The 72,089-nt window shown below is 35.6% G+C and overlaps 1 pseudogene; it reads left to right on the plus strand.

The window, feature by feature from the left end:
- Window positions 1-28,501: 28,501 nt before the first annotated feature.
- LOC115290549 lies at window positions 28,502-30,592 on the plus strand (annotated as a pseudogene).
- Window positions 30,593-72,089: the final 41,497 nt, after the last annotated feature.

Genomic DNA, 72,089 nt, shown 5'->3' on the forward strand with positions numbered 1-72,089 from the left:
TTTTATTATTTTGTATATATTTATTTGATCAAAAAAGCTTCTGTTTGTTTTATCCCTTAGCTGCTCAGCCTTACACCTCACATATATTTCTCAACCTTTCTGAATCACTTTTTAAATTTACTACTATTTTTAACATATTCTTCATTTTATACCTTAAATTTAGGTTTTGTTTGTGAAAAACAAACTGAATTGTTTTTGAAGTAAAGTTGTATCATTTAAAGAGAGATCATTTTCATCTCGTGTATCCGCGGTCTATTTTACGTTAGTGCTGCTGTGTAGCAAACTACTCAAACCCAGCGACTCCTGGGTGTTTGGGCTGGCTGGGCTCTGTTTCTCGGGTGCCTGCAGTCAGCTGTGGGAGAGTCAGCGCTGCTCAGCTCGCTTGTTTCCTCCACATTTGTGGGTCACGTGGCTGTGGGTTGGTCGACATAGTCTTCCCGCCGCCGCGAGAGCCCGGGCTTATGCATAGGATAGAAGCAGGGCTCCCAAGGCAAGTCCTCCCGTGTTCTAAGCCCACACTTCCTATTACTCTGTTTTCACCACATTCTATTGGCCGGATTAAATCACAAGGATTCTCTAGATTCAAGAGGTTAGGGAAATAAGACTCAATCTCTGACAGAGGTGGAGCATCCCATTGCCAAGGTCATTTATGCAGAGAGGTTGCAAAGGATATGGAAAGAGAGGAGAAGCATTAGGCCATTTTTTTTCATGCACTTCTGTCATAAAATTGTCATAAAAGTTTATGGTATGTTTTCTGATTTACAAAATCCATCTAATTAAAAATGACAAGATCCCTCTGTGGCTCAGTTGTTGAATGCCTGACTCTTAATTTCAACTCAGGCCATGATCCCAGGGTTGTGGGATTGAGTCTTACATCAGGCCCACACTGAGTGTAGAGCCTGCTTGGGATTCTCTCTCTCAGTCTCTCCCTCTGCCTCTCTTCCGTGCTTGTGCTCTCTATCTTCCTCTCTCTTTCTCTCACTCTCAATTAAAAATAAATTAGATTTGAAAAATTACAGGGTATTTCAAATCAGCTAACTCATTCCAGGTCTCTCATACTCCAAAAATTTGCAATTTTTATTTATTTATTTATTTTTGGAGAGACAGTGAGAGACTGCACAGGTGGAAGAGGCCAGGAGGGGCAGAGAGGGAGGGGGACAGAGGATCCAAAGTGGGCTCCATGTTGACAGCAGAGACCCCCATTTGGGGCTTGAACTGGGGAACCATGAGAACATGACCTGAGCCTGACATTTAACTGACTAAGCTGCCCAGCGACCCCAAAATTTACAATTTTTATATGTTGTTCCTTTTTGACATTATCAGGACATATGTACTTATGTTCTAATCCCTTACTTTTCATATTTGTTTTGTTATTAATTCACCTTTCAAATATAGTCAATTTTATCATCATATTTTTACAATGTGTGGAATCTTACTTATCCTGATTCCAAATAATACTGTTTTCATAAAGATATTCATAAAGAAATTAAAAAAAAAAAAACATGGGGCTGCCTGAGTGCCTCAGTCAATTAAGTGTTCCACTTGGACTCAGGGCATGAACTCAAGGTTCATGAGTTTGAGCCCTCATCCGGCTCCACCTCAGAGCCTGAAGCCTGCTTCAGATTTTGTGTCTCCCTTTCTGCCCCTCCCCCACTCACAGTTTGTCTCTCTCAAAAATAAATAAACTTAAAAAAATTCTTTAAAACAAGAAAAATTAAAAACTTGAATGGCATACTTGATATAATGCCATTTTGCAATTAGTTAGCCTTGTTTCTCTCTTGTGTTTATTCTAATTTCAATTATCTGAGCTTGGGTACCCCTCCCAGCCTGTTAGGGAAAAGTGTTCTTATCTTTATTTTGAGTCTTCAATTACAAACTTCGTTTTTGTCTGTTCTTTTGTCAATTCTTGTTTCCCATCAATTTGATCTTATTTGCATTTCATTCTCAGGAATTCTTGCACCTTTCTTGTCATTTAACAATACCTTTCAGGTTTCATCATTTATATGTAGGTATGTGTATAAATGAATAGACTTTTATACAGGAAATGAGATATACCTGGGTCCAGGTTTTAGAATCTTTTCATAATCATCCCTCCTTTTTGTTGAGCATAATCAAAGAAGGTAATCTTTAAAACCAGATGCAGGGGCGCCTGGGTAGCTCAGTCGGTTAAGCCTCCGACTTCGTCTCAGGTCATGATCTCACGTTCGTGGGTTCGAGCCCCACGTTGGGCTCTGTGCTGACAACTAGCTCAGAGCCTGGAGCCTGCTTCTGGTTCTGTGTCTCCTCTCTCTGCCCCTCCTCCTCTCATGCTCTGTTTCTGTCTGTATCAAAAATAAATAAAACATTAAAAAAATTAAAAAATAAAATAAAACCAGATGCAAATAAAATATTTGTATCACTTACTACTTACTTTGGTTCTCTTAAAATTCTTCCCCCATATATCGCCTAGGTGGCTCAGTTGACTAAGTGTCTGACAACAGCTCAGGCCATGATCTCATAGTCTATGAGTTGGAGTCCCAGGTCAGGCTCTGTGTGACAGCTCAGAGCCTGGAGCCTGCTTTCGCTTCTGTCTCTCTCTCTCTCTCTCTCTCCTCTCTCTCTCTCTCTCTCTCTCTCTCTCAATCTCTCTCTCTCTGCCCCTCCCTCGCCAAAGAAAAAATAACATTAAAATTTTTTTCAAAGACTTTGTTTTAAAAAAAATTCTTCCCCCGTATTTTAAGTTAATAGAGGAAGGGCAGATAAAATTTTTCATTTCTGGTATAGAAATCCAGTAATCTGTTGCTAATGGGGAGTGAGTCAGAATCATGGGAAACTCACACATGGAAACTTCGTTTCTCTATGTTTCTTCTTTCTGAGTGCCAAGGAACAATGGCACTAACAATTTGCAACTTTAAAAATCAGCCTTTGTCCTAGATTCCTTTCCAATTATCTATAGGTTCTGTTCCCTGTTTATGATTCATCTGAGAAATGCCTGACACAATGTAGGAGCTCATTAAATACATGTAAATGAATAAGTTAATAAATCAAAAAAATAAAGGTGTGATTCTGCATTTCTCCTTGCCAGCAAAGCTCTTCTCTATCAGTAAAAAGCGTGCGCTCTCTCTCACTCTCTCTCTCTCTTTTTTCTTTTTGAGTGAGAGGTTGACCCACTAGGGAGCTTTTTGTTTGATTAATTCTTACTCATTTTTGAGCCTCACTGCTTGGCACCTTTCAACCACCTCTGAACTACAGTGTGGAAAGAGATTTCGTCTGAGTCTCCCTTTCCGCTCCATACTCTCACCTCCACCCTCTCTACCTACACCTTCTCAAAGATCTCGTTTAATTACTTCCCCTGGCAACGGACTGCTTTTCTAGGTAGATTGATTGCTAGTGATTTTTTAGTGCTTTTTCCTCAATTTTCTCTATATCTTAAATGTATAAAATATGTTTGCATGTAGAAAATAATCTTCAGCTCTGTGGTAGGTTTGTAGGATTTCATTTATTTTGTCACAGACACCAGTTTGCTTAATTAGGCAGTCTACTATTTAGAATAGTATTTAAAAACCACAAATGAGTAGAATGTGCATCTGTTCACAGTATAGTAACTTTGTTATCTTACGTAATAAGCAGTGCTCCCTGTCTTCAAGTTGCATGCCATGACAAAATATGTTTTGCTTCTGTTATTGAAGGAAAATAATTCTGAATTCATTCTTTTACATTTCTTCTCATCTTTCAGCATTTTTATTCCAAAGGTGGTATTTTTTTCCTCTTTTGGTATTAAAGTCCTTTAATTATAAGCTACAGACATGTAACCTGCAGCAAACAAATAATTTAGCCACTGTCAAAAGGGTAAGTTTTTATAATAATTTTAGATAGTATTCTGCCAACACAATCTCTCCATTTTATGGCCTTTTGTTCAAAGATTAATTACAAATGTTAAAATTTATTCATAATTTATGAGAGTATCTATTTTTATAATATGCTCTTTTGGAACCTTTATTTGTAAATGTTCTCACAAAGCATTTATTTTACAAATCATATAATCTGCATGTTAATGTTAATATATCATTAGATTATTTTTAGTTTTATAGTCCATGTTACACTTGGAATTTTATTAGAAGATACCAACAAAAATAGCTAAGGATAAGCTTGGTGAATAATTTTGTAAATATCATTATATATTGAAGTGCATTGTCCTTAGGTTGAGTGTAAGTAGTTGAAACCCTACTTTAGTTTTTTGTTTGAAACAAGGTTAAGACAATTCTGTTGAATATAATATTTATGACTATGAAAAACAAGTCAAATTTAAGATCTATATTAATGCAAATGAGTCCTAGTCATCAACATTAAATACTTTGCTTTTTCTTATTCCATAATTCTGTCTCCATATATGAATATATGAATAATATAACTCCCTTAAAATTAAAGGAATATCTGATTCTTCTCAGAATACACATAAGCAGTCAGTGTCTACTCATTCCCTATGATACTGTTGCCATACATTTAATGTAATTCCATGACTAATAGAAAATTTTAAATAAACACTTTGCATAACTGAAAGTTTAAGAAAGGGAAAAGATTGCAAGTATTCAACATATATCACACCTAGACACACATTTATTTCCCACTTAAGAGATATTTGTACACAATAATATTAGAAACATCTATTGATTGAAACTGTATTCAAAATAATTCAGTAAATACAATTAGTTCACTGTGGTTTAATGTCATGTTGAGAGTAATCACAATATCACTATATTATACTCTTGAAATTAATATAACTGCATATTACTCACTGGAATTAAAAATAAAAACCTTAAAAAATAAAAACACTGATATCTTTAAAAACAAAAAGGAAAACACAAAAATAATCAAAAAAGAAAGTAACCACAATATGAAGGACTGAAAATGTTTCCTATAGCTGGAATGGTTTGATCATTCAAATTGTTGAATACAAATTGAACCAAGGCTGTATCAAAAGTCTTTTAGAGCAAAAAAAGTTATATATCATACTTACATATAAATATATTATAAATATATATGAACCTACACATTTATTTTTAACATATAAAATATAATAAATATATATTGCATGTATTTATGTATTAAATATATATTATTACCCTGAGGATATTTACAGGAAACTCTTATATAAAAGAATATAGAAGCTGACTTCTGATTGAGAAGGGATGGGTGGAGGTCTTGTTTATTGGGTCCCCTTTTTCAGTGTCTCCATGTACTGTAGTTTGAAGACCGCTGCTCTAAATGTGCTTTTACTATGACAATTTCAGATTGATAATGCTGCAAGGGAAATGCATGTTTACGGGCTCTCAGTCTTCTTGGGATATCAAGGGAATTGTCACTTAGCTGGTTCATGGCCGAGTCAGGGCTGGTCACCAGAGACAGTGATTCATTTATACTGCCTTTGACTTACTTTGATATAAGAACTACTATAATAATAAAATGAATGCATGCCCCGAATAGCAGAATCAAAATACATTTCACATGACCTCAATAAATAAGTAGTCAATTTGGATATCATAAAATAAAGACATTATGTTCCTAATTGTTTTCTTTTTTCAGGCTTTTCAATCATAATATTTTAGTCATCTTCCTTCTCAGTAAATTAACTCATTTTACAAGACAGAAAATACCAACTAGTTATTTATAGGTTTCCCTCACTGGGAATTTTTGATAAGGCTTTTTTAATCCAATAGGGAGACTCTGACACCACTATTCCTTTTACTACATGTTTACTCAGAAACAAAATATATTGTTTGTAACACAATATAAACAGAGATTCTGATATTGGTATTATCCCTTTTCTCACATAGCACTATCTAAGTAATTACATCAAAAGTTTTACTTTTTAAAAGTTTTGCTTCTTGTTAGTATGTTGACTGAGTTTTTTTTCCCTCTTGGTAGCAATTTTTGGTGCAAAGCAGTTCTCTGAAGAAATGGAAAAACTAACAGATAAGTGAATAATGAGATTGTATTGAGTTATGTATTTTTCATTCTCCTCTAGTTTAATATGATTGCATTTTACTATGACAACTAGGTTTTAACTAATTTCCCCCTTATATTTTCAATCCACTTGGATAATAGAGGCTATAAGAGTCGCGTTCACCTTTAATGCAAACAAAACTGATCCTAATGAAACAAGATATGCTCACAAAAATATGGAGAAGCTTAATTTAACATTGAGGACAATTTAATAAGAACCTTTGTTTCATGTCTTTGAATAATAACGTGTTTTGTTAAATCTTCATTGCTCTTTTGTAATCATTCCATTAGATTACTGCAATGGCTAACATAATTATTTTAGGTAATATTAGTCAAATTTTACAAGAATGAATTCATGGTGCTCTATAAAACAGTAAGGCTTCCTTAGAGATATTGCTATCTCAGGATGCGGCAATGAATCTGACATTAGTTAAAACAAATTGACAAAATATTCCTTTGCAAAAAAAATAACAAGTTATGACTATATTTATACAAGTCAAAAAATAAAATTTGAATTAATACTAGTGTACAATTCTAGTTAATATGCTTCTCCTAAAACACTATTTTAAAGGTTATTATGACATCTAGGAAATAATGTGTTTGAAATATATTCGTGAGGTAAATTTTATTACAGGAAAAATATAAGTCACCACTTTTCATGTTTGATATTTTGTTAAATCAATTTTTGAGTTTTCTGAATGGATTGATTTTAATACAACAGAAATTAGTTATTTTTCATTAATTATGCTCACTATGAGAAACAGTTTTAAAAGCAATATTATCGATATCTTCAAAACATTCTGAAATCAACCAATATGAACAATACAAGCTATGCATACTCACTAGATTGGCAACTTCTTTGTCACAATTAGCTTCTATTTAAAATTTTTGCTTGTTGACATTTTATTCATTTAAATATGGTGATGACAGTGAGGAAGCTATACTACACTGCAGCAATTCCTATCCTATGAGTAGGTAAGTTTATTTTACAAATATTCAGAGGAGAAAGGAAACTAGTTAAATATTTTCTTCGACTTCATTGCTGATTAATGAGTAACCAGTATTTATTTGTTTGTTGGTTTATTTACTTATTCTAATATAATTGCCACTCAATGTTACATTTATTTCAAGTGTACAACATAGTGATTTGACAAGTTTATATATTATGCTCTGTTCATCACAAGTATGGCTATCATCTAATCCATACATTGCTTTTACAATATCATAGACAATATTCCTTATGGTGTGCCTTTTTTTTTTAAGTTTATTTATCTTGAGAAAGAGAAAGAGAGCATTATGGGCAGAGGGGCAGAGAGAGAGGGAGAGAGAGAATCCTAAGCAGTCCCCTCGATAATAGTGTGATCCCACAAACCTTGAGATCTCATAGGACTAGATCCCATGAACCTTGAGATCACGATCTGACCCAAAATCAAGAGTCAGACACTTACCTGACTGAGCCACCCATGCGCCCTGCTGTGCTTTTATTTCCATGACTTATTCATTCCATGAGTGGAAGCCTGTATCTTTCACTCCATAAGTAGACAATAGTTAACTAATGTTATACAAGATATAAGTATTTTCATTAATGGAAAGCTATTCATTATGTCTGCTCCAAATACCAAGGTAAAATGTAATGGCAAGTAATTTAAACCTTTCATGTCCTTTCTTCTTTCACTATTACTTTTAATCTTCTGCTAATATGTTGATATGTATAAATATTTATAATTCTCAATGATAAATTATTTCTTAAGGAAGTCTTATACCTCTCCATATAAATAATCAGAAGTTGCAATGAAATAATTGGTTTAAAAATAAATGCACTTATAAATAGCAATGCATTTCCTATGATTCTGAGAATGAAGACCTCTAGCATGATAAATGACAGTTCACAATATAATTTTTCTAAGTTTTTTCCATGTTAATATTTATTCAATGTGTTGTGTGTGTGTGTGTGTGTGTGTGTGTGTGTGTGCGCGCGCGCGCATGTGTAAACACATACAAAGACACACACCAAAGCAGTTTGTTTCAGAAATTGAAGACTTGTTGGGGCACCTGGGTGCTAGAAACCAGTTTCTGAACTCATAAGTCGAGAAAAACAAATCTCCCTGTGAGGTAAGGTGGTTTGCAAGCCCTCCCACCATCAGGTGGCTACACTGGCATCTACACCCACTCAACCCCACTCAATTTCTGGTTGAGCACAGACCCCAAAAGCGCTTGACTGACTGATTTCAAGAATGACTTGCCTTCTTATTTTAAAAATATGTGAATTGTACCTTATGAAAAAACTTATTATAGGAGTTTCTTCTTTTGTGATTATAGGAGCAAATATTACATTTCTTGAGAAACCTGTTTTTCTTCCCCTCCAGAAAATAGGCTTTTGACCCCTGCTCACAAAAGAACTAGCTCTTGCCTTTGCTATGCTAAGAACATTGCCTTGTGTTTGAAGGCTAAAGATCCCTTCCTTCCCCATGTGATAAGCATCTAGTCACCTACTTCAATCACTATTGATAAAGATTATGCACGAGTATTCTACCAATCTATGTTCTGAAAAATGTTTACATACCAAAGAAATTTGTCATCAGAAATCATTGTCTAAGGCAATTGCCACTTCTCTTTTGTACCCCATACATTTTTTCAATAAATAATGCTAACTCTCTGGTCAGTGCAGAGATGCCTGCCCTGTGACCAGAAAGAAGCTTAGGCTCTCTCATTCTCTTTTGCCAACACCATCCATCCTTCAGGAAGCCCTTGACTTGCTAGAGTTGGACTCTGGCACCTGGGTAGCTCAGTTGGTTAAGCTTCTGACTTTGGCTCAGGAAATGATCTCACGGTTCACAGGTTCAAGCCCCATGTTGGACTCTGTCCTGACAGCTCAGAGCCTGGAGTCTGCTTTGGATTCTGTGCCTCCCTTTCTCTCTTCCTGTCTCTCAAAAATAAATAAATTAAAGACTTATACATTTTCAGTAGTGCTGTTATGCCCAAGTTTCCAATATTGCCCCAAAGGAAACCAAAGACTACCAGGGAGAAGGAGTCATGCATGCAAAAGCAAAGGGCTTTATTACAGGGTAAGCTCGGGCTCACAGACTCCATCAACCTGCTGGCCACGTGGAGAGAGCCCCGAACATGGTGGTGTAGGGGCTTTTTTAGGAAGGGGTCGTTACAAGAAATGATGACACAGGTACAGCAATCCATTCCCTACCCCTCTATCAATACTGGCAGTAGTAGGAGCCAATCACAACATTTAGAGTATCAACCAATCACAGAGTGGGCCCAGGACCCTCGCGTAGGGCGTGACTAAGACCCTCACGTAGGGCAGGGCGTGACTAGCCTCCATCTTTAGGCCCGCCCCTAGAAAGGTCAAAGGTGTTAGCTGGTCTCTCCTGATTGAGTGCCACAAGAGTTGTCCCTCCTTCCCTGGGAAATGTGTGCCCTTCCATTGGCCAATGATATGGAGAAGCCAGCATGTTGGCCTTTAAGTACAGGGGAAGCCTGAATCAGACCTGTGTCCTTACAGTGCCAACTTTATATACTGATGGATGTTTTTTTAGATGGGCTTCATGCCTAGTGTGGAGCCCAATGTGAGGCTGTTAGACCTTTTTTTCCCAGTGCAAGTCACTGATGATGGGAATCCATGAGGCAAAAACGGAGTTGGTTATTGGGTTTATTTTAGTTGGGCTGAACGGTGTTTCCCAAGTGCATGGAAAATTCTCAAGAGGAGAGCACATGGCTAAGTAGAAGCTCAGGGTTTATGTAGGCTACATTAGAGTAGGAAAGGTCATCATTGAGGTAACCAATCATAGTTTACAGAATCTCATTGGGATCAATCACATTCTGACACACAACCATTAGATTTGGTGGAAACCTATTGTTTGTAAAGTTCCTTGTCTCAGGAGAGATTTGAAATGTCCAATCATAGGTCAAAAGGGAAGGCGAAGCAAGTGTACAGAAGAGAGAACTTTGCTGTTAAGAAGTGAGGTTGTGTAACATTGTCTTGAAAAACAAGTTAACCTTTAGGTTATAATTATTGGTTACATACTAGGACTTCCACAGCCCAATTGCTCAACCCTTAACTGTCCACCAGGAACAGAGTCAGAAAGGGAAACCATGGCTTGTATGTTTCCATAAGGGTCAGCTTGATCCAGGAGGAGTCTTACAGGGCTTGAACTTAGGACCTGAGATCAAGAGCTGAGGTCAACAGTCAGACTCTTAACCAACTGAGCTATTCAGGTGTCCTTATAATGATGGTGTTTTTAATTCACTCTTTTTGTTGTTCTTTGAGGATAATTTTGTCAGCATAGTTAATTATTTCACTAATTGATTAAGCTGTGTAGGAGTGACATCATTAAGATGGCAGACTAGGGGTTCCTCTCCTTGCATTCCCCTCAGCAGCAATAACTTGGCAGCCATCCATAGACAAAAGGCCTTTGTGGGATACTGTAAAACATTGTAAAACCTCAGTAAAGTCAAAGACCTAGGAGCCCTATTTTGAGAAAACAGACTTGCATGCTGGTGGCTAACTCATGCAACATGGTCCTGGCTACAGGACCAGAAATGGCTCCATCCCACTGTGGACAGGACTAGAGCTCTGTTTGGCCTTGGTCTTGCTCCTAGTTTCATACACCAATGGGCCCAGAAGGAGTATTATCTTCCCATATGTCAGGTTACAGACCCACAGACCTCAGTCCTGACAATGGACCCTGAAGTGACACATGACTCTGCTCTAGACTTTCTGGACCACAGTCTGGGTGTTTTTGGAGGCAAACTTTCCAAACTCAGTACAGGTATAGATTCTGAAATGTCCGTGTCATTGGCTCCAGTCCAGCTTAACTGGGTTTTTGGAAATAATCCCATCCGCTCAAGGAACTGAGAAGAGAAAATATTTACTTGCTAAAAACAAGCTATAAAACCTGAAAGAGGTTTTTGCTCCTTCAGATGCAGAGACTCTAACACAAGGGTATAAGGATCACAGTAAGTCGGGTAAGTAGGACATAAAAGACAAGGAGAGAATTTTGAGAGCAGAAAGTGAGAAAAAAACACCTACTCATGCAAGGAACCCCCATTAGATTATCAGTGGATTTTTCAGCAGAGAACTTGCGGCACAGGAGGCAATGAATACCATATTCAAAGTGCAGAAAAGAAAATCCCTGCCAACCCAAAATACTAGTTGGCAAAACAGTCCTTCATAAAGGAGAGTGATATAAAGACATCCAGACAAACAAAAGCTAAGAGAGTTTATCACCACTAGCCCCGCCTTCCAAGAAATGTTGTCCTTCCAAGAAAAGGACACTGTGACATGAAAATATATGAAAAGACCTCAACAAAGACACAAATAAATGGAAAAATATTCTTTTAAAAAAATTTCTTTTTATGTTTTGAGAGAGAGAGACAGAGAGAGAGGCAGTGTGAGCAGGGGAGGGTCAGAGAGAGAGGGAGACACAAAATCTGAAAGAGACTCTAGGCTCTGAGCTGTCAGCACAGAGCCCACCGGGCTTGAACCCACAAACTGTGAGATCATGACCTGAGCTGTGGCTGGACGGTAACTGACTGAGCTGCCCAGGTGCCCCAAATGGAAAAATATTCTGAGATCATTGACCGAAAGACTCAATACTGTGAGAACGCCCATACTATCCAAAGCCATATACAGATTTAACACTATCCCTATAAAAATTACAATGTCATTTCTCAAAGAAATAGAAAAATCAATCTTAAAATTAGTATGGAATCACAGAAGGTTCTGGCAATCTTGGAAAAGAAGAACAAAACTGAAGGCATCACACTCCCTGATTCTAAGCTATATTACAAAGCTACACTAATCAAAACAATATGCTATGGCAAAAACCAGATAAATAGACCAAAGTAACAGAATAGAGAGTCCAGACTAAAATGAAACATAGGTGACCAACTAATGTATACAGCAGTGCCAAGAATAAACAATGGAGAATGTGTAGCCTCTTTAATGAACAGTGATGGGAAAATTGGATATTCACATGTAAAGTAATTAGGTTGGGTCCTTATCTTGCACTATATAAAGTCAAGCCAAATGAGTTAAATACTTAAAAAAGTAAGACCTAAAGTCACAAAACTCCTAGAAGAAAACACTGGAAAAATTGAACAATGTGCTTAGCAGTGATTTTTGGATATGATAACAAAAGCGCAGGCAAAAAAGTAAAAGCAAGTGGGACTACACTAAACTAAAAAGCTTCTGTACAGCAAAGGAAACCATAAACAAAATGAAAAGGCAATTTATGGAATAGGTGAAATATTTACAAAATGTATATCCAATAAGTTAATAATCAAAATATGTAAGGAACTCACAAATCGATAGCACAAACAACAGCAACAACAAATAATTTCATTAAAAATGGCCAGAACACTGAATAAACATTTTTCCAGAGAAGACACACAAATGGCAAATGCATGTGAAAAGATGCTTGTCATCACTCATCATCAGGGAAATACAAATCAAAGCCACTAGATATCACCTCACACCTATTGCAATGTCTTTTCTCAAAAAAACAAGAGATAAGAAGTATTGATGATAATCTGTAGAAAATGGAACCCTTGTATACTTTTTATATATATGTGTAAATTAGTATAGATAATATGGAAAATAGTATTGAGGTGTCTCACAAAATTTAAAATAACACTACCGTATGATTCAATAATCTCACTACTGAGTGTATTTATACACATACTATTGAATATTTCTTTCAACTTAGCTATTGTCCATGATCAACAGTGCTGAGTGTAACACTCACTCATCTTTCTCTATATCTTTCACAATAATGATCTTAAGAAAACAACCATTTATAGGTAATTTCATGACATAATACATGTATATCTTTACTAATTTTTTGATTACTAAATTAAAGCATGTATTCATGAATTTGATGGTTATTGTCTTTCTCTTTTTTTAATTGTGTGTTCAAATCTTAAATATGACAGAAATTCATTTTTGGGTATTAGTATTGAAAAATAATCAGTGGGTCACTTTGCTCACAACTAATTGCTCCAAGGCCATGCATTGGATCATTTTCTTCACTTGTTTGTTCTGCTACTTGTATCAGATATCAAGGTCCCTTATGTACATGTATATGTTTTGTCAAAGAAAAAGTACCCTTGACGTGTGAAACAGACAAGAACATCATTATTCCAGATTATTGTAAGAGGGGAGAAAACCTGAACTCAACTCAGCTGAAGTAAGGGACAAGATAGCGTTTAAGTGCTGGGTGAGCTAGTGGAAAACTACTGGGTGAAGTTGGGTACTGGGAATTGGTCAATATGGTTAGACAATCTGTTAGTTAACTGGAGCTAAGGAAGCTAGATTCATACACTTTCACAGAGACTAGGAGACAAGGATGTTATGGTTCTCGGCGATTGCCTATCAGAGAAAGGACTTTCAGATCCGTGAAATACTCCTGACTTACAAAACTGGCAAGACGCTGGGAGGAGATTTATTCCCAAAGGGAGCAGAGAAAGCATTTACATTTTCAGGTTTTCTGATATAAATTCTCTAAGAAAAAAATCAGGCCTAAGTTAGGAAGAAATTTGTCTAAAGATGAGTCAAACTGAGGGGAATGTCTTGGTCAGTTTCTCCGTTCTCCATCCTGCACACTGATTGATTTCGTTTATTTGGATCACAGTACTCTCATAAAAACCTCGAAATCTGAAAAGATGAGTTTCTATATTAAGTTAAATAATATTTCTGTTGCACATATAGGTTAACAAAATGTATATTTTATGATATTAGTCTTTTCATCACTGAAGATTATATAGCTATTCATCTAAGTTCCTTCTATACTCTTTTATAAGATATTTTACTTTTCTTCACAAAAGTCTTGGATATATATTAACATATATGACAATGGATTTTTTGTTACTCTTTTTGGCTAAAATTGACGTGAGTGGTGTTTTTACAGCTATTTCTTTAAAACCAGTAAACTTATTGAACCCTTACTAGTTATAGCAGAATCAAAAACTTGTCTTTTTGTCTATAGACAAAATGCTGCTTCTCAAAAACCAATTTTATTTTGTTTCACTATTATTTCTATTCATTGGAAACTGTTTTGCATTTATTTCCATCTGTTTTAAGGGCCTTTTAGCTTCTGTACTTTAGAACAATTTTAATGTTTCTTCTAAGAAGAGAGGGGTGTGTGTGTGTGTGTGTGTGTGTGTGTGTGTATAAAGTTGTCTCTGCCAAAAGTGAAAAGATACTATAAGTCATCATTATTTGAAAGAAAACAGTCCTGGTTCAGCTATTCTTTATATATGCCTGTATATGTGTTAACATGTACACATTTCTAATGTCAAAAAGAACGGAAAAACTGCATGAAAATGATACAGTTTACAAATAGTTATTGCCATGTAATTCTCGAATCCTTTTTGAAATGTTAAAATGAAACAAGGCATGCTGGTTCTCGGGAAGCTCTTGTAATCCTAGTTCCATCAAATAGCACTTTAAGCGTAAGGCTATTCAAATGAATCTGGATCATAACATAAAAGCAAACCAACAAAACAAGCAAAAAAACTACCCAGAAATGTTAAGCACATAGGTACGTCGTACCTGATAATATTATTATTGTTGTTTTAACTAATGTTATTATTGGTTTTTGTTAGGCATTAATTTTCCACTTTTAAAATTTATACTCTGTTAATCCCACTGAAAAACATAGGGAAGGAAAAGGTCTCCTTTGACTCAAGAGGATAAGTTGCATCTTTAAGAAAATCAATACTTTTTTTTTAATTTTAGTTATTTAACATCGAGTGCCATATTGGTTTCCCGGAGTAGACTTCAGTGATTCATCACTTACATTCAACATCCAGTGCTCATCACAAAGGCCTTCCTTACCATCCATCACCCTTCTAGTAGACTTTTTGAACTAAATTTATGAAAAGTCAGCTGTGCTCCTGAAATGAACTCTGATCACAAACTTAAACAGTTAGGCCAAGAAGAAAAAGTTAAATGAATTATGTGATTCTCTCATTTATGAAATACCACATAATAATGGGGACACATAAACCCTGGATGGCATATCCAACGTAAAGAGAGTAGCTTTTCTACCACCATTAATTATTTTCAAGTGGGAAGGTGCGCCCATATTGCAAGATGAAGAATCTAAAAAATTTTATATAAGACCCCTAAAGTGGTTAGTGGCCAAAAACAAACATTAAAATCCTCTCACTCTGTTCTGATAACATTATTTCCTCAAGAGTAGTAATTTAATATTAAACATTGTTAAGAGTCATGACAGAATATTATTCATAATGCTCTTTAAATTTAGACCAATCTTATTTAGATCACATATAAGCAGTTGGAAATCTAGACTTGGACTAGGAAATCTGAGTAATGTTGAAAAATGTTTTAAAATTGTTTTTTTAAGCCTATTTTGCTTTATTATGCATAGTTGTTTTAAAAATAATTTTTTGAATTATCTAATGCATGATTCTAGCATATCATTAAAACATATTTATCATATCTTTTCCAAAATATATTTCATATATGTGGAAGTATATGCATTTATTTTATTGTTTTACATTTTATTCTCCAGCCTAAGTTTATACTAAATGGGATGCTTGTGAGCTTCCAAACTTAAGAAACTACTTATGTAGACTTCATGCAAACTTATCTCATGATTTTAAATGGATGCATTTGACAGCAGAGAATAAAAATCCTCATAGTCTAGATTTTTAAAATTATTAGACTTAAATACCTGTCTTAATTTTAAATGGTAAAGAGAGCTGAAAACTTTTAGATACCATTGCTTAAAGCACAAACAACATCAATCATGTATAAAACTGAGTAAACAAAATCTGACCTGTTTGAGGGTAGTTATTTTATATATTTAATATTCATATTTCACAGAAAGTTTAAAAAAGAATATAGTAGTATAATATACCCTATGACTTATATGGTGGGACAAAGCAGTTTTTTGTAGTAATTTCCTTATTTCTTTATCTACAGAAAATATCTCAGTGAGAAATTTAACAGAGAAGACAGTTTAAAAGTGAGTGAATTCTCACCTAAAACTCCTAAGCAGTTCTTTTTTTATTCTCCACATTACAGAGGCATGACTTATGTGAAGGCCATTGTAATTTCTATTGTTAGAGTAGTAATTTGTTTTGGTGCAAAATGACTAGCAACTCTTCTGCAGTCTGTGAGCTATGGCAGCAATAACAGGGAAACATTCACATGGTCCATTTACAAGATGAGGTTGCATAAAGTCCATCTGATTACATATAAGTGGTTATTAGAATAGGTCCTCAAACAAGAGTCATAGGAGAGCTATAAATTCTCAGCCATCTATTTTCAAGTCATTTTATGAGAATTGTAGTTTCATGCATATTGGACACTTCATTGTCATTGGCTTCAGAGCAAGAATAAATGGCACATTCACAGGCCAGATTCTTGGTTCAAGCTGGCACTATGAACAGAGAAATATTAAAAAGGGAAAAATATTTATTGAAAAGAATCACTTTATTTTGACTCTGCAAAATAGGACTGCTAATTCACTACATGTATCAGAAGCTATTATGAAGTTTTAAAGACAGACATGTTTTGTTGTAAGAAAAGCATAGTGTCATTTATCAGCATGAATTCTCAGTTTACTATCTGTCCTTAGCTTATTGCATAAGAAAATTGCAAACATACACATAGAAAACCAGAGTATTCATGTAGAGAGAAAACTTTGAAAGAAAGTTGCTTTTGTCATGGCAAGACACAAAAGGTCTAGGTTTCTTAGATTTGTATGTGTTTGCTCATTCATTCATTCTGTTTCAAGACCTCTCACCCCTATGGTGATCCAAAGGCAAAGTGAACTCACAGAGAGTGACTCGTGGAACATTGAGAATTCTTGTGGTGTGAGAGAGGCTTCCGGGTGTCCTGTGTGAGGCTCTAATGACAATTATCTGTGAACTGAAGCTGAAGAATCAACTGGAAGCTTTCAAAATTCAGTTGAAAAACTACTCTAAGGGCTCTATATATTTCAGTTTCATCTGGGTATTAACTTCAATCAAAAGTTGCAACTAAATGTATAAAATTAGGTCATTGTTCTTTAAAAATGCATAGACACATATTAAGACAAAACTACTTTAACAGCAATGAAAAAGTGGTATAAGAGGATAGTTGGCCAATTCTTTTCCTCACTCATAAATATATTGAAAATATTAATATCAAATGTCTATTAGAGGAAATGGCTTTATAATTGATATATTTATGGCCTGAATAATTTATAGCAAAATCACATTTTACTTTTTTTAATGTTTATTTATTTTTGAGAGAGAGAGGGAGAGAGAGAGAGAGAAGGGAAGGAACAGAGAGAGAGAGAGACACACAGAATCTGAAAGAAGGCTCCAGGCTCAGCTGTCAGCACAGAGCCCCATGAGAGGCTTGAACTCACAAAAACCATGAGTTCATGACCAGAGCTGAAGTCAGGCTTAACACTGAGCCACCCAGGTGCCCCGAAAAACTGCATAATTAGTTGCTTTGTTGAACAACTAAGACTTATCACATATTTAAGATGGAAAGTAATAAGGGCACCTGGAGCTCACTCAGTTGAGTGTCTGACTTCAGCCTGGGTCATGATCTCATGGGTTCTTGAGTTCTAGCTCCACATGGGGCTCTGTGCTGACAGCTCAGAGACTGGAGCCTGCTTTGGATTCTGTCTCCCTCTCTCTCTTCCCCTCCCCCAATCGCACTTTGTCTCTTCCTCTCTCATAAATAAAATAACATTAAAGAATATTTTTAAAAAAGAAAGAACTAGCTAGTTAGTTTTTAAAATAGCTTGTAAACAGACTTCCAGAGAAGTCAAAATAGAGTGAACAAACTCAATACAGAGAGTAAAATTATTTTTATGAGGTTCAGTGATCTTGCAAAGACCAATAGAAGTTCGATGAGAAGATATCAAGAAGTTAAACTAAATTAAAATCCTGGAAGCCGAAGTCTTAGAGAAAAATAAAAAGCAAATATTCTGCTGTTTTTGCTGCTGCTGGGGAAAGAAATAAGAAATTTCAGTTAAAAGTTAACTACACTCAAAAGCATTTTTTAACTATGATAATTTATATAAACCTATATTTGTATTTTGTTTGTTGTTTATATAAACCTATATTTGTATAAAATACATTCAATAAAGGATGTATTTATACACTAACTTTTATATGTCTGCCTCAATATGCCAGTTGTTACCATTGATAACAAATTAAAATGATGTTTAATATATTAATACAACAATTCCAAAAGTATAGTTTCTATGAGAAACAGAAAGTAAGTCAGCCTATCTAGTTGACTCCTTTGAAATTAATACATTTTAAATATGTTTGTTTATTTAAATATAAGTTAGTTAACATACAGCGTAGTATTGTTTTCAGAAGTAGGCCCAGTGATTCGCCCCTTACATATAACACCCAGTGCTCATCCCAAGTCCCCTCTTTACTGCCCGTCACCCATGTAGCCCCTCCCCACCCACCTTTCTCCAGCTACCCTCAGTTTGTTCTCCATATTTGAGTCTTTTATGGTTTGCCTCTCTGTTTTTATCTTATTTTTCTTTCCCTTCCCCTATGTTCATATGTTGTGTTCCTTAAATTCCACATGTGAGTAAAACCATATGATATTTGTCTTTCTCTGACTGACTTATTTCGCTTAACATGATACACTGTGGTTCCATACATGTTGTTGCAAATGGCAAGATTTCATTCTTTTTGATTGCTGAATAATAAATGTGTATGCTAAATAAGGCACAAATCAAATAAGGTTCTAAATTGTTCACCTTAAATGGGATGTATTTGTTAACTTCCTCTCTCCTTTTTAACATATTTAAAATTAAGGAACATTTTGTTTTTATCAGTGCATTAATCAATAGTATATTCTTTAAAATATCAATACAAGATTGCAAATAGGTTATTTGCGTACTTACAGAAAACAATATAGGTTAAAATGCAAGATAATATATTATCTCATCTCAATTAATTTCAAATTTCTTCTAGTGCGAAAAAATGTTTCTTCTAGCTTTCACTGTTGACTCAGTAAGGACTTGGCAAACAATATTTTTCCCACTGTTATCATCTTATCTTTATTAAATTTACCATTAGGGTAATTCAGTGAAAAGTACTGAACTGTATAAATTTGGTGTTAAGCACATATGTTTGTGTGTGGTGTATGTGTGTCTGTATAATTAAACTTAAGTTAAGCTTTAATATACAAAAGTCTGAAAGTTGTTACAGTTTTATGGAAAAAATAGAAAAGTCAAAGTCAAATAATTTTCTTGAACCTATCAGATAAGTTAGGTCACACAGAAGCTCTTCCCCTCCAAATTTGGAGAGATGTAGTAAGACCAAGAATTACATCTGGTGAATAACACCTATTATGAAGCTCCTCCCCTCCAAATTTGGAGAGATGTAGTAAGACCAAGAATCACATCTGGTGAATAACACCTATTATGAAGCTAGAGTAAGTGAGAAAGTTTTGGTTTTGGTGAAAGAATAGCCATCTAGGTCAATGCAAGAGAATAGGTAACAGAAATAGATATGCTGATATGGTGAGCTGATCTTTGACAAAAGTATTCAGTGAAAACAATAGACTTTTCAGCAATAATGCTAGAAAAACTGGAATGTTTTACATATGAAAACAAAGAAATTTAGATGCAGACCTCTCATAAAAATGGAGAAAAAATAAATCATAGACCTAAATGTAAAATGTAGAACTATAAAATTTCTAGAAGAAAATACAAGGGAAAACATGTTGATTATAGGTTTGATGATAAGTTATAGATGTAACAAAAACAAAATACATAGAAGAAGAAATGGTTGTTAGTCTTTATTAAAATTAAGGAAAAAACCTTCTGCTCTGTGAAAGAAACTGCTCAGGGCATTAAAAGACAAGCTACCAAATGGGAGAAGAATTTGCAAAGTTGTCTCTAACTTATACAAAGAACTCTAAAATACAACAGTGATAAAAACAAGTAACGCAATTTAAAAATGGGCAAGTGATATAGACTCTTTCCCAAAGAAGATACACTGATGGAAAATAATCATGGGAAAAGACATCATTTGTCATTCGAGAATTGCAAATTAAAGCAACAACGAGAGAGCACTATATTCTGATTAGAAAAGCCAAAATCCAAAAACTGACAACACTAGATGCTGGTGAAGATGTGGAATACCAGAAACCGACTCATTGCTGTTGGGGATGCAAGACGGCACAGCCACGTTGGAAGACAGTTAGAGGCCTCTTAAAAAGCCTTATTAAGTGTTACCAGAAGATCCAGCGATCACGTTCCACACACCAAGCTTGCAGGTGGATGTCTATCACCGCTTCATCCCAACTGGAAGAATCCAAATTGTTGTTTCAATAAGTGAATGGATAAACAAACTGTATTACATCTAGAGAAGATAACATCATTCATGGATAAAAAGGGGTCAATTGGATAACAAAATGGATATGGATAAGCCAAAAGTGAGTCAATCTAAGAAAAACAACCTGTCATTCCAATTATATGTCATTTGGCAAAAAAGCTAAATTGAAAAGCAAAAATGTCAGCGATATAAAACAAATATGAGACCTTGCTGTTATAAAGAAGTGATTAAACAGTTAATGAAGGAGAAGATAGATATTTCCTGTGTAAAATAATTCCAAATAGTGTAGGTATTCTAGTGCAGGATTTGACCAGCAGCCCCTGGGGGCGGTGATGACAGATTACCCCAGATTCCTGAATCAGAGAAAGCAGAGGGCGAGGGGGGCAAGCGCTCTAGTGGAGATGATACGGCACAAAGCTCTTCTCCAGTTTTTATTGAGAATCTTACCAGTACACTTCAAGGAGGGCAGGAATTCAGGAGTGTGTGGTTTCAAAAGCAGGAGCAAAGCACTCATCGGGGTAACAGTACAACCAGGGTAGTGATGTGCAGGAGTATGTCACAGGGACAGTGTATATGTTACAGAAGGGGGTTGTTTAACTACTTTAGATTAAGCGTCTACAGACTGGGAAAACAGGTTGATCGACAGGCAAGGTCAGGCTGTCTTCAACCTTGACATTTCAAAGGAGACTCAGTTTTCTTGGTCTACTTTGTTGCTTCTTAGCACTTGCTAGCTGCAAACATTTTTTTTTCCTTAAATCTTAGCCAGACAGACTCTACGAGCCTCCACATTCTTGCCCTGAGTAAAGGGGGGCATAGCCTGTAACCCTTCAGAGTATGCTGTGTCTAGTGATTCCAAAGAGCACAATATGGAAAGAGGAATAAAAAGTACCTTTATAGTGGAGAACACTGACAAGCACTCAGTCAGCCTTGCAATCAAGGTCAACATCAATAGGATGTCTGGATTTGGTGCTTTACTTCCATGTTCTTTCTCCCCCAAACCCGCAACCCCATCACCCCAGCCTATTCTGAGAAAAGCAATAGATAAATTCCAATAGAGGGACATATTCACAATATGCCATCCTTATAACTCTCAAAGTTATCAAAAACACAGAAAGTCAAAGAAACAGTCACAGCCAAGATGATGCTAAGAAACATGATACTAGAAACATGATAACTAAGTGTAATGTTTTATCCTAAGTGTGATTTTGAAAGAGAAAAATAACATTAGTTAAAATTAAAACAGCTTGAATAAACTTTGGATTTTAATTAATTAATTAATAAGGTATCAATATTGGTGCACCATTTGTGATGAAATCATTCTAACAAATGATACTAATAACAGAAAAAACTAGGCATGAGATACATAGGAACTCTGCCCTTTCAGTTTTGTTTTGTTTTATAAATTGAAAATGTAAAAATATAAAAAAACAAAGTCTTTTAGAAAACACGTTTAATAGCTTCATGAAATTCTTTCAGAAAGGATTGTTCAAGTGTCTGCATATCTAATAAATACATTAGGCTTATAAAGTTGTGAATAAATTATTGTTAAAACGAAAGATATATTTAAAGGAATGCAGCCATTTTTTTTTGGTTTGTTTTCAACACTGTATCTATAACAAAATGTTGGCTTATTGTTTATTGTCCTCATCCTCTGGTACATGTGTGCTCATATACATTCTTTCATTTGGGATCACAAAATTATAGACATTTCTGAACTTATAAAGGTCTAAAATAAAAAGAAATGTATATGGCCCTTGGAGATGTTAGCAGAAACCTCACACACTAGTTAGTAAATGCAGATGTTGTTGAAATTCTTTTGCTGAGATATATAAATGAATAAACTTCAATAAAGACTGGGTAAAGAGTTGCCTTCAGGTTGAACTTTGTGTATTTATACATTGGGTTGTTTTCTTTGCTTACATGTTATCTGCCCCAAAGCCCCAAACGACAGTCCTTTCACAGATTCACAGAGACTTGCTGTTGTTTCTTCAATAGAAAATCCCTCTCTGATACTTCTAAGTCCGTCTTATTCCTCTTCATTTATTTTCAGAGGATGAGGTGAAAAATGTAAAGGAAACACTGTTATTTCTGTTATTAAATTTCTGTTATTATTCAGAAATTAAAAGTACTTTTTTCATTTTGAGAATAATTAATATATTTTAGCTTGTCAGCAGGTCATGAATATAAATTTTTGCTGTAATTGAATGATGCTAGTGATCTTTTATTTCTGTTTTTTTTCCTTAAATAAAATCTATGTTATGCAATATTTATTCTTAAATATCCCTTATTTCTTAAATCTTTGTGGGATAAATTTAGACACTCAATGTTCTGATTTCCACTAGCTGTTTTACAGAACCCAGGTTGATTAGTGTCACCATTAAAGCTAGCAGTAGCAGTGAAAGGTTTTTGTTATTGGTACAGGAAAAACAAACAGTGAATCAGTGCATTTTCAAAAAAAAAATGGAAAAACTTATTTTATATAAAACTTCTTTTACTTTGTAGCTTTATTTTGCATCTGTAAGTATCAAACTAGTGAGAATGTCAATTATAACAAAGATGGCCAGTGGAGTTTTGACCTACCTTGCTTTCCGGTCAACTTCTAAAGTACTTATATTGAATTTGCTTTTTCCAGTTCAACTTTATTCTATAATCCAGAATTTTACTCGATATTTTATTTTAAGTACATATCCAATATTGTCTTCTTTATTTTATAATTTTCCTTGTATAATCACTTCTGTGATGTTCAGAAATCTCAGAAATCAAGAATAAAAAATATTTTCTAATTCTGAAGATATAGGAGAAAAGAGGCAACTTGCCTCTGAATACAACAACTTAATATGTATATATCTCTATATGTGAAATATGTAGTATATCACATATATAGTTATGTATGATGAGTTAATGTTTCTGTAAACTAGATTTATGCAAGAATGAAATGGGATGTATGTAATAACTCAGAAGGTTACCTTGAGTTACGCTGTCTGCTGGATCAAGTCGGAAGAAACAAGTCAACTAAAAGTTAAGTTCTTGCCCACAAAGTGCAAAGGGACATTTTCCCTTTATCTCACGTTTATGTATTCATTTATTTTTTTTTTAGAATGAACCTCTTAGTCTGCCTGAGAAAGTTCTAGTTTGATGCCTGATGTTCTGACAAAATAATTGATAGTACCCCCTTTCACTCAGAAATGTCTCCTTTTGGAAGGCGTAATGTATGGTATTACAATAGAAGGGACTCCATCAATCATCCGTGCCCTCTCATTTTCCAGCCGCTTGAAGGTTAAGACTCTCCCCTTTAAAATAAGATTGGACTTAGCAAAGGTCTATGGGGGAGGGAAAGGGAGAGAAATAGAAGGAGAAAGGTAAATCATGAGAGATTCTTGAATACTGAGAACAAACTGAGGGTTGATGGGGGAGGGGAAGGTGGAAGGGAGTGATGGGCATGGAGGAGGACTCTTGTCAGGATGAGCACTGGGTGTTACTTGGAAACCAACTTACAATAAACTATAAAATAATAATAAAATAAAATAAGATTGGATATGAAAAATAAGAAATAGGTTTTTTCCTGTATAGTAATCTGCATTACTCTTCACCCATTAAACTTTGGTGCTTGGCATTTGGCTGGTCAGTAGGTAGAGTATATATTACTTTTGATCCTAGGGTCATGAGTTTGAGCCCCATGTTGGGGTTAGAGTTTCCTTAAAAAATAAAAAATAGGGGCGCCTGGGTGGCTCAGTTGGTTAAGCCTCCAACTTCGGCTCAGGTCAGATCTCACGTTCGTGGGTTCGAGCCCTGCGTCGGGCTCTGTGCTGACAGCTAGCTCAGAGCCTGGAGCCTGCTTCTGGTTCTGTGTCTCCTTCTCTCTCTGCCCCTCCCCCTCTCATGTTCTGTCTCTCTCTGTATCAAAAATAAATAAAACATTAAAAAAAATTTAAAACACCATTCCAAAAAAATAAATAAATAAATAATAAAAAATAAATAAGACGTTGGTGTAAATTCTGATACTCCAGTGTGGTAGGATTAGAAATCATCCTTTAGAGGCACGTGGGTGGCTCAGTCGGTTAAGCGTCTGACTTCGGCTCAGGTCATGATCTCACGGTTCCTGAGTTCCAGCTCCACATTGGACTCTGTACTGACAGCTCGAATCCTGGAGCCTGCTTCAGATTCTGTGTCTCCCTCTCTCTCTGCCCCTCTGTCCCTTATTCTCTGTCTCCCTCTCTTTCTCTCTCTGTCTCAAAAATAAAGAAACATTAATTTTTTTAATTTTAATTTTGGAAATTGGCTAAACTTTAAATAATTCACTGATGAAATAAGTATTTAACCTGTACCATTAAAATGACTTTTAAAAAATAAATTTAAGGAAACATTTCCATTATATATAAGAATGCAAAATTACATTTGTGTTGTGAGGGAGATTTAGATCTCCTAATTGAAATCTCTGGTTTACAAAAGTATAATTGTGATTTGTTACTAGGACTTAATCTGAAAAGAAAAATATGTTTGCGAAGGTGATGATATGTGAATAAAAAGTTTGGTATATGAAAACTGAATTATATTATAAACAATAATTTTAGCTGTCCAGACAATCTGTTTTCCGTGTATGTGAGTGCATGTGTTGTGTGTGTGTGTGTCTGTGTGTGTCTGTGTGTGTGTGTGAAGAGAATGATACAATGGGAAGACGGTATATGATATTTGTGGTTTCCTTGTATTGGTTTCCAGATTAATATCCTAGTAGATTATTTAGAATTTAGGTTCATTATTTAACATTTTATACTTTACATATATAACCAGAACAGATAAAGTTAACTAAAATAAGTTTTGATTTTCTTTAAATTAGATGTTTTGTTTAAAAAATTAAAATTTATTTCACAGAATGAATTTGTCCATTTAGCTCATATTAACACAAATTTGCCATGATTTTGATTATATTTTTTAACTTTTATATGTTCTCACTAACTATGGTAACCTGCATTAATTGGAAAGTGCTTTCTAAGAGGACATGCACTTAGTTGGCACCCTTTCTGTGGGACTAAATTAAACCTGATGGCCTGGTCTCTCGCTTCATTGGTGTGGTAATTCCCCTTAAAAGGGACACTTGCTGATAATTGGGTGAGGCTCAAAGAGGACTTACAGGTCCACAAGAAGCTCAAAGTTTGTTGAGTCTTTTTTTACTTCCAGGACTTCAGTCCCCAATTATCTACTCACCACAGAGGTCTCATCACTCAGTAGGAGCCATTTGAAAGTGCTTCTTAAACTGAACCTCTTTCAGAATTTTTGGTTACACCTGTTAGGATCTGTCAGAAAGTGCTACTTCCGTCTTTCTTCGCATTTATCACTTCCACAGCTCTCCTACCTGTGTGGCCCAGACTAGTGACGCAGGAGCTCGCTCCCGCCTCCAGAAGTGAGTCTGGAAAAGATTGCATTTTCCATTCGGCCAAATACTATATATTCATCAGTTTTTGAATCTTTTTGATCATCTTATTGCCTATTGAGACCATCAGTCATTACTATGGAGCTTTACAATAGCTGGGGATGTTTTGTTTTGCCTTTTTTTTCTCCTTTATTTCAGTCCTTATTGACGTAATTCAACAGAGGGAAGAAAAATTCCTTTTTTCTTGGGAAAATTATTTTTGCTATAACATAATATCTATTCACATAGATGGCAAAGAGATATCAGAAGAAACTAATGCTCCAGCTTATCCTTATAGGCACTTAGGTTTAAAGGTGAAAACTGTTAGTTTGTATTCATTTGTCAATAGCAAAATTAATACCTAATAAAATGTGTATCAGGAAATAATCTAACAGAAATTTCTGGAAGGTTTTGTATTAAATATGGTATATTTTATTTTATAGGCATCAACTGATGTATATTTTAGTGTAATTCTACAAATTATTGATTGAAAAATAAAATGTTTGATAAATCTTGATATAAATTATAAAAGAAACAAATACATAAGGTATAGAAAAAAACAGAAAATCATGATATAGAGAGACTGAAAGGGTAATTAATTTTCGCTGTGACTCTTAAGTGACTATAACCCCTAAATAACTTCCTTAGCTTTCCTGCTGAACTCAAACTGTCCAAACAATAGTAGCTAAACCACAACTACAAATTTGCTCCCTCTACGACTTGCTGCATGATTTATGCTACCTAAATTCCTCCGTATTTCCTTAAGGGTTTCATTTTCAGGGAAAAAACAAAAACTTGACCTCTGATTAACCTCTCCAAATATGTTTTATGATATTCTAAGTGCCTTGGTCCTCTCAGAACACTCATCTGAACTCCTTTTCTATCTATTCTCAGGATTCACTGTTTTTAGAAATGCTAGAAACACCAAAACTACCAGTTTTTGGTTATTTTCTTCCTTATCTTCAGCACAGTGGCTAAGAGCTCAAGATTCATAAGCAGATGTCAGCTTGAGTATTAAGCAGTTGTTTCATTTTGGCAGAGTTATTTTATCTCACTGAGCTTTCCTTTTCTCTCCTGCACAAATTGAATCACTTTTCATTAACTGATTAACAAAAATACATGTTGTATTCCTATTCTGTACTGGTGAGTCTGCTAGATGTTGGGTACGTAATATTCATCCAAGCGGAGGTTAACTTTGACCACATGGATGATAAACAACAGTGAGAAGAACAAATACTTAAGGTTTTCATGTAAATCCTACATTAAAAAATTCAGATATGAGAACAAAAAGCCATGTCTTTTTCAAATTTGAAATCATAGTCAAACTGACTTTGAGGTCCTATCTCATTATGAGGGCAGGGAATCGAATCTGATGTATTATTCGGATCATGCTCCTTTCTCTAGGGTTTCACAGCAATACGACTGTGGTGATAAAAAAAGGCTGGATAATTGCCATATCTTTATCCCATCATGGATTCCTTGGATGTGCTTCCCATCCATGCTCAGTAATACCTGGAGGTTTTATGACACGCTGCTGCTAATGTGCATCCTAACATTCACCAATCCTTTCTGGGACATTTCAAAACAAAACATGAAACTATTTGTCTGGAGTTGAAACCACTGCCCCAGGTCTCTGCAAGGTCGTGGCATTTGGGTATTACTGTCATGGGAGCCCCATTCCCCGTCAGGCCTAGAATAAATCACCGCCGATTCTCCTGCGCAATCTTCTGTCTCCTCGGAGGCACTGGTTTGTCTCTGCTCTCTATTGGCAAAATTCTTAAGGAACTCAGGTTTCCAGAGAACAAAATCTAAGATCCCATTTTCAGTAAGAGTCTTCTTATTTTCTTCTCTACAATTCACACATAACATCATTCAAGAAGAATATCTGAAGGAGAGAGGTGGTGGACATGTCTTGTTGGTCTGGTTCCAAACAGATAACAAAATCATAGAGACAGAAACAATTACTATCTAACATAAGCTAGTTATCAAGTATTAAGAGTACCTAATATGAGTTAATACTTAGTATTTTAAGCAATAACTATGTCATGATAGACAGTAACAAGATGCTTTGGGAAGAGCTGTGTATTATTTGGGATTATCATAGAAATAATCTCTGAAGAGATGACATTTATGGTAAAAGATGAAGTGTTTTGTTTGTTTTATTTTGTTTTTATTCTTTTAATGCTTTGTGAAAGGCTGGGGAGAGAACAACTCCAAGTCTTGGAACCTCCATGGTTGAATTCTCTAAGCGGAGAAAGAATTGTAAATTACCAGTGTGATGAGTGTATATTAAACAAAAGGAAAGAATGGGCGAAGAGACCACGGTGAGGATAAATAAGGCTCAGGTCATATAAGATCCTGTCAAACATGTAAAAAGAATTTTGATTCTAAGTGCTGAGACAAGGTAAGGAAGGATAGGTTTAACTGAACAAGTCATTATTTTATTATTATTTTTTAAAGATCACTGTGGCAGCCACAGAGAAATATGTTTGGGGTAGAATGAGAGAGAAAGCTGGATGATGTGTTAGGAAGCTCCTACAAGTATCCGGGCCAGAGAGGAGTGGAGTAGGGAGAAAAGACGACAGATCGTATTGGCAGCGGACCTATCAGTTTTCACTTAAGAAATAATCAATATAAGGGCGCCCCCTCCTGGTCGGGTCAGGCCAGGCAGGGCGGGCCGGCTTTTGTGGGAGGCGGCAATGGTGCTCAGGCCCAATGGATCCCTACAAACCATGCTGATAAGGGAGCAACGTCCTAGGAGCCAAGATGAGCATGAGGATCAAACTGCAAAGCAGCAACCACCCCAACAGCCTGCTGACGGAACTCAGTAAGTATCCGATCTGGAGATCATGTGCAACGTCACCACTGTGATGGGGATCTGTTCCTTCCTGGCCCACTGAGCTGTGCTAGCAGGATACTTCCAGAACCTTTTCCTGGCTTTATGCCAGGACCTAAGTAGTGGACTTCATCACCCCTGTCAACTTTGAGAAGATTCTGGCAGCTTGTTTGTCCACATATCAGAGCTCTTGACAGATGTGATTAACAGTGGAGTCACCCGTGAGGTAACTGAGTGCCTGGGTGTGGAGGACCTCTTCGGGGCCTGTCACGCCACCTTTCCTGACCTAGAAAGCACTGCTGCGGCCAAACCCTGTGCAGCACCAGTGGTTCCCAGGACTGTAGCTCAGCAGAACCCAATGGTCCCCTTGAAGCACTCTGGGGTGGTGGGGAGCACTTTGGTCCTAATAGAACTATGTGTTACCTAGTGATGGTGGAGGAAGGTATAATGACTCTAACCATAGCCTGTGTTTGCTGCAGCAGCCACTGCCCACAAAGACAGAGGACGGTGATGCTCTTTCTCCTTTCATGTCTGCTCCGAGTATGATGACTCAGCCAGTCAGAGTCACTGTTAGCATGGCCACCCCAGCTCCTGCCAGCCACACAAAGTTCAGAGCAACGGAGACCTCAGTAAAAACAGTTTAGTCACTCCTGGCAATGCAAACAGACATGCACCACTGAATCCAACTCCTATGTGAACGAGAGCAACCCCTCCAAAGATCCAGGCTTTGGGAAGATGGATGAGCTCCAGCTGGAGGACCCAGGGGGTGATGATTTGCAGTTTGAAGATCCCACTGGAGAGACAGGCAGAGTTTAGGCGGGGTGATTGAGTTGAGTGATGATAGTGACAATGACAGAGTGGTAACAGAATAAGGCCATGCCCTGCCAGCTGTGCAAGACAGTTCAACATTCAGCTGATCTGACCATATGCTCGAGACCACGGGGACCTGCTCACAGGCAAGTGCAAGTTCTGTGAGACCAACTGCTTGCACCAAAACTCCCACGTGACCTGTGTTCTGTCCCACACTGGTATTGTCCTCTTCTCTTACAACATGTGTCAAACCAAGTTCATGACCAAGTGGCAGCTGACCCTCCACTGACGGAATGAAACATTTGAGAACAACATCGCTGTCCATCCCAAGGAACCCCTGACTAGGAGTCTGGTTTTGTCTTCAGGGGCAGCCTCTAAGAGTTAAATGTGCTGCCTGTGTGAAGGGAAAGCACCGGCCAAAGATTTCCATATTGCCCATCTCGAGTTGGAAGGGTGGGGCCTGCAGTACGTGTGACCAGCACTCCTCTGACCTCTGCAGCTGCACAGGCACATGCTCTTCCGTCTCTGCATTTCTGTCCTCTCCTGCTCTGTCAGTGTGAAAAGCTCCGTGGACTGGCATCTCCTAGAGAAGCACATAGCCGTGCGCCAAAGCCTGGAAGACACCTTCTTCCACTGCCACTTGTGCAGCCAGAGATTCCAGTGGGAGGCTGCGTGTGGCTACCATGTCAGCAGCACAAATACAACAGTGGCCTTGATGCAGGGCCTGGTTGGGGCTAGAGCACCCAGCAGTCCAGGAGTGGACGCTGCCAGCAGAGGGGCTTCTGAGTGACCAGCTGGCTCTGCAGGGCCAACCTGACAACAGCAAGTGCAGCGGCACGGTCTCTGGCAAAAGGTTTGCACACACAAGTGAGTTTGACGACCTCGGGGGGATCCACACAGACGAGAAGCTGTTCCCGTGTACGGAGCGCCACAAGTTCTTCCAAGGTCATGCAACTGTCAAGCGCCGCCTGAAGACACACGTGGGGGCCCCCGTGTACTGCTGCATGTGTGTCCCTGAAAGCTCCACCCTTAACCTCAAGCAAGAGGCTGACATGCGCAAAGGCAGCCTCTTGCTTGACCTCCCTGTTAGCAGAACGTCGTGTACTTTCACCATTGCCAAGAGGCAGAAACGAACCTGGCCAGCTGACTGGATCCCAGAAGAGCCACGGGAGCTCTGGTGTTCTAATGGCTGCTGTTCCCTGTTCAACTGAAGGTTTACTTTTGTTTTTCGGGAATTCTGTTCTGTCTTGTGTTGAAGGAAGAAAAAAGAAGATATAGGTCCATAATCTGTTATTGTTTTTGAGAAGCAGTGGCTCTATCATGTTTACCTCCTTACCTGCTCTTGCCCATGAAGGGCTGTGTTTTTTTCATCTTTTGAGGCTAGTTTGGGGATCTTGTCAGGCAATTGGCTTCAACTAGACCACCTTCCCCCGACCTCTCAAGTTTCAGAGAAACCTATCAAAAACAGATAGGTTTTATGCTGCTAAGAACCCAACCAACAGCCTCCCTGAATAGAGGAGGTGGAGAGAGGTTTTCACTCTGGGTATTATAGCCAGATTTCTGCTGGGACAGCAGCTACGAGAGAGATTTTGGGGAATGGGGTCATTCAGAAAAGACTAGTCAGCAGGGCAGCTCCCCTCAGGGTCCAGCCCTGGCGCTGGGAAAAGGCAGATGGGCTGGAGGTGCCTGCTTGTGCCAAGGCTCCAACCTGCTGATTGGACAGTAAAATCCTTGGGCAGCTAGATCCAAACTCGGAGCAAACTTACTGCTTAGGTCAGAAAGCTTTGGGATGAGCCCTTGCGAGCCGGCAGAGGCCCCCTGCAGCACCATCTGCAGTGGAAGCCTAGATGGACAGGAAGGGAGTCTCCTCTTTTCTCCTTAGCTCCAAAGAAACATGATTTTATGGAGTGATGGGTCAGGCCTTCCCTGTGGGGTAAAAAGGACAGGGAGGTACTTTGATATACTCACCTGGCATCTAGCTATCTCCATTGACCTTGAATGTCCTGTGGAGAGGTGGGGGCTCTGATAGCAGCGGCCTTGCCCTCATTTACATGGTCTCCCACCTGGAAGTGTGTTTGGCCTATAGTGTGGATGAGAAGACGCCATGAGGTGGGAGAGCAGTGGACTCTGAGCTCTTCAGGATTGAAGACACCCAAGCAACTGGTAGTATGTACAGGGATGTGTGTTCTGTCTGTCCCAGTCAGTGACCTGTTACTTATTTTGTGCTAATTGGGCATGAGTTTTGGCAGTTCACCTTTGACCTGCTGGAATTTATCCTGATCTGTCATTCAATCCCCACCAGGGGGCACTATTGGACAGCAGCTGGTTCAGGGCCTCCCTGGGGGGTAGGGGAATGCATGTACCCAGTCCTGGGGGCTGGTTGGCTCTGTTCTTAGATGATTTTTCAGGGGGTCTCACCCAAAGAAGATTTGAGGCAAAGGGCCCTCAGATCCCACATATTCACAGGGTGGTACCTCAGTAACACACTACTTCACCCTGTTTAGCTGAGCTCTGGGAGTCCCCCCGCCTTGGGCTTAAAACACTGCTCTTAGTGGGACTCAGCAGGATCTCAGGGCTGTTCCACAGGCAAGTGGTTTTAATGAACTCCCAGTGCCTTTTTGTACATTAATATTTATCTTCGCTTTTGTATATATATCACCCAGCATCTCTTTTGGATACGTGACTTCAGGAAAATGTATTTCTCCCCATTAAGGAGCCATATTCTAGGGGACAGTTCTGACTAGAGATTTGGAAAGCAGGGGTTAGAACTAGGGGGGAAAGTGTCAATTGTTTAAACAAGAAAATTCTTTACTTTCTCTCCAGATAGTTTCTTTCAGGATAAATGCAGAGAACTCCTTGGGTAATGGATATAAGTTCTAGGAAGTTGGGGCTTATTGAATTCCTGGCCTTTCTTCTCCATTCCCTCCTGTGATTGATCCTTCCCAAACTTGGAAAGCTATACTAAGACATATGAACAAAGCAAAGCTCTGCCCCCATTGGACCTGGTGCCTGCCCCGTAGCCCTAATTTAATGTAGCCTCCAAGTTCAGGTGCATGGCTTTCTGGTGGGGTGCTGCTACTTGGAAAGATTTGTGCAAGTGGCCACTTTCCACCTACACCTTACTTTTTTAATGTTTCCTTGGGACCTTCTCAGGAAAGCTTTGCTGAGACTTTTCATCCCTGACTGGCCTCCTCTTTTCTTCCCCATACTCACCAGTAGAGATTCAAGAAGGAAAATGTGTAGAAGACTACAATCACAAATCTGCTAAGTTTTCAAGCCCAAAGGATCCCTCCCAGACTGTTGGTGAGGACCGATTTTTGAATAGTCAGATTTGAGAGAGGTGGTACCTACCAGAACACAGCCAGGTAGCTGAGGATGAATCAGTGTGCACGGTGGCTGCTGGGTTGTCTCTACACTTAACCTGAAACTGTTAATTTCCCTGTTTTGACAATAAGCCAAAAAGCAAATCTTTGAAATTTTGACCCTGAAACACTAAACAAAAACTGCACCCCCTGATCCACCACCTGAGGTCCGGTGGTTGAACAGGTGGTCTGGTTGGGTGCAGTCAGATATGTCCCATGGCCAGCAGATCATGAGGCTCATTGGCCACACCCTGCTCCTCTGCAGGGCCCCTTCTTCACACCTGACTCCTTGCCCGGTTTAGAGTCCTATTTGCTGTCTCCGTATCCAACGCACCTTTCTCTCAATCGGTTACTTGAAACATTATATTGTGGCAAAGGGCACATTGGGATAACTGGCAGAAGGTGTTCATTTTACTTTTTTTTTTTTCAACCTTCTGTTTATTTAATTTTGTTGCCGCCTCTGCCCTGCAGCCCAGTTGAGCTCCTGCTGTATTGTTTCAAGGTTCTGTTTGACCTTTGAATGTCTTTTTTTTCCCTCCCTTGCCACCCATTTTCTTGTTCTGTACTCAAGACCAGCTACCTAATTTGCAAAACCCTTTGTTTAAAAATTAAGAGTTTCAAAAGGGCAACTGTAGAGCACAAGGCTGTTCCCAATCTGTTCCTTACCGGAAAAAGGGTAATGCTTACTGGCCCGCTGGAATACACAGCAGAGGCTGCTTACGGCCAGAGGAGGGGTCTGTGCCCTGCCTCTCCTGTGGCTGATTGAGGGCTCACTGATGCCACCACACCGCTGGGGAAGCTCTGCTGTACCCTGGTATTTGGTCCTAAATTTCAAGACTCCATGGAGTCTCTATAGTTTATAACAAGTTGGATAAAGAGAATGTGGGGGCCCAGGTAACACAAGTTCTTTTTGACTTTCCAAAACAAGCTTTTGGGCTTAAATACCTTCTCCCCACAGTCAGGTTTTGCTACAGATCTTTTTTCTTCCTCTTCTGGCCTCCTGCTGTGCCCTATTCCTCAGACTACTCAACTTTGGAAGTACATAGATAAACACTGATGGAAGTAGATAGATAAACACTGATGTTGGCACAGAAGTGGGCTGTGTTGAGAGGGCTGGGCCCCTCCAGGAGTCCCCATACGTCCTTTCCCTAATTACCCCACTGATGAAGGCAGGAGGCACAGGGCACACAGCATTTGCAGCATTGTGATAACTCATAAACTGAATCTCAGAATGCGAATGGAACTGTTTTGATTACTGTGTTTAATACCCTCCCCTGCCCCATTCCCCCCTCCCCTCCTTCTATCTTTAGTCTTGAAAGTTTCTAGAGAAAACAAAGAAAAGTTGTTGATGTCTAAGTCTTTCTATTACATAAAAAAAATACTGACTTCCTAATATTTAAGTGTTTACAATCCATTGCTGTAATATTTTGTAAACTTTTCCCACAAATAATAAATGTCTAAAACCACTGAAAAATCTAATCAATACAATTTTTACCAATATCAAGATAAGTATTGCTAGAGAGTTTTTTTGATCAGAAATAGAAGCTAATGAATCTTACGTAGAAAAGAAAGAATTATTTATATGGTCAAGAGGTTATCAAAACATTCCTTGAACATGTCTTTGGATTTTATACTGTTTGCCAACTTTTTACAATTTAAACTATTTTTTTTCTTTCTATATATTCACCAATGTATTTAATTAAAATATTAAAGAAATGTTTCCTAACTGTAAAATATTCATGTCCTTTAAAACACATGTCAGCAATCCTTTATGTCATTTATGATTTTGAAGTCTACACTATATGAAAGCAACAAAAGTAAAGAATATTTATTTCAATGGAAATTCTGTTATTCTTAAGAAGATGACTTAAAGTAACCACATTATCAACTAATATCTTAAAATATCCCAGTAATGTTTTGAAAACATGAGAGAATATATTCAAGGATTATATTTGTTTTACAAGGATTTACTATAAAGCAAATATAAGCATATTTCTCTGCTCATATTTTGTGTAAGTATATAACAAAATTCGGCATGTACGTAGCATGTAAGGGATTCCTTATACTAAATATCAAAGAATAAAAAGCTTTGGATTAAATAATTAATGTTTTATGAGGAACATATGGACATTTGCACTGTAACAGACAGAATTACCCAGATTAGAGCATTAGTATCCAGGCAAGAATGGAGGTTGTCAAGGCTTGTGAAACAGCACTTGTCTCATTGAGAGACAACTTTGTTTTTCAAATTTGGATAAAATGTTGGCACCAGTAGATTGATGTAAGTTATGTATGAATATTGTAAAAACCAGACCAACCACTACAAAAGCATAAAAACTGATTATGTTCAAAACACTATAAATAAAACAAGTCTGAATCCTAAAAGAATATTCAAGTAACCTTCAGTAAGGCAAGAAAAGATAAACAGAAACAAGAAACCCAAGAAAAAAATTTATATAATAAAATAGCAGACCTAAGTGTCACCAATCAATAATTACCTTAAATATACTTGGTCTATATATGTCAATCAAAAGACAGAGACTGGCAGAAATGGGTAAGAAAAAATGCCACCACAGTTGCATACTGCTTTCACCACCTCGGTTTTAAGTTAATTCCTAAATATTTTATTCTTTTTAATGCTATTATAAATGAACATGTTTTCTTCATTTTCTTCTTACATTGTTCATGATTAGAGTATAAAAAATTAAACTGATTTTTGTGTGTTCACTCTGGATCCTCCTACTTTGCTGAATTTGTATATTCGTTCTAACAATTATTTTGTGAAACAGAGTTTTCTGCATACCAGATCACACCATTTGTGAACAGAGATAATTTTGCTTTTTCCGTTCCCATTAAGAATGCATCACATGATAAAATGGCTGGACTTTCCTTCAAATACATTGAAATTTTATTTTGGTGACATTTGTGAAATCACAAGGATTTTTTTTAATTGATTACAGTGTTACCTTTGTTTTAAAATAATCTGAGGTAATTCTGTAGGCAATTTCAGATTAAATGCAAGAGCAGAGGACGTGGAATATTTTCTAATTACACTAATACATTATTCCAGGCAAGAAATTATAAGCAACCAAGCTAAGACAGCAGCATGAGAATGAAGAAAAGGTATTTCTTGGGAAAATTAAAGATACATTTATATTAAAATGTCTATTACTTTATCTACAAATGATAATTTTAATGATGTAGCTAGTGAGAAATGAGTAAGTCAATCAGTACATAAATAAATGCTGTGGAGAACGAAATGGAAATAAATATTGGGATAAAGACTTCAAAAATAAAATGGGCCATGAATTCTGTTGTAGTGGGACATTTGAAAAATTGTTAATAACAATATTATGAATTCAGAGTGACACCACAAATCTCTCTTGGAGGAGCTATAAAAACAACAGACTATTGTTCTCTGACTTATTGCTTAGAGTATTAAGTTACAGGATGGGAGTTCTATGTGCTGTCAGCCCGTGGGTAGGTTACCTGTCACCAGACAGACCAGCATTTGTGCTCTGAAATTTCCTTTACTCACACAGCAGTCTAGACATGAGATATTGTATGCGTGTTTTGAAATCCTGGATTCATTTACCCCATCGCACATCACTGAATAAAAATAAAGAAGGAACCAGACCATGAAAAACTCTAGTACTTTTTCCTTGCTCATGCTTCAAAAGATTTTTTAAAAAATTATAAAACGAATGCAGGAGAGTCTATAGTACACTGCAGAGAGAAAAAGTTCTGGATGACCATCAGTGAAAAGCAATATCCACCTATTGAAAATGACTGGGACTTAATTCCATCGAGACAAGCCTGACAAATGAAGTGAAAGGGACTCAAGGAGAAATAGATACCAGGGGAGATTGACCTGTCTCACTGAGTCATGTTCACACTGTTCGACAGCCTTGTATAAAAGTGAGTGGCTCTTCCTTCATTTTTAATATTCAGACCTTGACCAGCTTCAAAAACCCATTTGTATATTGGTGCAATTACGAACATAGTGAAAATGCAAGAACATCCTATTAGCCACCTGATTTTAAACCACCATTTTTAATTTTGACAAAGAAGTAGAAAAGAGAGTCATTAAAAGTAATCCTTGCCCTGAATTCATGAAAAACTGGCAAATATTTGGAGTTACTGATACCAATAAGTAAGAAACATTTTGTAAACAGTTGAGGCCACATCTGCGACATGGAATTCATAAGACACTATTAAGTAAAATGTCTCATTCTTGATGTCAATCCAATTTGCTTATCATTTCTTGAACACTTAAAGTTTAAAGCCCTATTTTTCATGTTACTGCACAGGAAGCAGGTTACTTCTATTGTCAAATATTCATAATTTAAAAACTTCTAAATTATGTGTGAAATTTAGAGACAAAATGATTAAATGTGTGCTGATTAATAACTTTTTCTCATTTTGTCAGTAGACTGCCTAATTTAAGTACCTAATTACACAACCACAGATCTTCTACCTTCCAATACGTCCAAGCCCTTTTATAAATTTTAAAATTTATAAAAATTAATTTAATTATCAATTTCAAATTATCAGCTATCTAAGATGCAAGTTTTCTCTCTGTGTTAGTTTCTTAGTCTGGCATAGGGAATTATCAAAAATGTGCTCCTTAAAATAATAGAAATTTATCTCCTCACAATCTGGAGGCCAAAAGTCTCAAACCAAAGTTTGGATAGTATTGCACTCCTCCTGAGACTTTGGAAAGGAAGTATTTTCTGTCTCTCTCAGCTTTCAGTATGAGCTTTCCTCATTTCGTGTCTGCCTTTATTGCCTTCTCTTCTGTATCTGTCTCATCTCCTTGTCTAACTTTTGTGTTTAAGGACACTTGTCTAGAAAGGATCTAGGGCCCACCTAGATGCTCCAGGATTAGTTTCCTTCTCTTAAAGTCCTTAATTTAGGGGCAGCTGGGTGTCTCAGTCAGTTAAGCGACCAACTCTCGATATCAAGGTCATGAATTTAAGGCCCTGGTTGGGCTCTGCCCTGGGCATGAAGCCTATTAAAAAAAAAAATCTTAATTTAATCATACTTTTTACCATGTCAAGTAATGTTCACAGACCCTAAGGGACAGGAAATTAATCTTTTGGGGGATACGGTTTAGCCTATTACATTCGGTCATTTCAACTCCAAATAAGGTTCAATCAGTTTATGTTCCCTCCAAACATCATTTTAAACTGTAATTTCTGATTAAAAATATTTTTTTCAAAAATGAAGATAGTACTAGTTAGCTGACAGAACAAAGATATTCAATCTAAACATAATGTTTTAAAGCTTTTTCCTTTGATAGTCACTGAAGAAATTGTTGTCTATTACCTACCTTATCACCGAGCTGTATTTGTTTCAAAACATTTGTATTATCAATTTATGTTTTAAACAAAATAGCCAAATAACGAGGCAAAAGCAAAGTATGGGTATAATCTTCTAAAACAACCAGGCATATATGATGATATCTTAATCCTAACTTTTAACTTTTTAAAGGAATTTTCATTTAAAAAATCAATTATAAAACTATTGAGGAGACTATTCAGAGGCCTTTCATAGCTTTTTTTATTGAATTTTATGAAGTTTCAGTTTTGAATGTTTTATAATAATTTGCTTGATATGATTATAATTTCTTAGTTTTCATTCATTTACATATTATCTCTTTATAAAAAGGTTTTTGCAAATACCATGTTTAAAATATTTCTTTTATCAAATGTAACATCTCAATTTGCTTGCTTTACAAATATAAAACTTCTTTTTGATTTAATTAAACTAGCTACTTTTTTCTTAACATTATTAAATATATATGCCTATTTTCTCTTCATTATGCTTAATAACTTAACTAGTTACCACTCATTTAGTCTCATTAGATTTTATCTTTTAAAATTAAGTAGCAAATGAGTAGACAAAACTAATGTTCTTCATCTCATTTATATTTCATCTGTGATTAATTAATTTATATTAAGACCATAGTTGTGGTTTATAAATTAATAGTAAATAGTTCTCACAAATGCTTTGAAAGTCATGGTAACTTCATGTAACCTTTAAAATTTTCACACCTACATTTGAGTTTGGAACAATAATTACTTAGAAAAATATAAAACCATGTCTTTGCAGAAAATGGGAAAATGCTTAAAGAGGAAATAAACTACTGCAAGAAGTTTGAATAGAATTTATATTTAAATTACATACAAGTATGTAAATATATATGCATGTAAATACATATATACATATATTTAGACAACATTAGTTTCTTTTTCTACTTCTAATGATTCTACAGATGTTCATGTTTAGAAGGGAGGAAGGATATGTCAAGAAATGAGAATGCATCTTTTAGCTTCATCCATTAGAAACATAAACAGTTCATAACCTTGACACAGACACAGATGCCACTACTGTCTGCGCCATTAATAACTGCAACCTGAATAGGACAGAATGAAAATTGCTAAAAATCCCAAAACAGTAAAAATTAAAACTAGATTAGTAAAATGGTATTCAGTAAGAGTCTACTGTGCATGTAAGAAATAATTTGCATGTTAGGAGCTTTCAAACCCAATACTTTATGAAGCTCAGAGGTATAATGTTACAGGATCACTCATAAAGTAAATGCAGGAGTTGTTTAATCTTTTACAATGATTGGTAACTACAGTGGGGGTTTCTAGATAGCAGAGGATTCGTTTAAACGTGATTACTTCATATCATTTTAGGAAGATGACTTAAATATCTTTTATGGTTATCAGAGACATTTGTAAGAAATAACCTAAGTTTTGCCTTTGTTCATGAAATAGATTGGATTTAGTTTTGCTTACATGGCTTTTCAAGAAGGAGGCTTGGTCTATTTTATTTTATTTTATTTTATTTTTTGTTTTATTTTAATTTATTTTATTTTTTTAAAGTGTAATTATGTGACAAAGCTTATTAATTTGTTAGAATAAAATTTCTCATGCAGCTTGCATTAGCTATGGTCTCTGCAGCATTCTCTCTTCTTAGCTTCCTATTTTAACGTGACAAATATCCTGAACAATGAAAAATAAATGATAATTGATTTTGGTTCAGTGTGCTAAATTCTGTTCATTTAATGATTTCTTAGGGAAAATTTTCAAAACTATGAAAAGAGAGTATGGAAATTATAATTTTATAAAAGCTGTATCTTTTAAATTATTCATGATACCTTGAAGTGGTGGCAGTAAGTGTATATGAGCATAGACTCCATATTGTGTTTGGTTAAGATAGCAGCACTGTCAACAATAGCCAAATCATGGAAAGAGCCTAAATGTCCATCACCTGATGAATGGATCAAGAGAATGTGGTGTGTGTGTGTGTATACACACACACACACACACACAATGGAGTTTTACATGGCAATGAGAGAGAATGAAATATGGCCATTTGTAGCAAAGTGGATGGACCTCAAGCGTGTCATGCTAAGCAAAATAAGTCAGACAGAGAAGGACAGATACCATATGGTTGCACTCATAGGTCTAACAGGAGAACAAGAGAAACCTAATGGAGGACCAGGGGGAGGGGAAGAGGGAAAGAGAGTTGGGGAGAGAGAGGGACACAAAACCTGAGAGACTACTGAATACGGAAAATGAGCTGAGGGTTGAAGGGGAAGGGGGAGGGGGGAAAAGAGGTGGTGGTAATGGAGGGGGGCACTTGTGGGGAAGAGCACTGGGTGTTGTATGGAAACCAATTTGACAATAAACTATTAAAAAAAAGAATTCTAGATAATCATGCAATACTTTCTCTAACTAGAATAAAATGACCTTGATGACTGTTGATTTCAGATTTTAAAAATATAAATGGTCTTTCAAGTGTACATCATAGTGATTCAACTGAAAAATATCATACTTTTAAAATCTTAAATTGATAAAGTCATATGTAAACTGATTGGAATTTAAGTTAAATCTCTAAAAGACGAAAAAGTATAAATGATATTTTTCTTTATGTGTACAGTAAAAGATACACTTTTGTGAGCTTTTAGTCATTATTTTTTAATCACACTTAAAGTTATCCCATCATGGGTTTAGTTAACTTTCTAGAGTGACTCACAGAACTCAGGGAAACACTTACATTTTCCATTTTATTAAAGGATAGGAGAAAGGATACTGATGAACAGCCAGATGAAGAGAGAAATGAGGCAAAATATGGAAGGATCCTATATGGAACCCCTGGATTCCTTATGTTAGTATATTTCTATATGAGGAAAGTCATATGAAAATGTAAAAGGAGTGTTTGCAATATCAAAATACCACATTTTTAAAATTTAAATTCCATTCTATTAATATAGTGTAATATTAGTTTCAGGAATAGAATTTAGTGCTCATCACAAGTGCCTTCCTTAATACCTATCACATTTAATCCTTTCCCCAGTCACCTCCTCTCCAGCAGCACGTCTCAGTTTGTTCTCTATAGTTAAGAATCTGTTTTATGGTTTGTTCCTCTCTTTATCCCATGTTCATCTGTTTTGTTCCTTAAGTTACAAATATGAATGAAATCTTATGTTTGTTTTTCTCTCACTGACTTACTTTGTTTAGCATGACACTGTCTAGCTCCGTCGACTTTGTTTCAAATGGCAAGACTTCATTCCTTTGGATGGCTGAATAATACTCCATTGTATGTATATACTACCTCTTCTTTATCCATTCATCAGTCTATGGACATTTGGGGTCTTTTCATAATTTCACTATCGTTGAAAATGCTGCTGTAAACATCAGCGTGCGTGTGTTCCTTCGAATCAGTATTTTTGTAACCCTTGGGTAAGTATCTAATGGTGCGATTGGTGGGTCATTGTGTAGTTCTGTTTTTAATTTAAATTATTTTTTTGGTTTTTTATTTATTTATGAGAGACAGAGACAGTGGGAGCAGGGGAGGTTCAGAGAGAGGAGATACAGAATTCGAAGACAGTCTCCAGGCTCTGAGCTAGCTGTCAACACAGAGCCCAAAGCAGGGCTTGAACCCATGAACCATGAGATCATGACCCGAGCCAAAGTCGGACGCTTAACCCACTGAGCCACCCAGGCGCCCCTGTTTTTGACTTCTTGAGGAACCTCCATACTGTTTTCCACAGTAATTGCACCAATTTACATTTTCACCACCAGTGGAAGAAGCTTTCTCTCTCTCTGAACCCTCACCAACATCTCATTTCCTGTGTTGTTGATTTTAGACATTCTGAGAGGTGTGAAATGGAATCTCATAGTAATTTTTACTTGTATTTTGCTGATGATGAGTGATGTTGAGCATCTTTTCATGTGTCCATTAGTCATCTGGATGGCTTCTTTGGAAAAAATGTCTTCTTATGTCTTTTGCCCATTTCTTAAACTGGATTCTTTGTTTTGAGGGTGTTGAGTTTGGTAAGTTTTGGCAGATTTTGAACACTAACCCTTTATCAGGCATGTCATTTGCAAATATCCTCTCCCATTCCATCAGTTGCCTTTAGCTTCATTGCTTGTTTCCTTCACTGTGCAGAAGCTTGTTATCTTGATGAAGTCCAAATAGTTCATTTTTCCTATTTTTTCTCTTGTTTCCAGAGACATATCTAAGAAGTTGCTATAACCAATGTCAAAGAGGCTGCTGCCTATATTCTTCTCTTGGATTTTTATGGTTTCCTTCCTCATGTTTAGGCCTTTCAACCATTTTTAATTAATTTATTTTTTAATGTTTTTTTTAGATTTATTTTTGAGAGACAGAGACAGTGCGATCAGGGGAGGGTCAGAGAGAGAGGAAGATACAGAATCCAAAGCAGATTCCAGGCTCTGAGCTAGCTTTCAGCACAGAGCCTGACGCTGGGCTCAAACCCATGAACCGTGAGATCATGACCTGAGCAGAAGCCGGATGCTTAACCGACTGAGCCACCCAGGCGCCCCAGAATTTATTTTTTTTGTATAGTGTAAGAAAGTGGTCCAGTTTCATCTTCTGCATGTTGCTGCCCAGTTTCCCCAACACCACTTGTCTAAGAAACTTTCTTTTTTTCCAATGGATATTTTTTCCTGCTTTGTCGAAGCTTAGTTGACCATCTAGTTATGGGTCCATTTCTAGGTCTTCCATTCTGTTTTGTTGATCTATGTGTCCGTTTTTGTGCCAATACCATACTGTCTTGATCACTACAACTTTGTAATATAACTCAAAGCCTGGAATTGTGGTCTCTCCAGCTTCTGTTTTTCACATTGCTTTGGATTTTCAGGGTCTTTCATGGCTCCATGCAAATTTTAAGATTGTTTCTTGTACTTCTGTGGAAAGTGCTGGAATTTTGTAGGGATTGCATTAAATGTGTAGAGTTCGGGTCATATAGACATCTTAACAATATTCATTCTTCAAAATGTCACATTTTAAACTGTATAAAGATTGATAAACAATCTTGATATGATAAACTTAACCATAAAATATTTACACACTATTACATTGATCAGCAGAAGCAACATATAAATGGTCAATTCTCAGTGAATTTGGTTGGTTGGGTGGATGGATGAATGAGTGGTTGTTGGAAAAGATGTCATAAGGCACTTACTTAATGTTTAACCTTGACCTCACAGAAATATTTTTCTTCCTATATGTTCTCTCCTAGTTTTGACAAAACTCTTATTCCCCTTGTTTTCCAACACAAAACCTTGTATATAATCCTTATTTTTTCCCTATCTTTGTCCAATCCATTTCAATCACTTGACTAAATCAGTATAACATACCAATAAGATAGAGTAAGATGTATATGAGGGAAACAAGTATTTTCTAATATTAATTTATTTGTCATGAGTGTATTTTATATAATAATAAGTAGGTAATATTTTTAAGGTAATATTATTATTATTGTGTATTATTATTTTAATTAGTATTGGATAGTGGAATTTGGTATAAGTAAAGGCTTCTGGAAATTCAGTCCTAATGAAAATTTACAGTATATACAAGTGACCATGATAAGAACTGTGCTTAATATCTCGAACCTAAAATCCAGATTTACAAATACATATATTTTTAGTTGTCTAGTAATTGTGAACTCATATAACATTTATTATTATTGCAATTGCTAGATGATGATGATGATGATGATGATGATGATGATGATTGCTATTATATGGAAATTAACTATGACATTAATTTTATTTTTGCTCTATACCATGCCACTTGCCCATAGTGTCCTAATATGGATCACTTTAAATATGTCAGAAGATATACTGTATTCTCATTTCTGTCAATAACTTTATGAAATTAACCAAGTTATTCAACCTCTTGGGTAACCTCTTTCTGTACAATTTGGTGATTATACTAGGTACAGTCATTCGCTATAGATGTGTAGGGCTTTAACATTGCTTACTACAATCAGATATCAGATAAATGCTTTCATACATCATGTTAATGAATCCCTAAAATGAAATTTTCAATAAGTTACTTATTGGCATACTTATTATAAAATCTAAATTGCTCTAATTTCTGCCCACTTTATAATCTTCTAGTTCTTTCACTTGTATATTCACATCTTAGCTGAAAGGATCTTTTGCATCCAGAGGTTCCACAATGGTATTGTAAAACCATTAGCCATTTTAAAATTCCACTTTAACCTTTATACTTCTTTCTTTGCCCATTTTTCTGAGATAAATTCCATATTCAAAACAATAAGAACAGCACATTTGTGAAAGATAAATATAAGAATCTCTATTTCTTCTTCTACTTTGCACATCAATGGAAATCTGAAAAGAGCCTTAGAGCAAAGGGATGCTAAGAAACACATTACTTTGCCTTGAATTGCAATGTATGCTTCAGGGGGAGAGTGGGTATCACTCTTACCATCAGCGCTCATTCATTCAGAGTGATTTAATAACAGAAATGTTTATAAAGTTGAAGATATGGCAAAGGAATGAAGGTGAAAATATGTTAAGCATTGTGTGTGAGTGTATGTGCTTGTGTGTGTTTGCTAGAGATCTGTGCATTTCACAGTTTTGTTCTCCTGCTCTTACCATTTTCTCCTAGAGCACTGAGAAAAGAAATGGTGCTTCTTTAAATTGTGTGGGAAACATTAGCAATTGCACATCTACCCACAATTCCCCCTCGTCAGCAGGAACATGCGATCATACAATCCTGTGAGCCTCTTCACTGTTATCTATTCTTTTATAATGGAAAAAAGAATATGTTACATGTGGGATTTAGGATACATAGATAGACGGTAGAAAAAAGAGGAGTTTCCAATATTTTTAAAGTGGCTATTTGTATGGGTGGCTAGGTGGCTCAGTTGGTAAACGTCCGACCTCGACTCAGGTCATGATCTCACGGTTTGTGGGTTTGAACCCCATGTTGGGCTCTGCATGGACAGCTAGAAGCCTGGAGCCTGCTTCAGATTCTGTGTCTCCCTCTCTCTCTGCCTCTCCCCTGCTTGCACTCTGCCTCTCAAAATGGAATAAACATTAAAACAAATTTTAAGTGGCTACTTGTATACTTTTTGCCAGATAATAATACCTCCAGTTTGCACTATTACTAGTTTTACAGTACTTGACGTTATGCTTATTTTTGTTCCAGAAACCTTTTAACGTATAGTTGTAGAGCTATCTGAAACTGCATGGCCAAATGTATGCCCCTACATGTCGTATTTTAGAAAATATAGAATTGTTCATTATTTCAACTTCGTTATGTAATACATCATTGCAGATTTTTTTTCTTGGAGAGAGAAGTGGATTCATCATGTATCAAAAGAGAAAAGCATAAAAGAAACATATTGACGATATTAACTCTTTCTTGATCTAGGTCAAAAACTCAGTGCCAATGATTAATTTGGAAAATGATTCCTGAGGGCGGGATTGAGAAGCCACAGGAGTAGACTAAGGAAAAAGGGAAAAACAATCTACAAAGCGTCACCAAGGTGACCACTGCTAAGGGTGACTGGTTAACAAGCTCCTTTTCATGAGCTAGAGAATTCATTACATGGTTCTGTGCATAAAAGATTAAAGAAAATTGCTTATATTTTTAAGAAGTTTTATCTTAGAAGCAGTTCTAAGTCTCCCTTTAAATCCATGAAGATTCCCCCCCCCCCAAGTTTATTTATTTATTTTGAGAGAGAAAGAATGCAAGCGGGAGAGGGAGACAGAATCCCAAGCAGGCTCCACACTGTCAGTGGAGCTGGACATGGGGCTTGAACTCACAAACCATGAGACCTGCGCCCAAACCAGGAGTCTGATGCTTAACCAACTGAGTCATCCAGGCATTCTTAAATTTGTAAAGGGTTTTAAACCTCCAAATAAAATACACTAATTACTCTTTCATCAAGTAGTAGAACATTAGGGTTTTGCCCTTGGCTTTAAGGAAAACCTTAGGGACTGAAATAGGGCAACAGTGGCGGTAAATGAAATATTTCCCACAATGGTCTTTTCTAACCATTCTCTGAAGAGAGAAAAGATGCTTGACTTTGTGTCACCATAGTCTGCATCCCTGAAAGTCATATCCCAAATTCGTGGGAATTAAACTTTCAGCAGAGGCATAAAAAAAAGGGGAAAAAAGTAGAATTACAAAGTACCCTTGGAGGAACAAATCAGCAGGGTTGGAGTGGGGAGAGGCAGTCATGCAAGTGCATTTTCCATTAGGTAATATTTACCCACCATGGATACAAACCTGGACAGACACCACAAACTGGAAGCCAGGCCTGCCAAGATTTCGGGGAATGCCAGGGGGGATGTTTGATCAGAGAGCATCAAGTGAAACTCCATGGCTTCCCACTGACTTTAGAAAGCTGAAAAGTCACCCACCATCTGGACATGGAGCCATTTCTGCACCCCCTCCAAATCCTCTATTCTCCCACAAAAGTGGGAAGCATTTTACCACCATTACCATCCTCAGATGGTCAAGTTGGCCTTGTAGTGCTGACTTTCACTTTCTCTAGGTGCATGTGGGGTGGCCACCCTGTTTACCATAGATGTCCACTTCCATGGCATCAGAGAAACTCCTAAAAACAGCAAGTGGGAGGTGTGTGGCAAGATCTGGGTTGGAGACTGCCCAGTCATCAAAAACATAAACAAAACTAATTGGAGAGTGATTGATATTTGCTGCTGACTGAACAGCTCAAGATAGAGCTGGGGCCAAAGAAATTTATCACGGCACACAACTCATGGCCCCTAGGACCTACCCTGGAACAGCGTTCTACTGCATTGTTAAGTAAAGTAAAACAGACTGCTGTGAGTTATTTTGGCAAAAAAAAAAAAAAGTACAATTTTTATATCCATATTACTCAGGTGAAATCTACAAGAACTAAAAATGAAATATAAAATATTTTTTACTTGTTAACATTATGTCTCAACCGTCTTAGAACTTATAATTTGTTTTAAAGGAAAGAAGAACCATGATCACTGAGATATGAAAAAAAAAAGGCAGGGCAAGGGAAATCAGGCAAAAGCATTTTTGGCTGCAGATGGCATATACGACTAGCAGGAAAGTATCACAACACAGAGGTAAGTCAGAAATTAAAATTGGGTTCCCTGACTGTATTTGTGGTAATGAAGCAGATATTTCTGCGGGAAAAATTAAGACACAGAAGATTGTTTTCTGACCAAAAGTTTAGTGTACTATAGTCTAGAAGTTTTAATGACAAAATTGAATAGTCTGTGAAATGACTGAGCTTTAACATAATATTTCTTAGTTGGGGAAACTAGTTTGCTTTTCTGAAAAATTCACACAATTTGAGGACTTCTCAATGCAGTTTTTTTTTTTTGTACAACAATGCACACCCTTTAGCTGTTTATGGTTGAATTAACTATTAAGACTTGTGTAAAGAAGAAAAAAAGCAAAAAGAGTAAAAGTTAATTAACCTAACAAATGAACACAGAAGAAACAGGATGCATCTACAGGTGGTAAATCATTTCAACTGTGAGGGAAATGGGAAAGCAAAAGTGATAGCCAGCTGTTCAAAGCACTGCAAATTGTACACAGCAAACCTGAACTTGAAATCCAAGCTAAAGCTTAATGTAATCCTTTCAAAGCAGCAGATGCTTATGGGGGGAAAAAAATGAAGGAACAATTTGTTGTAGAAAATTACACTGATATTATTATGATCTGTGATCCAGACACCAAATTGAAGATCTCTCATAGTTAATAGTCCAATATTAGAAGCATAATTTGGTTGCACTGGCACAGAAAATGAAGATTCTGTATTAAAATGCGTAGTATAGCCATCTGGAATGAGACCCTGTTAGTACACCACTCACCCTTAGACAGATGCTTGACAAATTCTGTCGAGAATAACTAGACTAGGTGTATTAAAAAGTGAAATACTTAATCACAGACCTTTTCAGAACAAACCACTTTCCGTATATTTTGGAGAATGTAAAGATAAAATAAAGATTTTAAATATATTGACAACAGATAAAGGCTATCAACAAAGCCATAGAAAAATATAGAATAATTTTATCATTAATAAACATGTAGATGAGCCATGGTAAAATAAAAACAAATATCCAGAATAGCAAAGCCATCAGGAGAATGAACATGTCCTGTAGCAGGTGGTAGCATTATTTGAACTCATATGAGTTGTTCTGGGGTTTTGCTATAACATGGAGTATGATGCAGTTCTGCAAGTTAAACTCCGTGTTTGGTCTTTTACTTGAAACACTTTTCTTCCTCTTCTTTCAGATTATTTTTATTCCTTTTTAATAAAATGTTTCACTTTAATTAATACTTTACACATATTTAAGTATCAATTAAAATGCACCTCCTCCCAGTATCATCTCCAAAATACTAGCACATATTGGTGTTTTCCCTTCTTGGGTTTTCCTGTAATATTAATAGCTAGAAAGTATTTTAACTTGATTTTTGGATTTTATAAAGTTTTAGATGGATGTGAGGTACTTCCAGAACAATGTTTTTTTCTTCTACATCATTTGTCTAATTTTTAAAGGTACCAGCATATCCATTAAACATCAGAGAGCTTAGAGTTAATATTTCATTTCTCCTAAAATGAGGAAAACTTTCAACTATAATCAGTTCTTAATGTTTTAGTTATAATAGATAGTACATCTATGTGTATTTTTAATCTCAGAACGCAATGTTACAATTTTGCTTATTTCATTCCTATTAGTATTTCTAATGTGCTTCAAGTTTCTCTTTTTCATGTCACGTCAGAATATTACTTTACATGTCTTTCTGCATGTCCTTTGGTGGAAAAAAATTTAGTTTATTTTCAACTCATGTCTTTTTTGCGCTTTCATTCTTCCAGTATATTTCTTACGGTTATAGAATGCTAGGTTAACATTTTTTTCTGAGCAATTTATTTATTTTCTTGTTTATTTTATTTTTTTGTTTTCTCAATTCTTTTAATATATTTTATATTTAGACACATTTTATAATACTTAAAAACTTATATAACATTATTTTTGCATCTTACTTAGCATGTCTAAAATTTCATCTGGATTGTAAATTAAACAGCCATGAGAAAGTAACTAAAACTATTTTCTCACTTCCTCTGGCCTCCTATTTTCTGAATATTCAACCAAGTTTCATTATATGCAACGCATCATTTTTCTCTGGCTTCTTTCTAATTGTTCACTTTATTTTTTTTTCTTTAGCTGTTTGTGATGTACTTAAGTGGTTTATTTGTTTTTTTTAATGTTTATTTATTTTGAGAGAGAGAGAGAGAAGGAGAGAGAGAGAGAGAAAGAGAGAGAGAGGTGAGACAGTGAGAGTGGGAGAAAGAATCCCAAGCGAGCTCAGTGCTGCCAGCTCAGAGCCTGACACTGGGTGTCACAAACCAAACCGTCAAATCATGGCATGAGTCAATATCTAGAGTTGGAGGCTTAACTGACTGAGCCATGAAGGTACTCCTGCTGTTTTTTTTTTTATTATTCAATTTTTTTTGTTTTGTTTTGTTTCAGGCTGATGTTCTCTGAGTTGTTAAATTTTTAAATTCATATAAATGGATGCTTTTCCCAAACAGCCATTATATCCATATTTTCGCTTTTGGTTTTCAGAACCACACTCTGCTTTCTCTTGGGGCTGTAATCACACAGATGTGTGACCTTTGATACCATCCCACAGGTCTCTGAGATATTGTTTCTCTCAAGGATCATTTTATATTTTTCGAATTAGATAATTTCTACTGATCAAGTTTAGCATCTGTTTCCTTTGCCATTTCCACTTTGCTCATAAGTCTATTTAGTGAATATTTTGTTATGTACTGCATTTTCACATTTCAGTTTGATTTGTTTTAAGGTATCTAATTTTGTGCTGAGAATTCTTATCCTTTTGTTATTACCATTATACTGTCTCCACGTCCTTGAGCATAGATATATTTGCTGCTTTAAAACTCTTCCCTGATAATTACTAACTCAGGGTTATCTTATGTTTATTCCCTGGTGATTTTTTCTCTTGCAAATGGGTCATGTTGTCATCTTTCTTTAAAATGGTGAATACTGTGATATATTGTAGAAATTATGAACTCTGCCCATTCCTCTGAAGCATATTATTTTAAGGAGGCAATTAATCTGGCTGAGCCTGTACTATAAATTCTCTCCAGCAACAGGTGCAGCCCAAATTTCAGTTCAATTCCTTAAATTTAGTTTTGCTGCATGAAATATGGCTCATGCACATGTTGTTCAGAAAGCAGTTATGGGATGACCAGAGATTATAACCAGAAATCAAGGCTAATATTTAGGTCATATAGCAGTATAGTCATTTAGGTTGCCCGTTGTCAACTGCTTTTCTGAGTTTTAGGAAAGTTGATTATTTTAATATCATTGAATAGAAAAGCAAAAGTTAGAAACAAATATTAGGTGGCCCTTTACAAAACAGAACTAATGAATATATCATACATTTGCTTTATTCCAGGAATTCAAGATCAGCTCATTTTAAGAAAATCCAATAATATAACTCACCACAATAAAATATTAAAGGAACATTTCTATGTGATCATATGACTAGTTGGTGGTCTGTATTCTGCATCAGACAATACTCAATCCACAGGGAAAAGTCAGAAGGGATCTGCAGTGCCCTTCTGAGAAATTCCTCTTTCTTGAGAATGGTCTGCCTCTATTTTTGTTGTTGGAAGTTCATCTTATTACTTGTCTTCTAACTATGCAAACATGTGATTTCCACAGTTAATTGAGGCATAAAGAGTTCATTAGAGCCAATTTTCTTCTAATGGGGAATTTCTTTAAAAGTTATTTAAGGCATTTGACTTTATTCTAAGGATTTGGCATTAGAGTATTAGCACTTTATTTGAAATTTCACCTTTATCAGTATCAGTTTGACCAACAGATAAGAGAAAATTCAAAATAATTTTGGCATCAACATATAATGGTTTATTTTGTATTCTAAATGTAGGCAACCAAGATCTCATATGTACTTACTAATCATTCCAAATTCTATCCTGACGTTTGGCATCAATCGTTAAAGTTGCTTCAGGAGACAAAGATAGCTGCTAGAATTTTCAGAATCATATGCACACGACAGACAGCAGGAAGAAGGAGAAACTATGAAGAGCAAAAGGGACCATGGCCATAAATCTCTTCCTTTCAAAAGAGTTCTGTGTGAAGTCCTGTCCCACAACATCTGTTTACATTTCATTTGTAACACCTCATCCCACCTGCAAGGGGGGCTGGACGGTGTATGCTTGTATCTGCTCACATTGCTGCCTCACATAAAATCCGGGTTCTTTTACCAGGGAGGACTAAGATGCACCTGGAAATTTCTGCCCAAACTGCTTCTCTGTCGTTTGGATCTCATTGCATTGAATGTGAAGTCCTCATCCCCCTTCTAGGTAAAAGTAATTGTGCTTATATTTTTTTAATGTTTTATTTATTTTTGATACAGAGAGAGACAGAGCATGAGAGGGGGAGGGGCAGAAAGAGAAGGAGACACAGAACCGGAAGCAGGCTCCAGGCTCTGAGCTGTCAGCACAGAGCCTGCCGCGGGGCTCCAACCCACTAACGTGAGATCTGTCCTGAGCCCAAGCCGGAGGCTTAACCGACTGGGCCACCCAGGCGCCCCTGCTTATATTTTTAATATTTGCTAAACATTTTGAGTTATTTCCTATTTCAGTTACTCTCTCTCTCTCTCCATATATACATAAATATACACTCTATATACTCTATACTAGAGTACATATACTCTTTATATAGATTTCTAAAATACATATCTATGTGTATGTGTATTCCTAAACCACCATAAGTATGTTTCTGTATTAAACCTAAAAGGTCTCTATTGCCTTTATTCATAAAAAATCAAATATAAATTATATAATGTAAATTCAAGGATATTTACATTATGTCCTTATTTATTCTTCTATCCAAATTTCCTTTTTTCCCTACATGCAAAATCTACCTAAATTGAATTAGTTTGATTATTTTGTTCTACGAATCACAGTATTAGTAGTTATTTTCCTATTCTTACTAACTGCTCAAGTTCTCTCTCATATACTTGTCCTTTTAAGACCTTGCTTTAAAACCATCTACTGTAGAATATCTTCCAGTCTCCACTAGCCCTTCCTGATTTCTTCCAACTCTTAGTACTAACATAATTTAATAGCCAAACCATTCATTTACACTTACTATATAATTCTCTATCCATATTGAAACACAGATGTATTGTAAGCACTACTGTTGAAAGGGTTATTTTGCAACAGAATTCTACTACAGCTTCCAGAACATAGTGGGTACTCAAAGTTGTAGAAATAATTAAAATGAATTGTGAACATACTCATGGAAAATCCAAGAAGACTTAAAGATGAAAAGAGAAACCAGATTTCCAGTTCCATATTGCCATTCTAGAATTGTTTCCTTAATACTTTTATGCCATGAATTAATAAATTAAATTTTATACTTTAATGACCATAGCTCCTTTATGCAAGATATAAATTACATTTTCTTGACAATATATTAAACATGCTAATGACTCAACTAAATGCTAGAATGTTAACTTGTCTAACAAAGTATTGCAAGTGTTTAGGAATTTTTTAATCATAGAATCAGAAAACCCCTTTAAATTTCAAGTAGTCTTATGTTATAAACCTAAAAGAGAGTTAGGATCCAATGAATTATAGTATTTTGCTTTCTAATCTTTTTGACATTTTTAAGATTTAATATTTAACTGCTTAAGAAAACAGTAGAGGTAGAAAATAATTTTATTTAATGCTTTAATGCATTTTATTTTTAATTCTCATAGCTTAGGGATAAGACCATCTGCGCTATATTAGCTGGGTGAAAGATTTTTAAAAAAGCAAGAATATCCTTAGCCTGAATATACAGGTGTTATGACTCATGCAGTGGGAATGTAGTTAACAAAGCATTAGTTTAACTGTATAATCTAACTCTCACAGAGAAGCAAAGATTGTCTACTATAAGAATTGGGTTTTATATTTATGACTGATGAGATTGTTGTATCAAGTGAAAGAAAAGGCTTCCCTGGTGGCACACATATGCTAGTTGCTGATAAGATGCCTTCCTGCTTGCATTATTTTTGTGCCATCTGCTTTAATTGACTTACTTTCTATTTCATTCTTTTTGTGTGACAATTTAGTGTTTAATGACCATTTTTTGGTATCTTGATGCAAGAATATTTAGAAGAATGCAAAACCAGTAATTTGCCAGGGGAAATTATTGTGTTTATAAAGTAATATGCTCATCTTATATTTAATCATTATCATGGATCTCTACCAATAGATGTAGGTCACAAGGCCCTTGAAAATCTTTAATTTTTAATTTAAAAAAACATAAATGTTTATATTTGAGAGAAAGACTGAGACAGAGCCAAACAGGAGTGGGGCAGAGAGAGGGGAAGACACAGAATCTGAAGCAGGTGCTGATAGCTCAGAGCCTGATGCAGGGCTTGAACCCATGAACTGTGAGATCATGTCTAGAGCCGAAGTCAGCTGTTTAATTGATTGAGTCACCCAGGTGTCCCAGAAAACCCTATAAGATTGGAACATATTAATTTTCCCTTTAGTTTTCCATTTTTAAATGACTTTTAGCATTTTTCACTAGTGATTTTAATAAATACTTTAGGATTAAATGCCTTTGAAAGTCATCAGGGCTTTCAAAATATCTTCCATAATATCCATCCATGAAAATGTCTTCATGTAAGATAGATTAAAGGTCTTTTTCTAATTGTAGATTGTTTTTACAACATAGCACAAGTTTATTCTGAAGAATGAGACTAAGGTGGGTAATAGAAACTTGTTCATAATTGTTCAGTTGAGATGATTACAAAGTGTCATAAATAAAAGTAAAAAGAAGAGATACATGTATAACCCAAATATCCTATGAATAAATCCGCATTTTCTCAGGATATGTGGAACATATCCATATACATCTCACTTTTATGAGAAAGGAAATAAACTACAGCTTCACACAGCATGGCCTATGTCAGATGCAGAGCACGCAGTCTTAACACAACAGAGTATCTAGGATTTCTGCCTTCGAGAATTGTCCAGGACCCTTTGAGCCCAGAGTTATATTCAGCCTATCATAGGACAACTGCTTATACATGTTGAATTAAGTATACAAAATATGTATCAGTGAAAGTATTAACTATGATTAGTTACCATGATTACTATGCTTTGAATTCAGGGAGGGATAAGACCATCGTACCCTCCAGGTGCTTACAGTCTTTGGGGATATATAGAAATATGGCAGCTTGTTTCTATAAAATAAAGCAAGATGTGAAATACAAAATCTTACAGGAACACAGTGGGGGAAACAGTGCAGTGCCTGTACCAAGTGGGAATATAAAAGAAACCACAAGTCACAAATGGGAAGTATACTGCCTAAAGACATTGCAGGCACCCTGGTGAGGTAATTGTTACGGGAGGCAAAAGTATCAGCAATCTTTTATCAAAATCATTGCATACTCAATTGCTTGTCTCCAACAGAATTTTAAATAGGTAGCCATTGATTTAAACTTTGAATATTTTGTTTGTGTTTCCAACAGGTTGATTGCACACTCAAGTTAGGGCAACGCAAATTGGGTTTAAAGCTATAAGAAGCATGTAGGGAAATAAAAAGCTAATAACAACTTGAGTTCTACTCTACAAGGCATGAGGAGTACGTGGGGGAAACTTGAACTCGACAGAGAGATTTGCATGGAGAAAAATGCAGCAGAAATCCGGAATAGCAACATTCTACTATTTTAGTCTGTATGACTTTTCTTTCTGGAAAAAAAAAGACAGCAGTCTATAAAAGAGTGTCTAAAAGTGTAGAAAATCTATCATCTATCTATCTATCTATCTATCTATCATCTATCTAGCAATATTAGTAAAAACTATAATTCATCAAGGAATAAATTTCTTACTACCATTTATTGAAGAGACTGTACTTACTCCATTGTGTATTCTTGGCTCCTTTGTCATAAATAAATTGACCAGACATGCATGGATTTATTTCTGGGAACTCTCTTCTCTTTTAGTTGTCATTTTTTTTAATTCTTGATTTTTATAGAGTTAGTATTGGCAGTTTTTAGAGTGTCAGTATGGGAAGATAGTTAAAAAATTTAGCAATGAAGACTAGTAAATATATGTAAATGTCTGTGTATATGTCATGACTTGGAAATTTTTTGGTTTCTAGAAATGCTGCCTGGAAATAAAATATTAAACAAATAGTGGTTTCTTCCTCTCTTTGAAAGAGATTTGAGGTAGACACATCATAGCCACCCAATCTCCTGTTTGATATCACTGCCCTTAAAAGTGACTTCCGTCTCCCATGTCACCTCATGAGTTATAATGGTCAGTCCTCTTTAAAGAAAAATTTCCTAAAAATTAGCAATCAGCCTCTGTTTCTTGGATAGAATTTAATGTCGTGGTGACAACTATCTTCAAGGGAGAATAAGGCAAGCGTATTGTATTTTGGCCATTTGTTGCCTTGCATCAAATAGAAGTTTCTACTAAAGGAAGGGAGAAGAATTGATGTTTGGTAAGCAAGTATCACCCCTGACAGGAAGAAGGTGTTGCATAATTTAAATATTCCTGAATTTTGATACTGAAAAACAATTTACTTTTTATTCCTATGTTTAATACCTTTATAAAACAATGTTCCAAATCTTTTACCATACTAATCCTATATTTTTCTCTCTGAATTTTTTCTTCTAGCATAAGTGAAATTGTATTGTTTTAGGCAAATTTAATAAGTTGAGTTTTTTATTCAATATCACTAATGCATTCCTGCAATACTATGTTAAATTCAGAAAAACAGCTAAATTTCAAAATTGTAAAATTTTAAAAAGGCCTTTTTATTTTACCTGAAGTTTAAATACATTGACTTAAAAAATATGTTGACATAATTTCACTGATGCCAATAATAATAATAATAATAATAATTTCACTGATGCCATTAAATTATAAAAAATAATGCCCAGAACATTTGCCATAAAAACCTACATTATTACCGGTAAACTTTTTAGTGCAGCTTGTGGAAAATCAATTCTTCATTCTTCAGGAAACATAAAATTTTAAAATTTATTGGCCACAATACATAAATCCAGGAGACATGTAATGGATATTTGATTAGGTTTGCTTAATAAGGAAAATTAGATGAAGGAAATGATCATGCATTCTTATAAGGAAAAATGTAGAGTCAGGTTTATCAGTCTATCTCTGAAAATACTGACAATTTTGGGTTATAATATAGTTGATGTCACACTGAATTTAAAATTCTGCTCTTACATTATGTTGTCAATAACATGAGTTTTGGTTTAAATAATATAGTATCTTGATGTTTATACATAGATGCATTGGCCTTTACATAGATTCAGCACTTTAAAAAATGAGTTACGAGGCTCCTGGGCGGCTCAGTTGGTTAAGCATCCAGCTTTGGCTCACTTCATGATCTCACGGTTTGTGGGCTTGAGCCCTGTGGCTCTTGCTGACAGCTCAGAGCCTGGAGCCTGCTTCAGATCTTCTATCTCCCTCTCTCTCTGACCCTCCCCTCTCTGTCTCTCAAAAATAAATAAAATACGTTAAAAAATGAGTTAAAATATCAGTGTAGCCACATGCAGACCATCTCACTTGTAAGATTATAGAAGGCTTCCTGCACATATTTAGCAAACTTCCCTAAGGTTATTAATATGCAGCAGATTTAATTTCACTGCATTCAGTGCAATGCTATTCTGTGTGTCATTCATATTGACATATTTAAGTAGTGTGTTCTTTTTTAAATATTTTCATGTTTATTCATTTTTGAGAGAGAGGGAGAAAGACAGAGTGAGAGTAGGGGAGGGGCAGAGAGAGAGGGAGAAAGAGCGAGAGCAGGGGAGGGGCAGAGAGAGAGGGAGACATAGAATCTGAAACAGGCTCCAGACTCTGAGCTGTCAGCACAGAGTCTGACGCTGGACTTGAGCCCACAAACCGTGAGATCCTAATCTCAGCTGAAGTCTGAAGTTTAACTGACTGAGCCACCCAGGCTCCCCGCCCCCCATATTTAAGAAGCTTGAATGCCATGAAACTACATTAATAGGTAACATCCATACATACCACAAACCAGATATTTGGGCTAAAACAAACTGAATAAAGTTGCTTTTAGTCTTTTAATTCATCTAGGTGATAAATTTATTTAAAACTCACAGATCAATGATGACTGACTTTACCCAATTTACTAATAACACTTTTTTTTTTTTTTTTTGCCATTTGTTTGACCATCTTGTTGTGGTCGTGCCCATCTTTATGAGTCCTGCCCGGCCTCCAGTACTCCAGGGAGCTAGACAGACGTCCTCTCTCTCTGCCTCTTCGATACCAGGAACATATGCACTGCTTTCTTTATTGAATTCAGGATTCGTAAAAAGGAAGACTGTTTCAGTGGCAGTGGCGTTGACCCACGGGTTGGCTTTTGACTGCAGACATACAAGTAGCAGACAGCATCATCGGATGCTCCGTGGTGGCAGCAGCTTTCTCCTCAGACCAGATCAGCGTTGTTAGAGCAGTTGCGGAAGCTTGGACTCAACCCGAGTCCTCTGGTGCTCCCAATGCTTTCTGAAACTCTCTTTTAAGCCTTTTCTGCTTTATTTCCCAGAAGCAGCTTCTGATCACACACCGCAGAACTTATCTTACTTAAAACACTTGCATTTTTGGTAAATCACAGAATATCATCCAAAACACAAAAACTATTATGAATAGAATTACAAAGTGTTTATATTCATAGATGTAACAATCCACTAAAAACAAGTCCTTTAATCCAGATGAGTCAGATATAAATTTACAACTCCCTTCCAAAATAAAAATATTTAGATATATATAGCAATGTTTGCCATCCATGGATTACTGGGCAGACATACTATAAGAATAAAATGAAAAGAATTCGTATGAAAATAATATATGAAAAGATACATTGAAGAGATGATGTTACATATAGATGTGTGGTCCAGGTTTCCATTCTGCAAATCTCTTCAGAATATAACTTGCCAGTAAACAGGATTAAAAATAGGATTGGGGTTGGACACTGTGAACTCAAGAGATATTCAAAACTATAGCTTTTATTCTCTGGCAACTTTGTAGAATTAGGTCTTCCCCTGACTTTAGCTTCTTGTCTACAAATTTCCTCAGTCATCTTCCCAGAGGAAAGACTTTCTCCCGGTACATGTAAATCACACACATTTCTAAAGCATCATAATGCTTTGATGCTGATCTTGGGACCTGGTATTTGACAAGACATCAAGATTTATAGGCAATCTTGACATTTAAATGTTGCAGGGAATACTCATTTTATTCCACATCTCTGTACATGAGCTGGCTATAATGTTATCTCCTTTTCTGCTTACAGGTCTATAACCCAAATTAGTTATGTACGGATCGTATAGGAGATTAAAAATGTGGGCTACTTTTATGAGTTCGCCTGGATCTAAATTAACTAGATGTTTTCTTTAAAAATATCTTATTCTTGAGGTGCCTGGGTGGCTCAGTCAGCTGAGTGTCCCACTCGGCTCAGGTCATGATCTGGCAGTTTGTGAGTTAGAGCCCCGCGTTGGGCTCTGTCCTGACAGCTCAGAGGCTGTTTCAGATTCTGTGTCTCCCTCTCTCTCTTCTCTTCCCCCACTCACACTCTGTCTGTCTCTCAAAAATAAATAAACATAATTTTTTTTAAAAAAATACCTCATTCAGGGTGGTAAACGTCTATGGCAGTGAGGGTTGTGTGTTAGATTGCAGGAACTATTCCAATCCCAGCTCAGTAAATAGTTCAACCTTGTAAATGTCTTCTCTTAAAGTTGTGGGCTTTACTTTCATAACCTGCAAAGGAGACACAAAATAATCTGTCTATCAGGGGTGCATGAGAACCAAGCAAGTCTACTTGTATGAATTGCTTAATGAAATGGACCTTCCCTTGAAGTATGGGGACAGGTTGTATTATTCACTAGATCTTTTCTTTTTTTGAATGCTTATTTATTTTTGAGACAGAGAGAGCTCAAATAGGGGAGGGGCAAAGAGAGGGAGAGGAAGACAGAGGATCTGAACAAGTTCCTGTGCTGACAGCATAGAGCCCCATGCAGAGTTCCAACTCACAAACCATGAGATCATGACCTGAGCCAAAGTCCACCATTAACCAACTGAGCCACCCCGGTGCCCCAACATCTTCTGTTGATAACGAAAAGTCTACATTTTTTTGGACCACTAATGACTGCTTTTGACGACAAATATTTTTGCCAATGGGTATGAGTGCGAGTGACAATAAACTTTTAAATAGAGGCTTTAATTGTGTTTGAAAAGTTTAGTTTACACTCTTACATGCCTGCCTCATGCCCAAGTGCTCACTTGTTGCTTTGTCAATCCGGGTTCTGGGATGAGAGACTGAGTCAGACCTGTACCCTGGCACTGAGCCCAGCTGAGTCCAGCAGAGCCACAGGAAAGAAGATCTGAAGATCGAAGAAAGAGAGTTTCATGTTTGTTGTAAGTTGCTAAGATTTTATTTTATTTTATTTTATTTATTGTTACACAAAGTTGAGTAGTATAAGGGCCCATAAACATTACATTTTTCTTATCCAAGTTTCAGAGATTTCCTGAAGACCAACCAGAGCAAAAGGAGTCTTTACCTACTTAAATTAAACCTTCGGAGTGCAGATTTACTGTTTTATTATGGAACAGTGAATTGAACTTTGTCTCCTTAAAAGCTCTGGAATAAGTGACTTATAATAAGCTCAATAATGAAAAGGTAGCATTTGCTGCAGCTTGGCTACATAAAATAAGGCCTGATGAAAATGAAATATTAATATGCAGGTTATGTTAGATGCCGCTTCAGAATTTCAGAAAAATGAACAGTAATCAAATGAGGGTGTCACATAATACACAGCAAGCAGAGAGCCAATTATGTAAATGAATGCCCAAGGTTAGCATGATACAATGCTTTTTAATTTGACTAATATTAAAATCAACTTGTTCTTAATGTAATAGATGGCTGTGACAACAGTTAAAGAGCACCAAATGTTTTTTGTAATCCCCTGTCAAATTAGAAACGCTGTTGTGAGTGACCTGCTTTCCTCAGTACAATACTTGAAAGGCTCAAAGTGTGCACTATTTCCTTGGTTTCAGAAACATTAGACTAAAATGATTCTGAGATGAAAGTCATCGTGACCAGTGCACATCTTCCTCCTGCAACTGAAAATACGTCACGGTGAGCCTCTGTTGCCACGGTGCATCTCCCAAGTAAGAGCTTCTCTCATTTAGCTGCATTTGTTTGAACTTAACAGGGAAACAGAAGATACATTTTTAAATTATATAAATTTTATTTCTGACTCGATACAACAAAGTCTTCAGCAGGATCTGGGTTCCTCTTTCATTTCCTCCTCACTAATCGACTCACTCAGTATAATTTTTAAAAAGCCATTATTCACTATTTAAAGAGAAGATGGATTTAATTCTCCCTATAAAGCAAATGCACATATACACATATATTTGTAAATCTGAAAATGAAGACACATAAACAGATTTGCAAATAAACATGCAGCTATACAATTTTCAACACTAAAAGAATGCATTACTGGTAAAATCTCTGGACCCTTTAACATATTTTAATTTTTTTAACCTAAATTTAGTAAAGATAATATTTCATTTTGGGAAGGTGAAATCTTTATTTATAGTGTTTGGTGGTTTATATATGAAATTGTCTTTTCCTATAGAACTACAAATGTAGAATTCTCATAAAGCTATTGATTATCTCCTAAGAAGAAATGACAAAATCATTTTCACCTTGACAGTGTTCTGCAAGTGTCAGAGTGTTTTTTGGGCCTGCCTGAAATTTTCACCAAAAGAAAAACAAACAAACAAACAAACAAACAAATAAACAGGATGAAGAAAAGGGGAGGTTTAAGGAAGGAGGCAATAAACTCCCCTTTGTATTCGAACATTATCTCTATGATTAAGTCCCAAATTTCAACAAAAGTAATGTGATTGTTGCTCTAAATGAACACATTGATTGCATATCTTTGAGCCTGATGATTAGAACTGATAGTGGATATTTCAGGCTTCTCTTCTCAATGCTTAAAATAAATGGTGAACTCAATTAATTCTTCCTCAGTTTCTGTAATAAGGTTTTCTGGACCTAATGATTATAATATCTGTGTATCCTATTTAAGAAAAGGAATATAAGTTAAAATACAGAATTCTGTATGGAGCTTAGAAGTGGCTCATTCAATAAAAAGCCCTGGAGTTTATACTTCATTAGTTTCTAGAAACCTATTCTTGTATATAAATAACTGACAATAGTTCTGTCCAGTTATTAAACCCTCTTTCTTCAAAGAAAACATAGCGCTTTGAAATATTAATGTGTTGAGTGAGACTTAGAAAGTTAAATATAAAAAAACCTTAAAAGGGTTATGTTGATTCATTATTTTAAAATACTATTATATTCCACCAAATCTTAATCTTAATGTTTTATTATTTGTGTCACTCAGAAGCTTAGGGGAAATAGATTAATGTTGACATGATTTCACCTTTTTTATCTCTATTTGCATTTTAGTATATTATATTATTTAGTATATTATATTATTATACTACTTATAATTATTATATATTATATTTAGTATATTATATTATTATACTAATAATATACTAAATAAATATACTAAATAAATATACTAAATAAATATACTAAATATACTAAATAAATATACTAAATAAAATACTAATAAAATACTAATAATAGTATAATATACTAATAATATTTTACTTTTTTATTATACTAATAAATATTTACTTTTTAATGTTGAAATGTATTGAATGTTCAAGGTGGTATATTGGTAATGAGAGCTAGAAGATATACCCATATTCCAACTTCCTTTTGAAAATCACAAATTACCTTGTGTAAATCAAGCACATAAGCTTTATTTTAAAAAATCATTATCAAGTAATATTTAAGCCTATTTGAGGACTTCAGATGTTTCTCATTGTAATCGTTATATAAATGATAATATATTCTTAAGTAAAAAGATTGCCAATTGCTTTGACTATTTCCATGTGTAATAACTACAATTTATAAATAATAATGATTTGAATTTTACATCTATGATCATTTGTTCATTGCTTAAACACAAAGGAATAGAAAGCCAATAAAATATCCAAATTACCTGTATTACTTTGTGCAGTGGCTTTAAATAGTATGTTAATAAAATCTATAGACCACTACCGTCAAATAAGATATCCATTGGCCACTTGAGGCTAAATTTAAATGCCAATTAATAAAATCAAATTAAATAAAAAATTCAGTTCTTGAGTCGCCCTGCCCATGCTACATAGCCACATGTAGCCGATGGCTACCATATTTGGTACCCTACAGACCGTTTTCATCATTGTAGGATTTTTCCGATGCAGTGCTATCACAGAGGCTCTGCAAAACTGCCTCAAAAATCATCCCTAAAGCACCTGCTGGAGTCTTCCACTGATGATTTCAGGATTTCCCAGACACTACCACCACATTGCTTTGTTTTTTCAGCTTCGTCTTTATTTGCTATAGGCTCATGGCTTTCATTTACTTATTTATAAAATAGTTTTGCCATTAGAAAAAAGTATAGTTCTCAGTGACCTTTAAAATTGGCAAAATTAAGCGTTTTTAGGAGGGAAAGTCTTCCTTTATGCTCAAATATTTTATTATATTTTAAATATATAAAAGCATTGAAAGAATAGCACAGTGGAAGCCCTTATGAATCCTGCCAATGTTTGAACTCTCCTTTCTGAGTAATTGAGAAAACCATAAACAGGAAATCACTAAAGATGTTAAATATTTGTATAATACTATTGATAAAATCCAATAATTGTTATCTAGTAAACACATTCAACAATTCAAGAGTGCACATTATTCAATTGCAATTATTGGAAGCACACAAAGAACATTTACCAAATTAAAACACAAACTTTGGACCATAAAACACCAATGGAAAATTTCAGATGGCTAAAAATATACTTAATACATTCTATTATTAAAATTACATTAAATTATCAATGAAGAAAAAGCCTATACCTAGAAAATTATCAAACATTTGAAATTAAACATTATGTTTCTAAATAACCCGTAAGTCAAAAAAGACTTAAAGGAAGAGGTTATAAGATATTTCAAATTGAATGTTAATAAAACCACAACATATCAACATGTGTGGATTGAAGATAATGCAGTGCTCAGATGGAAATTTATAGCTTAAAATGCCTATCTTAGAAATAGGAACAGTATAACATCATTTGTCTAAGTCTCAAAATTAATACATTAGGAAGAAAAGGCATATTAATGCCACATGAAGTTAACAGAAGGGAATGATAAGAGAAAAAAGGCAATCAGAATCACAAAAGGACAACTATTTCATAAAGTTAACAGAGCCAAAAATTTATTCTTCAAAAATATTAATAAAATTGATAAACTAACCTCACGTAATACTAATTCAGGAAACACAGGAAAAGGAGAAATCAATACTTAAGGTCCTAACAACATTAATTTTATGTGAAAAAAATGACAACTTAGACTAAATGGAAACAATTTCAAAATAACTTGCTTTTCCAAACCCAAAAAAGGAAGAAATAAAAATCTAAACCGTATTCTTTCTTTAAAAAAAGTTAATTTGTAGTACAAAACGTCCTCACAAATAAATATTGAGACACATGATTTCACTGGAAACTAAAAGCAAACTTTTGGGATACCTGGGTGGCTCAATTGATTAAGTGCCCGACTTCAGCTCAGGTCACCATCTCGAGGTTTGTGGGTTCCAGCCCCGCGTCAGGCTCTGTGCTGACAGCTCGGAGCCTGAGCCTGCTTCAGCTTCTGTGTCTCCCTCTCTCTTCCTCTCCGCCTCTCCCCCGCTCCAGATCTGTTTCTCTCTCAAAAATGAATTAACGTTAAAAAGTATCAAACTCTTAAATCACAAGTAAAACCACTATAACATAAACACATACTTTCAGAAAACACAAGAGGAAGATGTTCCTAACAACTTATTACAGGAAAGCAGAGTTAGCCAGATATAAATGTCTGATACACACACACACACACACACACACACACATTCTTCATGAACATAGACACAAAAAGTCATAATAAATGTTGATTAAATAAAATCCAGCAGTATATAAAAAGGATGATATGCCCATATCAACTTTAATTTGTCTGAATAGCCTTAAAACAAGTAAACAAATGTAATACGCACATCATCATCTTGCCAGCGGGAAAGCCAGGCCCAGGTCTTTCAGGAACATGCCTCTATTGTTCATTCTTCAGCCCACAAGCTGTTAGGTGCACCCCTGTTAGCAGCACTGCAAGCTTTATGGTCACTCGGACTTTGTAAGATGACATCACAGCTCCGGGCCAGGAGGAGGAGACTGAGGAGGACTATTCTTGATCTCATAATTCCATTTGTGTCTTCAGAGTGAATTGCTTCCCTGCTGTTCACTTTGGCATTGTTCTTACATTACTCCTGGAAGCGGAGCAGGAACCTCCTCCACAGCCCTTCCGAAAGTTTTGTAGCCTTTAAATTATCTGTGTCAATTTCCTACTTGGTTTCAATAACATAGAGTGATTTCTGTTTTCTCAATGAAACTGTCTGACAGAACAATATTGGTATTGATATGTGAAAGCCAGATGCTTTGTTTTTGCTTAAAAGCAATATAAGGGTGCCTGGGTGATTTAGTTGCTTAAGCATCTGACTTTGGCTCAGGTCATGAGTTTGAGCCCTGCCTGGGGCTCTGTGCTGACAGCTCAGAGCCTTGAGCCTGCTTTGAATTGTGTCTCTCTCTTTGCTCCTCTCTCTCTCTCTCAAAAATAAATTAATGTTAAATTTTTTTGAGCAATACAAATAATTTAAATTATTTCAGTTTTTGTTGGGATTATCAATCGTTTTAATGATTTCAGAATTGCATTCTGCATATCTGCCATGTTATAATGCATATATTCCATAAGAACATAAAACATTTTGTGGGAATTTCTAGGAATGTAAGAATATTTTTGTAAAACATTAATATTTTTCACTTCAGTACCTCTAGATTTAAAATTTACTAGACATTAAACATTACTGCCATCATATTCTTTATTTATTTTGAGAGAGCATAAGTGGAGAAGGGACACAGAGAGAGAGAGAGAGAGAAAAAAAAAAAAAAAGAGAAGAAGACAGTAAGTATCCCAAGTGGGTTCCATTCTGAGCTCTGAGCCAGAGGTGGCTCTCCACCTCATGACCTTGAAACAACCACTTGAGCCAATATCAAGAGCACAAAGCTTAACCTACTGAGCCACTCAGGTACCCCTGCCATTATATTCTTTTGGTGATATCTACATCCATAGATTAAAGATCTTTAAGTTTGATTAAGTTTCCTCATCCTTAATCAAACTCACTGATTTGTTTAAAATCTGAAGTGAAAATGAAAATTAAACACCTTGTGGAATGCAGGCATGGCATAATGAGAAAGGAAGTTCAGTGAATACAGGAATTTAAATAAACATAATTTCAGTTTCTCACTTGAGCTTGATTACTTCTGTTCTTGTGCCACAGGCATGCCCTACCCACATGACGTGAATGCCTTTGTCTTTTTGTTTTTGTTTTTTGTTTTTTGTTTTTTATTTATTTTTGAGAGACTCTCTAGAGAGAGACAGCACAAGCAGGGGAGAGTCAGAGAGAGAGGGAGACACAGGATCCGAAGCAGGCTCCAGGCTCTGAGCTCGCTGTCAGCACAGAGCCTGACGAGGGGCTCGAACCCACGAACTGTGAGATCATGACCTGAGCCCAAGCCAGACGCTTAACCAGCTGAGCCGCCGAGGTGCCCGTTTTTGTTTTTTACATTGTTCCTGCTACCACTTATTTTTTCTGCCTCTTGTCTTTTGTTTCTGGTCTGCTGCCTCATTTTTATTCATGTTACTTTGTATCCACACTTTAACCCAACACCTTAAATATAAAGTCTAAAAGGAAATGTTCTGGTTTAAAACCAGTGAAATTTAAATAATGATATGTGGGCTTCTGATTTGGCTTGGTCAGTCTTGGTCTACATTTATGATCCTAACATATTTATTCATGGCCATTATTTTGTCAAGATTGCTCTGAGTTTGGTCTCCCTAATTAGAATATTTTACATGATCTAGAATGTATCCACTTCTCTAAGCTCTACTTCTACATGCACTTTGCTCATATATATTATTCAATTTATCCATACTGGCCAACTTCCATTTTCTCCAATACACCAAGGTCATTTCTGTCAATGTATTTTCAAACATTCTGCATTCTGTAAGTGCATTACACATACTTCCAAAGTATGTGAGTTCCATAGAGAGTCCTTCTTGAATAGTCAATCATAATTTGATCATTCTGTGTTTCTTTATTATAACTACATGTGTTTTTTCTCAACTAAAAATTGCATATTTATTTTTATCAATTTATTTCCTCCAGTACTTTGTAAACTTGTGATTGGCAAAAGAAGTCATAACTCTTTGACATACCAAGAAGAGTGCCTGGAATACACAGGTATTGAGTATTTAAATAAATGGAAGGTTATCCTACTGCAAATATGATCATCCAGATAATCTACTCCCCCAGTATAAATAAAACACAACTTTAGGAATTAATATTTCCCTGTGTACTAAGTAAAATATAAATTAAAAAACAAGTAGGAATCAATCATTTAATGAACTTATAAAAAGTCTAGTTATATAAGCCAATTATCAAAAATGACTTCATAAGAATAGTGTAAGTGGTGATAGTTCCCTAAGAAATTGTACTCTTGGGGAAAAAAAAAGAAAGAAATTGTACTCTTGGGCTCTATCTATCTATAGTCTTAAGGCTTTGTTTCAGGAGCTAGCTGGAGGAAAGACAATGATACAATCATATATTTATGTTAACTACCAAAATTTTTTACTTAGGATTATTATTGCCTTAATTTTGATATAGTAGAGTGTTATTACTCTTTATTTGACATGGTGCTGCAGGATATTTCTCTATGAAATTGAGAGACTTTAAAAAGTAGGCTGAATCATCCAAAATAGTTTTACATTTTTTCATTAGGGAGGTTAATAATTTTCTACTGACATTGTGAGTTCAATGGTGTTCGTGTGAAATCTGAAAGAGAGAGGGTTTATCGATGAAATTAACAAGAGAAGTTGGTCACAACAAGTATAAATGGTTCTTTTGATTCCTAGTCATTTTTTAATTTATATTTTACTTTGTTAATATACAGAGCAATATTGATTCCTAAAGTTGTTTTCAGTTCTCCAGGTGATTCCACTTTAGTGCCCATCCCCATGTATTACTGTCCTGTATTACATGGCTTTGGACTTTGGCTACCCTGTGGTCACATCTCTAAGGACTTGTTTTCTGCTGCATTATATGTTCAATAATTGAATTCTAACAATTCCGTAGCTGCTGAGGGTTAACTCTTTTCAGTTTGTGAGAAATTCCATATGAATTTTCAAGGAAACACTTGAATGTGACACAAAGTTGTAATTCAGATTTATTATTTTTCAATTATCTAACAGGTAGTGAGGTGACAACTCAGGAGCTTGCATAAGCTGGGGTACTGGTTGAAGTTACTTGCTTATTGTAAATGAAGCTTAGCTTTTCAGTTTAAACTGCTTAAAAACACACACAGGGGTATACAGTATATTTACATACAAACACGTAATGTACTATAGTGCAAACATCGCTAAATTTAAGGCAGCGTATCTGGAGTTTAGTGTCGGTTTCACCACCCTCTAAGTGTGTGTCTTTGGATACAGAATACACTTTCTGTATCAAAAAAGAAAGTAAAGTGTCACAACTACTAAGCATAATTATTTTGGACATCAAATAAGAGAATACTAATGAAAGCAATTGGTAGATTATAGCATATTAATGCATCATTGTATATATCTATCCCATTAATATTTAAGAACAAATACGTTAATGTGGTTGCTTACATAGATCATTTATCACCTAATGTGCATTATTATAAAATTGAAATAACATTCTTTAAGTTTCCAGACAAGATAAGCATCACAATGAGTACTACCATGTGATAGCTTTTACATAATTTGCCAAATTTATATTTTCCTTTTAAACATACAATTATTTTAAATTCATAACATAGTTTCAGATGTTTCCTATGTAAAGACATGATTTCTATAAAATCGCATACCATTCTACATGTTCAAATGGTGGTTACTGGGTACAAGGTTTCTTTTTGGGCATGATAAAATGTTTTAGAACTAGGAAGATATGGTAATCACACACCATTTTGAATGTATTAGATGCCACTGATTTGTTCATGTTAAAATGGTTAATTTATGAATTTGGAGCTTTACCTCAATTTTTAAAACTGTGAAAAGAAACTAAAAATATAATTAATAAATATATCTTAAATCTAAGGGAATGCTTCCTTCCACAATCACTGGGCAACAAATCACATGGTCATCTTACCTAAATTATAAACCAGTAGTTGGCCTATGTCTTGGTTGGGACAATAAATTATATGGCTATCCTATTCAGAGTCAATAAAATCATTGAATGCTATGCTATCGAGTATAATACTCCTACTTTTTCACTCTAAGAAAAGTTCAGTACTTTCAGAAGACTTGGAGGACTCCTAAATGATATGATTATTTACATGAAGCTGATATCAAAATTAAAATTCTGCAGATCTAAATATTGTCTCCAGTGTCACAAGCAAGCGCAATCTTCCAATTTCCCTCCTTTTGTTAATCTGATTTTTACATTAAATATTCAAAAAGAATTTGTATAAAAATATAACTAATAATCTGTTATTTGGGTAGGTCGCAGTATGTTTTCTTTATTAATTCATATAGAATTTAACTGTGACAGTGTTGATGTTTATTTATTTGGTTGGATAATGACAATAGTTGCAAATACTTAGTTGAATGTCAGTAGCTTAGTTTTACATGAGAGCTTCTTTCTGCCCCTTGATATGCCCCACAGGCCACTGGTGTATAATTGCTATTTCACAAAACATCCTGTTTTAAATCAATAGTCTCCTTTGTTATAATTTTAGTATTTTAAAGGTTGTGACACACCATTAAAGATATGTTGCATAATGGATGTTTATATCATTCAGTAAGATGTTTTCCTTTTTAATTAGCCTACTATTAATAAAGTGGGGGACTTTTACAATGTCAGTGACCTGATTCTTCAACAAATTAATAGCTTCAGAAAATAAAAGAAGAGGGATTATTAGAAAATTATTTAAGATATATATCATCTAATTATTATATGTAGACATTTTCTTGTATTTTAATACAATCAGACATGTATTTTTACATATAATAGGAGCTGTGATTGTGAACTGTATATAGATGATGTTAACAAATTATTTTAGTGTTTGCATAAATGATAGTAGCACAGTGTGAATGTTAAATTTCTTGCTCTTCAGAGACCTAGCCTTAGCCAATTGAATATTATCATGCTGATATTTTCTTTAAAATACCCCAATAAAATAGTTAAGCTAACCAATTAAACTACTTAAATGAAATAGGTAAAAGAGTGAATGATATTTAAGAGTAAATGTGTGGATGAAGAGATTTTTAAAAAGTCAAAATGCTGATAATTGCTAACATGGTTGATTTGTAGCCAGGATTTACTATATTTTTCTCTCTTGCAAGACTCCCTATAGAACTGAAAAAAAAGTCACACATTCCTGTTGTTCTTCCCTATTTTTTTTTGTCTTCCTGTTAAAGCCATATTATTATCCAAGCAACCAAAGACTGCTAAACTACAAGAAAAATGCCTTTATTTTCTAATACTCTTATATGATGGCCTTTTCTCAAAACTAGTTGAAATTTGGCTGACCCTCTTGCTATCACTATACTCTTCTTCCCCGAAGTAGAACTCTCCTTTGAGTCATTCTCATATTACATGATTCTGAATAAAATACTTAAAAGTGATCTTAACGATTTTTCTCATGTATTCCATTGTTGTCTGACAGAATAAAATCTGTGATAAAAAAGTTAAAAAGACAAAAATTATTTTTAATTTAATCATATGGATTTGATGTCTATTAAAATGATGGCAATTTTTAAGTAATTAATATATTTCATTATATTCAGATATATCAAGCTATTTCACATATCAGCAACCCTGAAAAAATTTGCTTGTTTATGAGACACCAATATTCTAAACTTCATGTTACATTTTATTTATCTCTGTTCTCTCCACATTAGACACATATATTTTTAAAACATCACATAGTAGGAAAACTTGTTTCAGCATTTAATGAGCTCAGAGTAAAACCATGTTTGGGGAATTGAGGGTTTGATTAGCCTTAAAAATGTCTTTATATCTATTTTATTTTTTATAAATATTAAAAAGGAATAAAAATGATAAGTTCATACACACATACCATACAGGTCTCCCATTATAATGTACATCGCAAAGAATTCAGTTAATTTACACAGTTGCAATCATCACTGCAATCTAGTTTAAGAATATTTCCATCATAACAAAATATTCACCCATATCAGTTTAACTAAATAAATGACTAAAACATTAGCTCTTACTTTTCTTTCTGAAATTATATGTCAAAAGATAATATCCTGGATGATTTCGATGCTGTTGAGACTTGTTTATGGTCAATTTGGACAGATACCATACTGTGAATAATTTTAACATTGTGCAGTATGTTGAAACTTGCTTTATGGCCCAGCAAATATAATCACTTTTGGTAGATGATCTATGTTCAGTTGAAATAAATATTCTTGAATATTCTGCTGTCAGTCATGTCACAGCTCCTTTACAGTAATATATTTATTTTTTTTTCTGGGTAGTTTGAAGATTTTTCTTATGTCTGGTTGCTTTACTATGACATATCTTGATATTTCTATAATTATTTGTTTTGTGACTGAAAGACGGTATTTATTCCGTGGATGGATGATCACACCACCCATTCTGTCCTATTAGCAGCAGTGGTATTACCTTCAGCTTCACCATGTAGTTCATACAAACAATAGCTTCACTTGACACCACATTTCCTGAGCTTTAAGAAAAAATATAGGAGAGGAAAAAGCAAAGTAACAGCATAACAATGATCTCCTGACTCCCATTGCACAGCATCTGATGTCCTAGTCATTGCATATTGGCTGTCAGTGCTCACAAGACTAGAGGCTGAGTGTGTGTAGACTATCTAAGCTCTAGAAAACTGTGCCCCATCGGATTTCTTCTGCCTAATCACATAACCCTCTCAGGGAAAACGTGACTCACTTCCACTTCCCAGGAAAGCTGCAGCTTACTATTCTCAGTTACTCAACACTAAATAAATAGTCTCAACAAGGAATTACAGGTGCTTGGTCTGCAACATAGTCTTTGTTCAAATTCTTCTCCATCTTGGATAAAATAGGTACAGGTCGGCCTTGATCAGTTCCATGAGTAAAAAGTATACAAAATACTCAAACATGAGCAAAATTTTCACGTGCCCTGGGGCTATAATAAAAATCTTAGAACCTTCTTCTAATCTATTTCTTCCATTTTACTTAATCCTAATCCTGACATCCTTGCTACAGGTTCGCCAGAAGTTAAAACAAAAACAAAAGCAACCCCAAACTAAACACTCTTAAGAGGAAAAATTACAAAATTAGAACACTCTTGTGAAATGCATATAATATGACTATATCCTTAATAAGCTTTTTGATAATCCTTTACAACTGGGTGATTTTCATATAACTTTACCTATATTTCTTACAAATTTCTACAGATATTGATAGAAGCATTTAACTGTATGTGTAGCTTTTCCAAAGCTAAGTTTACTTCTTCCTTTCTCTATTATTAGTTTCCATGGATAGTATATCAGTTTGAATTTTTGGTCAGCTATTCAAAGTGTGTATTTTTCTTGGAGATCATTTTCTATAGACTTTCATTCTTATTGAACTATACATTTCAACCAAAAACACTTTTTTTGCCTTATAGAGATGTTGAAGAATTGATATAATGATTAACACACATTAGTTAATAATAATGTTATTGTTTTATTTCTTGTTGGAAAATA

Source organism: Suricata suricatta, chromosome 4 (genome assembly GCF_006229205.1).
Source record: "Suricata suricatta isolate VVHF042 chromosome 4, meerkat_22Aug2017_6uvM2_HiC, whole genome shotgun sequence".
Classification (NCBI taxonomy): domain Eukaryota; kingdom Metazoa; phylum Chordata; class Mammalia; order Carnivora; family Herpestidae; genus Suricata; species Suricata suricatta.